Source organism: Mastacembelus armatus, chromosome 1, assembly GCF_900324485.2.
Source record: "Mastacembelus armatus chromosome 1, fMasArm1.2, whole genome shotgun sequence".
Lineage (NCBI taxonomy): Eukaryota > Metazoa > Chordata > Actinopteri > Synbranchiformes > Mastacembelidae > Mastacembelus > Mastacembelus armatus.
In genome coordinates this window covers 24251852-24313314 of record NC_046633.1, presented here as the reverse complement: position 1 = coordinate 24313314, position 61463 = coordinate 24251852, and the positions used below count along the sequence as shown (strand labels likewise).

The 61463-nt window shown below is 41.1% G+C and overlaps 2 protein-coding genes across 4 annotated transcripts; both read left to right on the top strand.

The window, feature by feature from the left end:
* Positions 1-2106: 2106 nt before the first annotated feature.
* Positions 2107-32630, top strand: palm3 (paralemmin 3). 3 transcript variants are annotated; one of them, XM_026303347.2, is made up of 12 exons: positions 2107-2241; positions 2410-2543; positions 15598-15652; positions 16368-16509; positions 17675-17732; positions 19654-19706; positions 21776-21856; positions 26781-26905; positions 27415-27487; positions 28506-28536; positions 29821-29871; positions 30625-32630. In XM_026303347.2, the coding sequence occupies exons 6-12, from the start codon at positions 19662-19664 to the stop codon at positions 31611-31613; spliced, it is 1395 nt and encodes a 464-aa protein (XP_026159132.1). In that variant the 5' UTR covers positions 2107-2241; positions 2410-2543; positions 15598-15652; positions 16368-16509; positions 17675-17732; positions 19654-19661; the 3' UTR covers positions 31614-32630. The 3 variants fall into 3 exon arrangements, with proteins under 3 accessions (XP_026159132.1, XP_026159133.1, XP_026159131.1); XM_026303348.2 differs by lacking the exon at positions 17675-17732; XM_026303346.2 differs by lacking the exons at positions 15598-15652; positions 16368-16509; positions 17675-17732.
* Positions 32631-37125: 4495 nt separating this feature from the next.
* Positions 37126-38171, top strand: LOC113128443 (uncharacterized). The gene has a single exon (XM_026303783.1). It carries the CDS (start codon positions 37162-37164, stop codon positions 37765-37767), a length of 606 nt encoding a protein of 201 aa, XP_026159568.1. The 5' UTR covers positions 37126-37161; the 3' UTR covers positions 37768-38171.
* The last annotated feature ends 23292 nt before the right edge of the window (positions 38172-61463 follow it).

Below are 61463 nucleotides of genomic sequence, written 5' to 3'. Positions count from 1 at the left end.
TAGCCTTGAGGTAACAAATGGACTAGTTTTTCTGCATCATTTTGAGACAGGATGTTCCTAATTTTGGCAATGTTGCGCAGGTGAAAGAATGCAGTTCTTAGAGATTTGTTTTATGTGTGAGTTAAAGGACATGTCCTGGTCAAAAATCACACAGTGCTATGCCATTTAAAGTAGCTATAATTTTCTATAAGTTATTTCTGAGATTTTTTGGCCCAAATGCAATGGCTTCTGTTTTCTCTGAGTTTAAAAGTAAAAAGTTACTGGTCATCCAGGCCTTTATGTCAGTTAGACAGGCTTGAAGTCTGGTTAACTGGTTTGTGTTAACAGGTTTAATAGATAGATATAACTGAGTGTCATCTGCATAGCAGTGGTAATTAATAGAGTGCTTCCTAATGACATAGCCTAAAGGAAGCATGTACAGGGTGAACAGAAACGGTCCTAGTACAGAGCCTTGTGGAACTCCATAACTAACTTTTGTTCGTGTGGAAGGTTCATCATGGACATGAACAAACTGGAATCTGTCCGATAAATAGGATTGGAACCATTTTAACGTTGTTCCTCTGATCTTGTTCCAGTCACATGCTCCAGTCTCTGTAATAAGATATTTTGGTCAATAGTGTCGAATGAAGTAGTAAGGTCTAGGAGGACAAGTATAGAGACAAGTCCATTATCTGAGGCTAAGAAAAGATTGTTGGTAACTTTTAACAGTGCTGTTTCTTTACTATGATGTGCTCTAAATCCTGATTGAAAATCTTCAAATAGTTCATTCCTGTGTAAGTGGTCTGATAGCTGCTTAGCAACAGCTTTTTCTAGGATTTTAGAAATAAATGGCAGGTTGGATATTGGTCTATAATTAGCCAAGACTCCTGGATCAAGACTGGGCTTTTTGAGTAAAGGTTTGATTACTGCAGTCTTAAAGGTCTGTGGTACGTAGCCTGATACTAGAGATAAATTTACTAAGTCTAATAAAGATGAGTTCATTAATGGCAGAGTGTCTTTAAGCAGTCTAGTCGGGATGGGGTCTAAGAGATGATGATTTCGATGAAGCAACTACTGATGTAAATTCAGAGAGATCTATGGGAGAGAAGCAGTCTAAACATAATGAGGTCTTACAGATGATTCAAGAGCTACTGTAGTAGAAGATTCATTTATTTCAGGTATAGGAAAGATCTGCTGAATAGATAAATGTATTTTGCACTGTATCTACTACATTTGCAGGGGCAACCATGTTATTTGTTGTTTGGAGCATTTGGGATTGGGATCTCTTTTTAGTCACAGAGAGTCTGTTTTTATTGGTTTTGTATGAGTTTGTAGTGGTTTTGCATCCATTTTTGCATATTGTTGTTTCCAATGGAGAGGTTATCACCCCCTTTACATTTCTCCTCTGGGGACCCCTGACACCTTTGGGCCCCTGGGTCAATGCCCCATAGACCTATTTAGTAATCCATCCATGACACAAGCTGTAACAAAACCATATGTAGATTCATATTCAACCACTTTCTATTGTTTTAGTGTCAAAATTAGTTTTTGCATCTTGACAGGTTTGCAGAGTATACAGCAGCAATGAGCAATCTTTTATTGTGAAGGTTTCAAAATATAAATTAAAAAAATCTTCATCCCACTCCTGGAGGGATAGATGAAATAGGCTGATAAGTAAAAGGTTTGTGACGTGAGTTCATGTTACCTCAAAAATTTTACTATTTTTAAAACACATGTCGTAGAAGCTGTATTTTGTAGTTTATTTTGATACATGTAGTTTATTTGATACATGTAGTTTATTTTGATACATGTAGTTTATTTTGATACATATCGTTTATTCTGGTGCATGTAGTTAATTCTGATACTTTGTGGTTTATTTTGATTTGTAGCAGCTTTATTCTGTAGTTCTAAGGTATTTGGTATTTTATTTTAAAATACATGTTGTAGTTTTTTCTGGTACATGTAGTTTATTCTGATAGCAGCTGTATTTTGTAGTTCAAAGGTATTTGGTATTTTATTTTAAACTACATGTTGGTGTATTTTTGCCCATTCCTGGGTGTGACAGTGACTTAGTTGTGTTTCAGTCCCCAGGTGGCAGAAAGCATCTCAACCTGTTGCTGTTTGCTGCAGTTGGTAGAACAGGAAACCTGAGGCAGCTGCAGTGAGTGGAGGGCTGGCCTCCCAGTAATGACTGGAGTCAGGTAACCAGTGGACAGAGCTGCTCTATTCCCCCTGGCTGACGGGTTCAGACACGAAGGAAAGGTTTGAGAGCGGCTTTCCGGGACGTTCTTATTTCGATTTGTGGTTTTTGTTTATGCTGAGCCTCTCTCTCGGGAAACTAACTTGTACAGAGCTCTACTGGTTCGGGGCTCAGCTATTTAACTACTCGACTAAAGTTTGGGTCGCATTTGTTTTTTTACACCTCTTCAGTCACAGACCTGTGGAAGAAGAGAAGTTTCCGTTTTCCTCCCCTGGTGTGTCGTGTGTTCAACATCTCTGCTTTCCTCCTCGGTCTCGTCTCGGGTTTACTGGACTGCAGGTACCAGCCGGACCAGTGTGAACAGGTAAGGCTGTCTGGAATGGACTTGGACCATAAGGTTTCTGCCTGGCTTTTAACGAAGCTTGGCGTACGTGGTCGGTTAACACCTTTTGAAAGTGGGCCAAGTGGTGGAAGTGCCTGAGTTCAATCGGACTTGGACCAGCCCCAGCAGCTGCCGACCTCTGTTAAACATTTAAACATTGAAAGCAAAGAGTTAGTGATTAAAGCCCATTTGAAATCCAGCCTAGCTGTTGAGGAACTCACTCTTAGTGTTTTTATCTAAAAGTCACCAAACAAGGCTAGAAATACATTTTGCACTTGGATACACAGTTTGCACAGGGAGTAACATTTTATCATAGTTATGGTAGCTTTTTTATTATATTTTATATATATTTGTTCATTTTCTGCCACTCTGTGTGTCATGTTTTCATGCTGGAAGTGTAGTTGCTGTTCTGTCAGTGCTGATTTATGTGAGTTTGGTCCAAAAGCATTAAGGCTGTGTCATTTAAAACAGCTAAGACAGCGAAACTATCCTTTGTCACAGTTACCACACATGCACACACACACACACACACACACACACACCATGCAGTCAAACTCTGAAGTTCGCCATATCACAGTAACCACACGTTTTTTCTGACGCTAACATGCGACTCACCTACTCTGCAGCTGTTTCATCACTTGTAACCACAGCTGCAGCAGGCTAGATTGTGCTACAGCCTGACTGTAAAGGGCCAGTTTCAACTGACTTCCACTCATCAAACAAACTCTGCTTAGCATGCAGCTGAGCATGCTGGTTTGCAGGCGGAGATCCCAGCAGGAGCTCCTGACATGGCTCTTCTCTGTGAGGCTGAAGAGCCAAGGGCCCTGAGACCCTGTCCAGGGGGTGTTACTCACCTCTGGCTTAAATTAACTCTCAGAGAAGAGTTTCTCTCTCTCAGGTTTGTTAACAAGGCTCATGTCTGACTATGCACATGAAGGAGCTTTGCACAGGATGTAGTGCAAATATGACTGCCACAGAAACCAGCTGATCACAGATCAGCACTGTTTTATGACACCATGAATAGGAGTCCTGATGTGGGCAATCACTGCCCTGGCAAGCTGTGAAGTTATCTTTATTTATTTATCTTTATTTGGTGCCACCATCAGACAAGTCTTCCTTTCCTTTGGCAGTGGCATTGAAGTGTTTTGGACATTTTGGCTATCAGAAAAAATGCTATCCTGAGTGCGGCGTAACCCAGAGCTTGCTGAGGTGATTTCTCTCTTGTGCAACAGTCAAAAAAGGGATAACTAGTGCTTTGTTCATGGGGAAGAAAGACAGATATCAGGTTTTAAAGTAATTTCTCTATCGTATCTGCTGACCTGTTTGTTGCTGTTCAACTGAAAAGTTTTAGCTTTGATGCATATGAAATATAGCATAAAGCCCAGGTCTGTGCTAGTCCCTTGCAAAACAGTTTGGTTTTGATATGAATCTGCAGCGAGGAAAGAGGAAGAGAGGGTGGGTAGAGTGGGTAAGATAGCTGTTAAATACAGATAAAAGGCCAGGAGAAACTGTGTGGTCGTCAGCACTACCAATCAGCCCGAGTTTGATCTTTTCAAGTCGTGTTGAAGAAAGGAGGAGAGAGTAAGACTCTTGACAAGGCAGAGAGAGATTAAAAAACAGAAAGATAAAGGGGGAGGAGACAAAAGAGAAGCAGGGGGTGATGAAATCCACCACTTCTTTGCTTTGCAAACTGGATAATGGATGAATTTTCAGCAGGAGGAAAATTCCTCACTGCCACATCGCTCCCAGCAAATCTCTCTGCACATCTGTCCATCTTCAGTTTAATTGATATTGAATTTCCTTCTTATACTATCACAGAAATCAGAAAGCATCTAATCTGTGCTACTACATATTTTTGCATATTTCCGTATTTACATGTACTATTCCCATTTTCAGTCCTGTGGAGAATTACCTGGTGCCCCCTGCACAGAGTTTTACCTTACGCTCTTTATGTCATGTTGCCTCTTCGCTGACTGAGTGCATTGCACACTGTGTTCAGGCTGTTATTATTATGGATACACATCAGATTAGACTGATTAGATTAGGCAGCATGCACAAAGCTGCTTCACCTGGAAACAACAAACCACTAGGACACAATGGCCACACAACAGGTTTTTTCATCATTTAAGTGGAGGAGGGACAGAAGTGATAAATACAGTTATAGTCTGTTCTTAAGGGAACAACTTTGGGACAAAATTGATTCATTCTTTTTTTTTTTTTAAAGCAAATCCATAAATTCTCTTGGTTTCGTCTTCTTAGATGTGAGGACTTGTTTTTCTTAGTCAAATGTGACAAGACACAGATAAGACACACACACACAAAATTAATGACACTTGTGAAGTGTTTGTCATGTAATAGGCTAAATGAGTAATCAAATAATCGAGAAAATAATTGTTCTTGAAAAAAACCCTTAGCTGCAATGGTTTGGTGGTTCAACTTTACGTGCAAATGACATGAAGAAGACAAGCTTAAGTCCCAGAAAATAATAAAAACAATGTTTGTGGTTTAATAGTTCATAATATGTCTGGACAGCCATACAGCAGAGCATAAAGGAAACAGAATAAATCCACTACTATACACTGTAGGCACAAATTACCTGAAGGATGTTTGTTTACTGACGTGCAGGTATATTTTCCATCCTGGCAGTGCATGGATGCACATTAGAAATTGGATATGTTTTAGGTTACATGCATGAAATTGATTGAACATGGCAGACCATTAATGAATGGCAGAATTAGGCCCAGACTTTCTGGTGATCTTTGTGGTGGGAAGAGATGAAAGTGTTGTCAATTTAGCGATGCCAGCAGGCTGTCTAATGTTACACATCCCTCCAAAGCTGCAGCGGGGAATGTGTGATTTTGCTGTTGAGTTATTTAAATGGTAAACAACCATCTTATTGCTGCCAGTTCACAACTAATTCGAAAGAAATTCACCTGTTGCCAAATTGCACAAATTGCCAACACGAGAACTGCATCCCACAGCGAACTGGTTTACCAAGCCAATTCTCTTTGTCAGCTTTTGGTGGCTGTGGTTTGGTTTGAGTCTTGGTGGGAATGCATGCCACACACACAGTGTAAACATCCATTTACATTATTAGGGGAGGCTTTGAATTTTCTTAAACTGGGCACAGCAATGTTTTTTTTGTCTGCTGTTCAATTAAAGTGTTCCAGCTCTTGTTGCACTGCTTAATGCTGCAGCCCTATCAGCACAAGCTGCCATTCTCTCCAGTCTATTGAATTAATACATTTATTAAAGGAGGGAACAACTGTTCATGTTTGGAAGATTTCCCACATTAAGATGTGGTTTTGTTGGACCATTTCGTACCAGCATTGTGGTTTGTGTTGCTGAATTCCATTTTCTATATATATACGTGTATATACATGATTACTACTTGCATGGTTACGTTGCTTAATTTCCATTAATCAGTAGATGTAGTATTTCTACTTCATTTCAAGTTGTGACAGTGACTTTTCTGTACTCCTTAAGCCGATCATTTGCCCTGCTGTCTGCCTGATTCTGTATCTGTTCTTTGCAGTGGTCAGTGGTGGTTGTTTACAACCTTGGTTTGTTGACAAAAACCTGAAGCACCTATTATGTTGCTGTACAGAGTGGAAGCATTCCTCTGTTTCAACCTGTTGGCTCTGGTTCAGCCAACTGGGGGTGTGAAGTAACTGGGCTGCGCTGCATAACTGAAAACCAGTTTAGTTAATTTTAAGATGCTAAAGTTTGAGAGCAGCAGTCCTGATTTTAATTTGCATTTCTTTGAGCATGAATGCACTAATGTTTAACATTAATGTGGGAAAACGTCTGGGGTGTACCACCTAAGTGCGATCTCTCTCTCTTCCCTACTGACTAATCTCAAAGGTGAGGTCAAGTCATTACATAGCTGAGTCTGAAACTCTTTTCTGTCATGGCTCAAATCAGTGTTCGTCAATCTCACTGTACATTTCTTACATTTGTGATTCAGAAGTCATTCTGATATGAATTTATCCTTTGTCGTCTTCATAACTATAATCACCAAGATTTTAAATGTGTGCACTGAAAGATCAATATGTTGTCTGTCATTTTTTAATAGTGGGTTGAGTTTGTTTGTGCACAGTGATGAGGAAAGAGGGAAGTTAATTATTGTTCTGCTTGTCTAGACGTTTACAAGGTGACTCAACACCCTTGCAGAAAAGATTTAAACAAACTATGGTTTGGCATTGCAATCTTATTTGGTGGTGGTGAATGAAATGTTAGACCTCAAACTTGTGTCAAATCAAGATGTGGTGATAAATCCTTCGTTGAGTGCTGATTTCAATTGGCTTACAGGTGTATTTGTAATTATGTTTGTAATGTTGTGTTGATATAGATCAGTTAATAGAGATTACAGCTGCACTGTGCTACATGAGGAGATGTGTGTAATCATGACTGAACTATGAAACCCTGAAGCAAACAGGCCTGCGAGCTTTTGACTCTGTGACAATGGCGAAGATGAGCCGAGACTGGATTAAACTAGTTCTGCATTCCTCTCAAAACCTGTTTGACACAGACATTCACACACATACACACACACACACACACTAATCATGCATACACAGACAAATTACTGAAGCAAGCCAATTCATGCCTTACACACGCTTGTTCAAAGATTAGAGAGAACACTTAGCGACGTGAATATTGTCTCTGTGTATGTAGTGTCACTCATTAGTGGGAAGAATAATAGTTCAAAATAAGGCCAAATCAACAAGTCACCTAGTGAGTTGCACAGTATGCTAACCTGCTTAAACATGAGCTGGGTTTAGAGACAGGTTAGTTTTACCCTACTGATGAAGTGTTGTTGCAATAGTAATCACCAAACAAATTTAAATTGAATAATATTGAAGCCTAGTGCCTGAATTGATAGTAAAATCCCCTTTTGTGCCTTTTTGGACAAGCGCAACTGTGGCAGTTTGATTCATGCGATGCCTCTTTGCATGTATCTGTATGTGAGATAAATACAAAATGAAAAGTGGCACATGCAGTGTGAGCTTGATGTGGGTCATTGAGCTGGGTGTTTGTGGAGATGAAGGCAGTGTTTCTGTTGTTACCATCCTCCCGTGTCTTGAGAGGGCTTGTCAGAACAGATGTCTCAAACTCTAATCCCCTTTCTTATATCACTACCTCAAACTTCATGCTCTCTTGCATTAATTTCTATTATTTTGTCCATCCCTTTCATATTTTTGTATAACACACCTGCCGCTCAACAGTACGAATTACAGCCTTTTGTTTCAATCTCTCTGCTTCCCCTCTCTTCTCATTTATATGATGCCTCAGTGTCTTCTCTGTCTCTTGGTTATTATTTTAGTCTCCCTTTATATTTGCTGATTTCAAGCTTTCTCCCTGACCTGACACATGTGAAGCTGGTGAGGGACATTATGAGAACTTGATATTGTCAGTCCCAGTTCTTGCACTGGACTTTGTACTATGGTTGATGTTTTACTTCCTTTTCTGTTTATTTATTATAATTCGATGATATCACACAGTGACTTGCTTTATACCAAACATACTCTAAAATTACAGATACATGTAAACTGCTGTGTCATTCATCACATGACATGGACTCTGTTTATCAAATACACTGTAAAGAGACCTTTGCCTTCAGTCACACTGTCTCTCTAACGAAGTCTTAGTTAGCCAGTAAGCTCATCTGCAAAGCATAACACCACACACACTCAGTTTATTTCACCTGAGGTTTAAAAACCGGTGTTTCCCCCTCTTACCATGAAGGTTAATGCATTCTTCTGCTGTGTATGCACAGTATTTGAGGAGATGTAGCTGTAGATAGGGTTCACGATAGACAAAACATAGTCAGGATTAAGCCTGAATGTCTTACAGTGTAGTGATAACAGTTTCTAATCCATTGTCTCATGCTCTGAAGGTTACGACCTGGTGATATACGCACACAACATGTTGTACAGTAAACCAGCAATTTGCCTGTGCTGTCATGTTAGTATGTGTGATTCTGTACAAATAAAGTGCTTTCAAGGGGTTTCGTCTTAATAGTATGACTAAAATAATTATTTTAACAGCAAATCTATTAAATATGAGCAGACCAACATTTCAAATGATCAGTTATGTCTAAAGCAGTGACCTGTGGTACATTATGGAGCCTTGCATGAAATCACACTTTATGCATAGCCTATGTGTCAGTCACAGTTTAATGAGATGCATAGTTATAATACTTCAGATTTCAACAGCGGTTGATTTGGCAACACTTGTGGTTTATTATGTCTCAGTTGTGGAAGGATCAGAAAATGAACTGCTTTATTTGTTTACAGTGCATCAGTTTCATGTTGTTTTGACGTTGGTCAACAATGTTTGCAACTAAAATTTGAAGTCATGCTGCAACAACACATCATCAATAGGGTAAAACTAACCTGTTTCACGACGGTCTAATCCCAGCTCACGTTCCCTATTAGTGGGGATGTGTTGGATGTGTTTTCTCTGAATCCTTTTGTGTGTGTGAGGATGGACCAACAGTGAAACTACAATGAAAGCTACAGAGAGGTAATTACAGAATGCAAGTACATGCAGTAGTTATTAATGAAAAAATCTCCACCATAGAAATATCAAACACATTGTTATAAAGAAAATATTTATTTATTGTACTTTGATGTTAAAAACTAAATATTAAATATTCCTCAGACGTCGTTTAATCTGCATGCACTGAATGTAAAACCATACAATTAAGCATATAAATAATGAAGTCGAAGCAAAGTGCAAATATTTTTTATGTTTCTCTCTTAATGTTGTGTGTGATTGTGCAACCTAAGTACTGAAAACTGTGTGTTTGAATGAACCTTTATACACAATTGGTTTGAAGGTTTTAACATTATTCTAGTTTCTGCACAGTTTGTTTCTATAAAAGCCTGTTATGTGTTAACATGGTGGGAGTTAACAAGGTATATGAGCAAGTAAGAGTGACACAACTAATCAGACTTTTGTTTTGAGTGACACTTGCAGAACTGAGCCAGTCTAGAAAATGCATACAGTCGTTTACAGTGGAATGAAATTGATAATCTAGCATGTTAATTATACCGAGTGAGCCGAGATGACTCATCCAGGCTCTATAGTGCATTATTCTTCAGCTTCACCATGCATATGTATGTTCACTATGACCGTGTTAATCTTTGCAGCCCCTCTGCTGATTTGATGAGTGGATGACAAGGTTTTTCACAAAGCCTTCCTCATGCTGTCGCTTTTGATCTGCAGCTCAGCGTAATGGCTGTTGAGCTGATTTTTCTCATCTCAAGTCCTTCCACATTGAATATTTTAAATGTGTACAGCGGGTGGTGATTTTGACATTCAATTCAATTTCAATTTTATTTGTATAGTGCCAAATCACAATACAAATCATCTCAAGGCACTTTACAAAAACAAAAAACCCAGCAAATCCCTTATGAGCAAGCACTTGGCGACAGTGGAGAGAAAAAATTCCCTTTAACGGAAGAAAAAACCTCTAGCAGGAACCGGGCTCAGTTTGGGCGAACATCTGCCCCGACTGGTTGGGGTGAGTGGATAGAGGAGAGAGAAAAGAACAGCAACAATAAACAACAAATAGGCACTGCAGGTTGGTGGGACCAGTAACTGCACATCAGCAATATACAGCTCCAGGACCAGGGACACCTGCAGAAGGTACAGAGAGAGAGAGAGGGAGAGAGCACAAACTAGGGGAGAGAGAGAGAGCACAAGTGAAAGTGAAAGTGACTTATGTGGCCAAGTATGCTGACCCATATTCGGAATTTGTGCTCTGCATTTAACCCATTCCAAAGTGCACACGCACAGCAGTGAACACACACCCGGAGCAGTGGGCAGCCACAAACATCCTCGCAGTGATGCCTTTGATGTCATCGAGTGCATAAGCTTGATTGTGATCCTTTGTGCAAGTGTACATATCTGAGAAGCTAATACACTGATAAATACAGGACTGGTTGGTACTGTGCTGTTAACCTACAGGGTGCCAGTGGAAATTGGACTACTGTTGGTCAAAGGAGGAGAGGAGGAAGACGTGTTTGTAGGCAAAGAGAGAAGAGGAAGAGCAGTAGTGTAGGACGTTGTCAGGGAAAACTAGAGAGTTGGCTGATATGATGGAGAGAAGAAAGGTGGATATCTTGTGTGTTCCGGAGACCAGGTGGAAAGGTAGCAAGGCCTATAGATTAGGAGCAGCTGTTTTATCATGGTGTGAATGGAAAGAGGAATGGAGTAGGAATTATCCTGAAGGAGGATTTTGCTGGAAATGTTCTGGAGGTGAAGAGAGTGTCAGATAGGGTGATGAGTCTGAAGCTGGACGTTGAAGGTGTGATGTTGAATGTTGTCAGTGGTTATGCCCCACAGGTAGGATGTGAGTTAGAAGAGAAGGAGAGAAGTAGACTTCATAAAAAGGATGGAAATGGCTGTAGTGAACACATTTTTCCAGAAAAGAGGAGCATAGGGTGACATGTAAGAGTGGAGGCAGGAGCACACAAGTTGATTACATCTTGTGCAGACGTTTCAACCTGAAAGAGATCAGTGACTGCAAAGTAGTGGCTGTGGAGAGTGTAGCCAGACAGCATAGGATGGTGGTGTGTAGGATGACTCTGGTGGTGAGGAAGATGAAGAGGACAAGGGCAGAGCAGAGGACCAAGTGGTGGAAGTTGCAAAAGGAAGAGTGTTGTGTGGCTTTCAGGGAGGAGCTGAAACAGGCTCTGAGAGGTCAGGAGGTTCTTCCAGATGACTGGACAGCTACAGCTAAAGTGATCAGGGAGACAGGTAGGAGGGTACTTGGTGTGTCATCTGGAAAGAGGAAAGCAGATAAGGAGACTTGGTGGTGGAATGAGGAAGTTCAGGAGTTTGTTAAGAGGAAAAGGTTAGCTAAGAAGAAGTGGGACATTGGGAGGACAGAAGAGAACAGACAGGAGTACAGGGAGATGCAGCATAAAGTGAAGGTAGAGGTGGCAAAGGCCAAACAAAGGGCATATGAGGATTTGTATGATAGGTTGGACACTAAGGAGGGAGAGGTGGATTTGTACAGGTTGGCGAGGCAGAGAGACAGAGATGGGAAGGATGTGCAGCAGGTTAGGGTGATCAAGGACAGGGATGGAAATGTGTTGACAGGTGCCACAAGTGTGATGGAAAGATGGAAGGATTACTTTGAAGAGTTGATGAATGAGGAAAATGTTAGAGAGCACAGAGTAGAAGAGGTGACTTTTGTAGAGCAGGAAGTAGCAAAGATCAGTAAGGATGAAGTGAGGAAGGTGTTGAAGAGGATGAAGAGTGGAAAGGCAGTTGGTCCTGATGACATACCTGTGGAGGTATGGAAGTGTTTAGGAGAGGTGGCAGTATAGTTTTAGACTGGGCTACTTAACAAGATCTTGGAGAGTGAGAGAATGCCTGAGGAATGGAGGAGAAGTGTACTGGTGCCCATCTTTAAGAACAAGGGAGACATGCAGAGTTGTGGAAACTACAGAGGAATAAAGCTGATGAGTCCCACAATGAAGTTATGGGAAAGTGTAGTGGAGGCTAGGCTGAGGTCAGAAGTGAGCATTTGTGAGCAGCAGTATGGTTTCATGCCAAGAAAGAGAACCACAGATGCAATATTTGCTTTGAGAATTCTGATGGAGAAGTACAGAGAAGGCCAGAAGGAGCTGCATTGTGTCTTTGTAGATTTGGAAAAAGCGTATGACAGGGTGCCGAGAGAGGGAGCTGTGGTTTTGTATGAGGAAGTCTGGAGTGGCAGAGAAGTATGTTCGAGTGGTGCAGGACATGTATGAGAGCTGTAAGACAGTGGTGAGGTGTGCTGTAGGGGTGACAGAGGAGTTCAAGGTGGACGTGGGACTGCACCAAGGATCGGCTTTGAGCCCCTTCTTGTTTGCTGTGGTGATGGACAGACTGACAGATGAGGTTAGACAGGAATCTCCGTGGACCATGATGTTTGCAGATGACATTGTCATCTGTAGTGAGAGCAGGGAGCAGGTGGAGGAAAATCTAGAGAGGTGGAGGTTTTGCTCTGGAAAGGAGAGGAATGAAGCTTAGCCACAGTAAAACAGAGTACATGTGTGTAAATGAGAGGGACTCAAGTAGAACGGTGAGGTTACAGGGAGTAGAGGTGAAGAAGGATTTTAAGTACCTAGGGTCAACAGTCCAGAGCAATGGAGAGTGTGGGAAAGAAGTGAAGAGACGTGTGCAAGCAGGTTGGAACAGGTGGAGGAAAGTGTCAGGTGTGATGTGTGACAAAAGAGTGTCAGCAAGAATGAAAGGAAAGGTGGACAAGACAGTGGTGAGACCAGCAATGTTGTCTGGTTTAGAGACAGTGGCACTGAGAAAAAGACAGGAGGCAGAGCTGGAGGTAGCAGAGCTGAAGATGTTGAGGTTCTCTCTGGGAGTGATGAGGATGGATAGGATCAGGAATGAGGACATCAGAGGGACAGCACATGTTAGATGTTTTGGAGAAAAAGCCAGGGAAGCCAGATTGAGATGGTTTGGACATGTTCAGAGGAGGGACAGTGAATACATTGGTAAAAGGATACTGAGGTTAGAGCTGCCAGGAAGGAGGCCTAGAGGAAGACCAAAGAGGAGGTTCTTGGATGTAGTGAAGGAGGACATGAGGATGGTTGGTGTGGGTGAGGAGGATACAGAGGGTTAAATGGAGGCAGATGATTTGCTGTGGCGACCCCTGAAGGGAACGGCCAAAAGGAAAAGAAGAAGAAATACAGGACTGGTTGGTCGGGTCTTTGATGCTTTGAGGTTCACACATTGTTGAGGCTCTGTGTTACTTCAGAAGTTAGGCAGCAGCAGGACTGTCTTGCCTCTGAAGTGCAGCAGTGATAAATGACTTGGAGTAAATCTGTGATGTATGTTGTTGACTTTGATCATTTCCAGCACACTCCAAAGTCTACTACCCTGTTACATAAGAGGAGCACAGACATCACACATTAACCTTTAATCCTTTACTGATGTCAACAGACACACAGCAGTGGAACGCAGTGTTTACATTCCCCCAACCTGGACTGTCAATCAGAGGAACTTGGCTATGACTTCTTGCAGCAGCAGCATCCAAGCTGCACAAATTTCACCCATGCATCCCACCCACACACGTGCCGTACAGTACGCATCCCCTCGCACTGCGTGTCAGATTTATTTCTATCTAAATAAGCAGGATATCCATCTCCAATACTTCAGTTTCTGCTGCAGACTCTCTAAAGTAGCTAAAAATCAATAGCTGATGAAAAAGCACTTTTCAACCATTCACTCTGTCCATCCCTCAAGCTAGAGAGTGATTGCCTCTTTGATTGCCCTGTCTCCACCTGAAGTTCAATCTAGGAATTTGTTTTACCATTGGCTGGCTGACTGTTTTAGTCAGGCTCTTCCTGAGCGATGGTTAGTGACGACAGCAGAGGATGTGCTGGTTCAGGGATCAGGGTCGTTGCGATTGCATGTTCTTTCTGTAATCGTCTGGAGGACAATGATGTTTGTGCTTTTCCTTTTCCTAAACACATAAAGTGGAAGGATACTTTCGATTTACGTTGGCCTTGGAATTGTTTCTGCCCGTAACTCTCCATTTCACAAGCCTGTAAATTTGAATCTGTGTGGCCTGAAACTTTTTATTTCCACTAAATGTAAATAGCAGAGAATTTATTTAAAAAAAAAAAAAAAAATTTCTGTTCTTACTGACCCAATTCTACTCTCTTCACTTCTGCATTTTATCTGCTATGCTGTAATGCTGCACTCCATTTGGTAAGAGTAAAGAGAGCTGCACAGAAACAGGATAATGGAACATGTAGAAGCATCACTGTAAATGAGCCTAAAGCAGATGAACTATACTTCAAAGCCAAGATGAATAGATGTTCGCAGCCTAAAGATTCTTCCTAATGCAGTTATTTGAAATTAATAAAACTATTCAGCTTTATACTCAAAGTGCGTACAGACCGTACTCCTACTGTTGCCTCCCTCAACCACATCTCTCCAAGAACTCGAGCAGAAATTTGAAAGTGCAGAAAAGCGCCATGGCCAGTGGTCTAACAGCATAATTGCATCATCACTTAAAAACCAAAATGTCACCCAGTGACATTTTGACTCACTCGCCCTCCACCTCCTGAAGACCTGAAGTTATTTTAGCAACTTGATCTCTCTTGTGTTGATTAGCAGCATTTACAGATCCAGGAGGTTCAGATTACTGTTACATTTTGGTTTTTCTACATGGCTTCCTGACACAAAGAACATCTTAATTTTTACCCAAACTGATGCTACAGTTATAAAGTTGATTCTCCAACAGACAGACTGAATGAGTCAAGCCTGGACTGAAGGGTGCCCTGTGCGCAGTGGTCAATAACCATGTACCCTTCTTTAGTAAAGTGTGCTCTTATGTCTGTGCAGTGTGGTCATGTATTAGTTTTCTGTTTTTATTCTTTCCCCTTTTCTGTACGAGCTCTTATGGCGAAGCACATTGTGAGTCACTGTTCCTGAGTCAGATATATTTATGTTGTAACATACATGGCAATAAAGTCGATCCTGATTCTGATGTGTTTTAATAAGCTACTTCCTGCTTGCACAGTGAGAGATATATGCATCAAATTCATGAAACTGGTGTTTTGCATATGAAGTTTATCTAATTCCATCTGTGGAGCTGCTGTACATCATCAGGGTTATATTCTCTCAGCCAGCCGGCACAGAACAACATGAGGCATTGCATTAGTGGTGGGTAAGTGCTACCTATCAGCTAACACTAATTGTGCTGATTCTCTCCCACAGTCAGAGACCTCAGGTCTCAGAAAATTAAATGCTAATGCTTCAGCTTCTGTGGTATTTGCTCAGATTGAAATAAAGAAAGTGTTTTTAAAAAAAAAAACATGCAGTGTGAAAACACAACAGCCTCTTGCCTTGTTGGAATAGTAACACTGCTTAAGATTTTCATTTCCATTCTGATATACTTTCAGTTATGCACTGCCTTTGAAAGTCATGAGCTGCAAGCTGTGACACTAAATGATTCTTATAGTTTTTCATTCCAGACACCCAACTGTTCTCCCATCTGTTCCCACAGAGCTAATATCACTACACCAGCACTCAGCATATAGACTTCATGGCACCCCCACTAGGTAAATATACATTGTTATATAAGCATGAACACATACACTGAAAGCAAATACACATTCTTTAGCACTGGAGCAGGAAGAAGGTTTGCAAAGAAACATGCTGACAGTTTGGAGTAAGATTGAGTTACTGAGATGCCTCTCAGTAACTCTGCACTTACACTATACTATACACATAACCTGCTATTAAGTTTAACAATTTACATGTTTTCTGTTCAGACAACTATTCAGTTCACATAAAAATAATCTGCAACAGTTTTTATAATTAATGAATCATTAAAATATTTATTTTTGTGGATAAATAGCAAAGACTCCCAAGTTCTGTGGGAAATAATTTTTTCTGTAAATTGTATGAAAATGTCTGGATACTTGTTTATTCAGATTTTGACAACATGGCACATTGTTAAGTTTAGAAGCTGAAACCTTCCTTGATAGATTAAAATAATGATTATTAACATTACTGTCCCTAATTTTGTGAGGACATGATTTTTTTTAACAGGAGACACCTAACAGTAACAGTTCTGTCCAACTATGGCTCAAAACCATTTAGCTGCTTCAGCTCCAGGATCCTTCAGTACTTTTACTACTTCTCTGTCTGTACGACTATGACAAGTCAAACAGTCTGCTATGGATAGCTAAAACATTATTAATGAATTATTGCATTGCTAATATCCAGTAAACATTTCTCTTCCTGACTTTTTCTGCTCTTTTCTCTTTTTAGCTGTAGCACCTTCAAGTCCATTGTGTGACTAAGTGTGAGTGTTTATTGGGAGGGAGAGAGACTGGGAGATATAAAGTGGGAGACACTTGGTGAGTGGGAGGTCATACCGCTGAGGTCAGGCAGCCTACGACTCGCTTCACAGGCAAGTGTTTGTGTAGGACACAGATAAATTCCTTGAAAACCAAAGAATTTAGTCATCTGGGTCTGCATGGAACAGCCATTGCAGTTCTGTAATTAAACACTGTACTGCAAGCTGTGCTCTTTTTCATGCCCCATGTTGGTGTTTTATTACTGCTGATTGGTTCTGATATCTATCAGATATAGTATAACAGATTTAAGGGTGCAGTTGCTGTGCTTTCTCACTATCACAACAGGAGCTGTGAGAAAATTCACAGTTAAAGATTTTTTCAGGGTTAAAGTAAAGATTTTGCATTAATAAAGCTCCTGTAATTGACTAATAAAGAAGACAGGATTTATAAGAAATCTTGAATGACTTATAGTTTCTATAATATTGCCATCCTAATCTTCCATATTCCATAACCATGCCTTATGATCTGTGGTTTCTCCTGTTTTCCATTTTGTTGGGAATTAAGGGTTTAATTGAATTAAGGGGAATTAACTGTCATAGGCAAAGTTGTGATTTGTGAAGTTGGTCTACATTAATAAAGCAAAATTTATTTGACTTAACAGGTTCATTTTTAAACTGTCATAGCAGTGGTTCCTAGCTTGAGGGCCAGAGTCCCCAGTGTCAAAATAAATCTTTGAGGTCAAAGAACAATTAAAGGAATAAGAAAAAAAACATATTTCTGCTACATTAGATTACATTCATTTTTCTGACTTTACTGAAATGTTGATTTTTGTCTTTAATAATGGAAACTTTCACCTCTTTGGACCACTGCTGATCCTTTAAATAAAGAAATCCAAAAATACGTGTTTGCTGTTTAGTTTGGCAGAATTGCTGGATAATGATCGGGTCTAATGGGAAACAGAGTTAATTAAACCTTCACTTTTCCTTTCCTGAACAATCTTCTTTCTTACCTGTACACGTTGCGGGCCGTCCCATTTTGTGGACATCCAAATCCCAACATATTTTCCCCTCATTCCTCTTTTGTCTTCCTTTTCTCTCTTCCCAACCATCTTGACTTTCTCTCACTTTTAACTTTTTGACTTTGTCAGCCTTCCCTTCTCTACCCTTCTGTATCATGTCTAATTATCGAAGTCAGTGTATGTCTACAGGGAGCTCCTCAATACCTCCTCATCAAAGCTTCTGTTTGTGTTTGCTTGTTTATCTGTGGTTGCTATTCTAGGCACTCTCCTGGAGCCCTGATGAGACACAAGCCTCCTCTCCCAACGGAGGCTTGCACTGTAAGCTGTCACTGCACCTCCAGTCATTCAAAACACTTCCAAAATGAGAGTTTGTCTTTGCCTACCTACGTTGCTCTTAAAGGATGTGTTTTATATATTCTTGTATAACTTTCTGCTGATTCTTCCACTGTTTCCTGCCATCTCAGTTCTTGAGAGAATTCCAGAGTAACGAAAGGCATGCCAGGGGTTGTTTCCCCATCAAAAATTCCCCTTATCTTGTTTTATTCTTCTGTTTTCTCCCCTATACAGAGAGCACCTACTTTTTTAAAGAGTTTTATGTGGGCCTTTTTCCCCAGTGACCCCAACACCCACATTACACCCAGAGGGCACTGAAGGTGTCTTTCAGGTGTTGAGAAGTTTTGCACTATGCAAACTAAACCCCACTAAGGCCCTGACAGATCTGTCATATTGGAGGCGCAACAATAGCATCAGATGTACTGACTTGATTCCTGGGGAGAAATGAGAAACCTTATTTGCATGTGAGTGTTGGAGGGGGAGGGCAGTTTCATAAGAAATTAGTAATGTGGGGGTTGATGTGTCAGAGTTAACTTTGGCAGCGTGCATGTGAACAGAAGAAAATCATATAGTGTTTATTTCTGTTTTAGTGGAACATAACAGTATTTTAAGTTGAAAAGTTAGGTCATTGTTTTAGCTTGATCGTTCTGTTAAGGCTTTAGAAACCAGGTTGTTTGTGAGGTTTTGCAGATGATGATCTCCAAAGTGCATTGATAAGCACAGGTTTCTTCACTTCACTTCAAAGGTCCATGATGGCAATTAGCAACACTAGTCATGACACAGTGGCATTTGTTAGGGCCACATATAACTCAAATCTCCTTCAGTGTGAGATCTTGGTTGCTGTCATGGCTCAATGTGTGTTTTGGTTTAGGACAGATTTTTTTAAACATCATTAAGGAATTGTCAGTGACTGGGAGATTTTTGCTGCCAATAAGAGTGTTTTCACTGTTATTTTTATCATATCAAGTCTTTCACTTATTAAACCCACACAGTGCAGAATTACACGGTGGACAAAAATAAGTGTTGTCTCCGTCTTGAGAAGTTGACTTTAGAAGTCAGACCTATTGCTCTAAAAGCAGAGTTATGGCTTGTGATGACAGAAACCCACTAATGACTGAGTTGCTGTGAGCAGCTGCTGTGTGTGACTCTAGTCTATGTTCTCTCATGTACCTCTGAGTTTTGGGGAGCTCAAATATTGTCCCGTTTAGTGTCAGCTGCAGGGGAAAATAAATACTGCCTATCTCATAGATGCCTGAGACAGTATCAGTGTGGAAACAAAAGGCTTAATTAGGGTGTGGGGAAATATTACTGGCGAGGGTGAGAAATGTGAGAACGACTGTTCAGGCAGGGGCCCTGTATTCGAATGTAATGCTACTATATTACTATATAGGGTACTATAATTACTGTCGATCTGTTCATTTTCTGCTGCTTATCACGAGTTGTCCTGGTGGCAGCAGGTTCAGCAAGGTAGTCCAGTTGTCCCTCTTCCCAGCAACCACTATATATACTTGTCCAGTTATCTGTTTCACAAATATAGCAAAGTTGAAATCCTGCTTCTGATCTTGTGTTGCTACTCCTCATTTTCCTCTATATTCCCATAGCTCGCAGTTTTGGGTCTAAAAGAGAAATGCTGTTTGATCCTCTTCTGGCTAAACTCTTTGGATCATCACTTGTACATCTTTTAAAGACATGAAAAAATAGAGCATACAGCACAAAAAATGGTCAGCTCAACTGAAGAAATTATAAATTGTGGTTAAGAGAGTTACAGAGGTTTAATCTGAAATATTAACCTGGATTCATTCTCTCAAAGCAGTGGACACCCTAAATTCTGAAAATTCAACCATTTGACTTGACTCCCTTTAGTTTATTTTTCATCTCTAACCTGTAACCATGTCTTCCATCACAGGAGTGAGGATGGACGAGGCAGAGAAGTACAAACAGCGACTGGAGGCCATTGCTGTGAGTTCACACGTGTACACACCGACACACAAATAAGTGTGTGTATAGTGAGTCAGGCAGCAGACTGAAATTCCACTTATTGTATTGTCAGTATAATAAAAATGTCAGTACACCACTCGTTTACAGTGGAGGTGGGGAGCTGCTGACCTCGACTGGGGATATTGTCAAACGGTGGAAAGAATACTTCGAGGATCTCCTTAACCCTGCCGACACATCTTCCATAAAGGAAGCAGGGGCTGGGGATTTGGAGGCTGATTCATCCATCACCCAAGCCGAGGTCACTGAGGTAGTTCGGCAGCTCCTCTGTGGTAGTGGTCCCTCTTTTTAAGAAGGTGGGACCGGAGGATGTGTTCCAACTACAGAGGGATCACACTCCTCAGCCTCCCTGGGAAGGTCTCTGCCAGGGTGCTGGATACGAGGATACATGTGGTCAAACCTCAGATCCAGGAGGAACAATGCGGTTTTGTGGAACACAGGACCAGCTCTATACCCTCTCAAGGGTGCTCGAGGGTTCATGGGAGTTTGCCCAAACCAGTTCACATGTGCTGACTTGGAGAAGGTATTCGGCCAGGTCCCACAGGACATCGTGTGGGAGGTGCTCCAGGAGTATGGGGTCCGGGGCCCTTTGCTAAGGGCTATCCGGTCTCTGTACAAACGGAGCAGGAGCTTGGTTCGCATTGCCGGCAGTAAGTCAGACCTGTTCCCAGTGAATGTTGGACTCCGGCAGAGCTTAAGTTTAAGTATCTTTGGATCTTGTTCACAAGTGTTGGAAGGGCGGAATCCGAGATTGACAGACGGGTCAATCTCGGATTCCGTCGTTGCCCCTATCTGTCTATTGGGGCATTGGCAGCAGTAATGCGGTCAGTGTACCGGTCAGTTGTGGTGAACAAGGAGCTGAGCCGAAAGGCAGGATGCCTCCTAGGCGCCTCCCTGGGGAGGTGTTCCAGGCATGTCCCACCGGGAGGAGGCCCCGGGGAAGACCCAGGACACGCTGGAGTGACTATGTCTATCGGCTGGCCTGGGAACACCTCGGTGTCCCCCCAGAAGAGTTGGAGGAAGTGTCCGGGAGAAAAGGAAGTCTGGGTATCCCTGCTTAGGCTACTGCCACCGCGACCTGGCCCCGGATAAGCAGAAGAAGATGGATGGATGGACAGTATAAATGCATAATTCATTTAAAAAAACAAAGACATGTAATTCTGTAAAGATGAATTTTAGCCAGCTAGCAGAATAGTAGGAGATTCTTCAGTCTAGTGGTTCTGGTAGGTCCTTTGTTGGCAAACCACTCAGAATGGGATCAAACTGGGAGGATTTAATGGACATTTATGAAATTTCATGGACCACAGGTTTGTGTCTTTCAGGTGCCCTGTTTTCCCATTAGAGCAGGTGTTGTCAAAAATGGAAAAAGGTGTTTTTCTGTTAAAACAGACTACGTTTTAGTTAAAATCTAAATGTTGGTAGAATATACACTTAATTTTTATAGCATTTCATGACAGTTGCTAAGTAGATTTCCAGTCAAAAGTGCTTGAAAAATAAAATTATGGCACCATATGGAGTATAGACAATATTATGTAGTATAGACTATATTACTGAGTATAGACAATATTATGTAGTATAGACTATATTACTGAGTATAGACAATATCATGGGCACGTCCACTTCTGATTCTGTGACACAGAGAAAGAAAGGCTAAAGAGGCTGAGCTGTGCTCTGGGCTGTCAGTAACTCCTAAATTATTTATTGAATGTGCAGTGTGGTGAGCCAGGGTGTGCCTCGTCCCATGAAAACAACAGCAGGTTTCCATAGGGACTACAGCTCTGAGCATTATGGGATATAGAGTTTACCTGGTGTCTATGGTGTTGTACTCTTTACCAGTGATGTTTTATTCACTGTCATCTCTCCCCTTTCATTGTTTCTGTTTATTAATTTACATTAGTTTATTTATATGGCTGCTAAGTGTTTGTCAGTGCATCTTTTTCTAGACTTTAAGAGATTCTTCTCTTTCCTTCACTCCCTTTTTACCAAGTTTTGTCTGCATCCATCCTCTTTCTTTGCTACTTTTCCTCTTTCAGGAGAAGCGTCGACTGCAGGAGGAGCAGGATCGAGCCAGAAGAGACTTGGAGGATGAGAAGCTCAGACTACAGCAGCTCAAGGTCTGACACATATTTAGAGCCTGTCTTATGCATCCTTAATTTTACTGAGCCAAAATCCTCTGCAGACTCATTCCAGCTTGTTAACAAGCACATCGCTGCCAAATTTATTTCCTTTTCACACACACATACATGCAGATAAACAACCTTCCACACTTCCTAGATTCTGCCCATCTCTTGCAGAAATTAGTATTTATGTGAGTGTTTACACACACTGCAAACCACAGAGCTGCTCCATTGTTTTCACATCATTTCCAGACTGGCGTTTCCACTTCCTACTCCACTGTGTTACGCTGCCCTGGGGCACATTCCTCAAATCCACAATTTGAGGAATTTGAGGAAGTTGTGCAGCATGTGTTTGTGTGCACGCGGGGATGCATGTGTGTACTGGTGTGGTCATGCAGAGAATGTTGAGAACCAGTTTGAGCACAATGTTCCATATGTTTATTGTCCCTGAGAGCAACATTCAAGTTGCAACACGCATCAAAGATTAATTTTTAATAATTATTCTCATCATTGCTTTCTCTCAAGAGGTGATATATTCATGGCTTTTAGCATATTCATTAGCTTTGACATTGACTCTAACCCCAGGGTAGATTTAAGTATGTGATAGGAGGTAGTAGAAGTTTATACACTCCTGATCTTCAGGGAAGTTTAGAGAAGGTTTGGCTCAGCTTGCCAAAGGCACAGGGAGAAGAACAGAACAGAGCAGAGTTTGTTCTGTGATTTTGGAGAAAATACAGAGGCTTTTTGACAGCTATAGTTAAATAGGTAGCTACTGGCTAAGAGTTGCCAGATTTAGAAAACATGGGGCTATAGGCCGGAAGCAAGTATGTATTTTCAGATGCTTTAATCTCACTTGTGAGTGAGGAACTAGCAGGAATCACCTGGATTTACATAGTAGGAAAAGACGAGGCACGTGAGAGTGCATTGAATTGGATTTTAGTGCAGTTTCTGAATTTTAATTCCTTCAGGGACAGGTTTATCTCAAGTCTATCACATGTAGCACAAAATTATAATAAAAATTATAATCCCTAAGTATTTTAGTAGATTAGATTTACTAAGATCTGAGTTCACTGTCTGACTCAAGGGCACTTCCGATTTATTAGCAGTGTACTTTTATACTAACAAACCTGCTTTATGGCCATTGTTTTTGGTCCTCATGTGCAGGAGAGCACAACTGGCTAATGTTACTTGCATGAATCTTCTTTCTTGACAGGTAAATACCCGCTTTAAAAAGTTTCCATTTATTATGGGTAGACTATGCTGTGTCAGTATCAAACAGTTAAAAACACAAGAACTGGAAAAGGATTCTAACCTTTTTTTAAAGTGGATTTTATTTGTCAAGTAAAGTAGCTGTGTGAAAAAACAACAACAGAAATACATTTAAGGAGTAAATAATAGCGGGGTTGGTTTGATAAGCCTGACACATGGCACTGTAACCACTATCATCATAACATTGTTTTCATGTCACTTTCAACATCAGGGTTCTCTGTCTGATTGTGTCGGTATATACACTGTGCTTATTTTTTTTTTTTTTTTTCTGCTGGCTGAAATATGTCTAACTTTAGTTGACATTTATTTGCTTTTTCTTTGGGATTTGTGATTTAAATTTTTTTTTTTTTACTTGTTTCAAGCTTCACATTTGCCCGAAAAGATGATTACACTGTACAATCTGTACTGTATAAGATCTGTAGTCCAGAACTAATCAAACTGTAGCTAAATAACACATAACTTATGGTTTTAAAAAGGTCATTTTTCTACTTTTGGTGGTTACCACAACTATAGGGCATATACACACGTACACACATATGCTGTTTCCAGTGTGTGTCTGGAAGGCCAGGTTCTGAGTGTTGGAAAGCAATGAAATGTAGTGAGCAATTTAGTATTACGCTTTAAAAGAATATTGTCATTTCCAGCTGCTCACTGCTCACCTGTTTTTATAAAACATAAAAGTACTTTCGTATTTTGCTAAGAGACCGGTAAGTAGCCTCAGGCAGCTTTCGATCACTCAGTCATGTCCAGATCTCAAACAGTGGCATAGGAATACTATAAGAATAGAGTGTGCCCACATGCTATGAATTCATTCTGTCATTTCAGGTAGATAGCCGAGGTGAAGACTAGTGAAATAGACTCACTGGTGTTTCTCTCTTTATGTCTCTGACCTTTTCTCTCACCCTCACCTTCTCCAGATAACTAAATATAACTTTCCCCACATCACTACTCAATACATCCTACATCTCTTCCTTCTTGAGCCACTTTTGCCTTGACGTACTAACCTCTGTATAAACCATTTGTAGTATGATGAGAAGGAGATTTCAGGCACTTTTGAATCATCTTCATTTGACTTGTACCTGATAAGTATAACACATGAGCTTGCATTGCATTGAGGGTTTGTTTGCAAGATGTGTCCCAATTCCACACTTTTCTAAGCAATTCTAAGCAGTTTTAGTGTGTGTGTGTTCATACATGGGAAAGTGACAAAAACAAGTATAGGCTACTCTAAACTGACAGAACACATAACGAAACAAACCCTTGACTTTTTTTGTGTGTGTGTTGTCATGATGCACATGGTTATTTCACATTGAAATGTACAGTACTATGTAAATGGTTGAACCACTTAAAGTGTGGATGCTTTTCTATGAATAGTCATTATTTATCAGTAAAACTCATAAAGTGCAGTAAAAACAAAAAAGGGTAAATCAGTGTTTCTTGTGACCACCCTTTATCTTTACAGCACCATTTCTCCTTGTTGTATACCTAGCATGTAGGTTGTAGCATCTTGGAAAACTTGTCAGCATTTTTTTATTGATTAAAGCTGTCGCCATTATTTCTGTCTCTTCATGTAATCCTAGACTGACTCAGTGTCTTACCAACGGACTGCTTTTTCTTTTGTCTCTGAAGAATTCGTCTCTCCTTTTATATCTGCGTCATTGCCCTGCTGCACAATGAATTTGGGACCGATCAGATGCCTGTGCATGTACAATGGATGGGGATCAAAACATCACACATGCCTAGAAATTTCACAGTACAGTATAAAAGTTTGACTGAAAGGAAGGATTACTGAACGGACCTACTGAGTACAGGCCCAGGGGCTCGATAGTTAAGGGGTGGCCCTCAGGGCCATATGCAGGGATTAATACTGAGGTATACTGAGGTCCAAACCTATATTTGATTGAATTTAAGTCAAATAAGTAGAGAAAAGTCTACAAACACATGTAGAATCAGTAAAAGCTGACATACAGCAGAAACAAAACAACCACAAGAAAACACAAACTGCAAATCATGTGGTCACTTCATCTGTGAGTCTTGTTTTGGGGAGCCATCTGTGCCCAGGGACCCTTTGTCTCCATGTTAAGTATATCGAAAAGGTTGTATACTAACTGTAAAGATAGTAAAATACTGCAAGGATTTGTATAGTGGCCTATATTTTGATAGAGTGGTAGGACTTTTTACATTTTACATGTGTGTTGTTTGGTTGGAGCACTATGGCGTGTACATAGTCCAACTGTTTTCCATTGTCTCCTGTCAGCCTTTATACCGAACGCTCTGTTGCTAGTGGCAACCAGCATCAACATTCCGTAGCCGTTGGAGTTAGCTTAAACTGAGATTGTTAGCTTCGTGTTACCAATCTATGACTGAGTAAATACAGTACAATACAGTAGATACTTTAATCTACTCCCAAAATACCTTTGTTGGATCATTATCTATAGGTAACGTATCCCATTAATGTAAGCTATTTATGACAGTTGTTTCCATTTTATGTTTTTAGATTTTAAGCAGATTTATGCTGAGTGCTAACCTGCTAGCCCTTAGCTCACATTCTAACGTTAGCTGGGTTTATGCTTAGGTTATTGTTGAGTTAATTATTTGTGTTTTATATCTCTTAGACTAATATGTGTGTACTAGATTCATAGGTGATGTTTATACTTAATTTTTCAGCAGGTGCCATTATTTACCTAAGCTAATACATATTTTTGACAGTACGCTAGCCTGTACTTATGGAAATGTAGCTAGTTAGCTACTTATTCAATGTTACAATACTGAATAATATGAAAAATTCAATTCGGAAATGCAGAAGATATGTTAATTCTTTACTTGATTTATTTTACAGCTAACATTATTACATATAACACTAGGACCACGTAATTTCAGATTTTAAGGGTCAGGTTTTTGTCTGTGTTTAGACCTTGTATATAACGTTAAACAAAAATAAACCTCTTTCCTATTTTTATTATATTCCATATTTTATTATTTATTGTTAAATTTAAAATCTCAATATTGGATATTATCAAGAATATTTTTTATATTTGTACACATTTAAACCAAATAACCATATTGATGTTCAATTTAAAGAGCTTTTTACCATAATACGAGTGAACCATAAGGATAAACTCCTTTTTTACTGAATATATGGTTTTATATAATGATCTTGCTATATGTAACATATAGTTTTTTTTTCCTGCAAAAATCAATTGATGAAATAACTGAACAGGTTTTTGACTAATCTAAATTCAATAATTTATAAATAGAAAAAGTGTGCTACAGTGATGCAACAAACATAAAAAAATCTATGATATTGTTTATTCCTTTCGTTCATTGATTTGCAATGCTGCTCACAATGGGCTAATGCAATAGAATATAAAAATATATTTTTATAATAAATATAAATAACATTTATAAGTAACACTGCAATATTCATAACAGATGACAAATTTATATAGTCTAAAAGTGTATGTCATCATGTTTTAAGAAAAAGAAGTAATACTTTATTAATCCCCAAGGGGAAATTACATAATTATAGTACTTATAATAAACCAATAATTAAGTACTAATTTCTTAATCACAATAATGCAAAACAACATTACTGAAAGTTGGCTCATTCTTGTTTTTTTCTTCCTTTCCCTTCCTCACTTTCTCACTCCAGAGGAAGTCTCTGAGGGACCAGTGGTTAATGGAAGGAGCTCCCTTGTCCCCAGCCTCCCTGGACACCCAGAGCCCACCTTCCCCTCTGTGGGGCTCCCAGGCACAAGAGATCCAACACACATTGAAGTACAGTTAATGTTTCAATGTGTGTGTCTGTCCATGTACTGTATGCAAGTTAGAGCTAGAATACTTGGAGACATTTTGTTACTGATATAGTTTTCAAAGCCAACACAGCATGAGAGAACTGTCACACTTTTGATGTGTTTGTACAGTTGAAACGTTATCTATAATTGAGAATTGCATCCCATTTTTCTTTTTGTTGTATTGTAATGTTTGCTGTTGTCATACATGATGTATGCATTGGCAGAGTTTAGATTTAATTCTTCCGGCACTGAACTCGGAGGCAGAGGCTGAGCAGGTGATCTAGCCAGCACACTTTTTAGACAGAATTATACTTTTCTTTATTGCAATGGGCAGTGTTGTCAAGTCCCTGAAGCCTTCACTCCAACTTCCCAATCACATTATTGAAAATGTTCACAGCTCTTCCTCATTTTTCCAACATGACTCCTCACACAGTAGAAATTACACATTTTGATAGGTGTGTGCATGTGTTTACACAACTGTGTTTTTCTCAGGTTGCCGTCAGAAAGTCAGCAGTTGGCAGAGGAGAAAGATAAGCTCAAGGAGCAGATGGAGGATGGTCAAACAGTGAGTTTGTGTGCGCACACGCACATACGCCCACTTTCTTTCTGTGGAAACAAAGGGGTCTGGGATATGTGTTAAACAAGCTTGCTCCATCATCTTCCATTAAGCAGAAAATTTCCCACAGCTTCTGTCTGTGGCTTTTTGCCTTGAATAATACATTTCATTCCTAAATGGACCTTTGATCCAGCAGCTCTTGTTCAAAAACAGGAACTTCATGAATGTAAGCAGCCTTGTTACATAAACAGTTCAACACTTGATCCACTCTAAAATTATTGTTTCACCTCAAGCCAGGCATTAATATGTTTACCTCACCTCACTGAAAGGCTTTGTAAAAGAACAAAGAAAGTGTCCCTCCTGTTCTACTGTGTGTGCTGGGGTCTTTGTTTAATTATAACCACAATTTTTTAAAAACTAAAATCAACTAGAGACATAAACAGAGGTTTCCATATTTAATAGTTATTACATCTGATTAGTTGTGCTGGCTGTGATGGAGGAGACAGTATGACCTTATCATCTGTGTGAAAATGGAGCATTTTTTTAAAGGGCCTGCCAGCAAGTCTTTGGTTTGGCAACAGACCGAGAGTGAGTGACAGTCAATATCTGGCAAATTAAACATGCACATGAAGATTTTTTTTTATCACTTTTTCTTTGCATATTGCAATCCAATCAGCCAAGGAGTGAAATGTTGGTCACTGTAGACGTGATTCCTATCTATCATGTTCATCATTGTAGCTCTAAAGTCCTTTATTTGCTATAGTCACCATAATCATCCAAGAGTCTATAGTGGACTCTTGTCTGGACTGTTTAAAGTGTAAGATCAAGAAACGTATTTCATCCAGATATAGTATTCTGGACTGTGTTTGTTTCCTCAAAGGTTGTGTGATATTCTAGTATTTGCATTTCATTTGTTGTCTTCAGATTCCTTTCAAAATGCACCAGAGTTTTGGGCAACACAACACAAACAGTTGCACCATTTGAGTCACAGTAATTTAATTCCTTCCCTGTCCCTTTTACTCAACAGGAGACTGTAAAATTGGCAGAGGCCAGAGAAGGTAAGTAAAATCAGAGAAAACTTTTGGTACTGGAAATGTTAAAATTACCATGGACAATTTAGGAAACTGCCTTTTACCAGAACCTCAGTGCCAAGCTCAGACATCCACAGTATGTAACATCATCATCATCCATCTGCCTCCCTTTTTTCAACACTTGCACTGTACTTTGTCCAATGCACTTCATTTCATTTTAATTTCCCCTAACACATTGTGTTAGAACAGTTTAAATGGCCCTGTACAGACACACTGCTTTCCTGGCTGCCACCACCTGTTATTCAGCAGCTATGTTTCAAATGCTTTAATTACCAGACATATCATCTTATCAGTGCCAATTAATTAGATTTAATTTGTAAATCTATAGGATCGTTAATATTGCCACTTCCTGATAAATCAGTCCATGAACGCATCGTCACAGCTGGCTTCTGAGCATGAAAAGCTTTTTCAACCAAAAAGCATATTTTTCATCCAGAAGTGAATAATTTATCTGCAGACATATTTTGAAGATGTTATGTGCCAACAGAAAAGCATATTCAGATCATTTGGAATATGAGAAAAATGCTCTTACTGAACTTATAGATTACAAATGCATACACAATGTTGTAAAAAATGGTGCTATTATTGTGCTGGAATGTGCATTGGAATGTTGATCAGGAGTTCAATTGAACTCCTACTATCCAGTTTGTAATTCACGAATGTAAAACCTCCCTACGAATTGGGCATGTAAATAGTGATTAATATGAATTCATTCATATTCAGAATCATCCTATGAGGCCTGTCTTGTATTCCTTTCCAAAAAGATGCCTAGTTTGTATCCTAGTTTCTCTCATGAACATTGCTTAGAAGAAATGAAATAGCCAAAAACCAATAACAGTGACCAAAAACAATTTCTTATTTCAAATTCCTTTTGTATTTACAATATTGTAAAAAACTTTGAACTTGATTATATTTACAGTATACAGTATTGTATTTACAGTACTCTAACTTCTCTCTGTCTCTCTAATCAAACATAAATAAATGTTCCATTAGGAATAATGACAAGAAATTTCCTCTGGCAGGCATTTCAGTGCCTTTAATTATACTCTTAATGACTTGCGTTTTTTACGGGCCATGAGGGTTGTTCAAGGTCCCTGAAGAAAGGTGACTGAGGAAAAAGCTACTACTGCTATTATGCTATATTGCTTACCTGTGTTTGGTTGTAGCAAGGCATAGCAAAACTTGATAGCAAAACATGAAAATCATGATAAAAATATCTCTACCTAATTATATCTCTTAATTCTTTTTCAGTGGTGGCCCAAGATGATGTGCAGAACGGAGAAAACAATACAATAGGATTAGGTGGGTATAAACATACAGACATAGACCTCACACTGGACCTCAGTCATCCAGAAACAAATCATGCACATGTTTAACCTGGAACCTGAGAAAATCTTGCACCATCACCTTAAAGAGCACCAAATACCCCATAGATTCATTTGTATGTGAATCTTACGAAATTTGCTTTATGATGAAATGGGCAGCATCGGCATACCTATACTTCACTAAATCTTCATACATGCTGTGATGAATAATTCCATATATTTATGCTAATAGGTGCTCATAACTTGCATAACTTGCATTTTAGGTACATGGACATGTCAGTAAGGATGTTACTCAAGCTCCTGGACTAGACAGACGTTTTCTGAAAAATAACTGACCCATCCATTTGTAATTAAGTCATCCATGGTGGTAGTTTAGCCTTGCTTTTAGTGTTTTGTCGGTTGACTTATCTCATGATAGTATAATAGATATCCATTTATATTAGTAGTTAAATTCTACTCTGTGACAAATGTCAGCTTTGTTTTCATAGTATGCAGTTTTTGTCCTATTATTCTTCATTATGCTGTGTTAGCAGAGAAGACTGATGTTTCCATGTTATGTGTTGGAGTCAGGTGGCAGAAACTTTTGTAAATTGTATAATGCATAGATTAGCTGTATTGAGCACATATTAATTGCAAAGTAACCTCTAATTGCAATCAAGTAAAGGTGCATCTACTCCAACTACAATGAAAGCCATTCACCAATGTTGTGGTATTTTATTTTTTACTTCAGAAACAACTAAAGATCAAGAAAAGACAAACCATAGCCCACTACCTGATGAAATTGAAGTCTTCATAATCAATGGTGGAAGAGACTTGGATGCAAAGACAAATAACAGTGTTTCATTTGAGAGTACTCAATCCATCACTAATGGACCGCTCAGCGTTACTGAGGTTGTTGTTAGCATAAAGTCAGAATCTGAATTGAGCCAGGGTGTTTCTGAAGCAGATCCTGGTCAGGTTACAAATGTCAATGTTAATGAGGAGGAAGAAGACGTGACTCTGGTGATGAGAGCAGAATGTGTGATCATCACAGACGAAGGGGATGATGTACCCGAGGATATTACACTCCAGGAAGATCAACAGGAGACCATACAATCTGAGGAAAGCCCTCTGCCAAACCCAGAAGCAACCAGAGAGGGAGGGGAGACTGAGGAGATAGTACAAAAAACAGAAACAGCTCTAGAAACATTCACACAAAAGAAGAGTGAGGAAACTGAACCAACTGCAGAGCCACAACCAGTAACTGGAGAGGTAGAGGGTGACATAAATACAAACAAAAACCGAGATGCAGATAAAAAATATGATGAACAGGACAAACTATTTGAAGATTTTACCTCTATGGAACTGCAGTCCCCAGACACTTCTTCAGTGCCAGTCTACTCCGAGGCACAGGCATCCACTCATCCCGAGGCTCAGAGTGAAGCTGTAGTGTCACCAGAGGAAGCTGAGGGAGCAATAAAAGCTCACGACCCTGCCACCACACCTGACCAGTTTCAGGAGGTACCCTTGGCTGATCCCCAAGAGGACCAGAGTACAGAAGCAGGGTTGAGGGAGCAGGAACCCCTACTGTTGCAGGCCAAAGCCCCAATTACTGAAGCAGAGCTGGCAACAGCTAACAGCCCTGCCAGCACAGAGAAACACAGCCCAGTCAGGTCTATCCAAGAAAAACAGAGTGACGCTCCCAAACACAAAACCTGCCAGTGCTGCTCTGTCATGTAAAAACCCTCTCTGTACATCCTTTTCTTCACTCTCCTCCTAGTCTGACAGTATCCTTGAGTCCTTCTTTTCTCTCTGATTTTCAGGACATAGCTTACTTCTTCTACTGTCTCTGTGTTTTATGCAGCCATCCTTTTCTGAGTCACTTTCCTTTCGTCCACCCTTCTCTGCCAACATTCCTTGTATTAATTTTGAAGCATCCTCGTCCCACTCTGGAGCTTTAATAGTCCAAAGAGGAAATGAGCGCTCTCCAACATGAATAGAGGGGCGGAACAGTATTGACAGGACTCGTTAGTGTTTAAGTGCCTTGAGAAGCCCGCTCCCAGGGATAACACTTTTAAATTCTCTTTACACAGTATGGACCAAAATATGTCTTTTTTTTTTTTCTTTTTTCTTTTTTCTTCTTCTTCAACTGACTGACTTAATTTTGCTGTTTAGCAGACAGGCCAGCCAATAGGATTTTAAAACCGTAATTTTAGATGCAGCTAGCAAATATATATAAAAAACAGACCTAAAATGTATTATTTTAAATTGTTGTATCCACAGTATATGCATAATTCTGTGTCATTTTCATTATCTAAAAATGAAATGTTACTGGAACAGTCCAAAGATCCAGGGGATCAGAGAAGATACTGCTTAATTTGACTTCTGTTAGTTTTGGTCTTTTTTTAATACATTGTTTGAATCTAAGTAAAGGACCTCAGCATTTTATTCACTCTGTAACAGGTTTTGACAATATACAGACTATACTAATGGTATAAACTGGTCAAATATATAAGCAACCACATGCACCACTGACTTTGACTTTGGGCATTGTTAGTTTTGAAATAGAAATTATTTATAAAAACATAAAAATACCTGAAAGTATGAGTTTTGTATTTTTTTTTTTTTTTTTTTATACTTCTGACGCTGCTCTTTGCATGGATGTATTTAATGTATACAGAACACATGAGGAATTTAAAACGTCAGCTTTGAAAAGACTTTTGTTTGGTTCAATTATTAAACTGGCATGTGTGGTAATATTGCTTGCTAGTCTGAATGTTCATCCAGCATTTCTGTTTTTCAAACAGTGGATTTGTCCCAAATTAAAAACATTGCTTCATGCAAAGATAAGAAAAACACAGTGGTTCATGTTTAAGCATTTGTTTCATAATGCTATTTCTTTCTTAGTTCACTAGTTTGAAATCCTAAATGGAGCCATATCTCTTTAATTTGCTTATAATTATTGTTTATGTAAAGCACATGTGCCTAACGGCCATTAGCCACCTCACAAACTACTCACAACAAACTGTGTAGGCACCTTTAATGGTAAATGATTTGTATACATTACAGCAATATTACGCAGGTTTGTGACTAGCATGAGCCCACTGGTGAAAGGGATGTGCAGTCTGACTTACAACTGTGAAAATAAGTCTTGGCACCTGAGTTCCCAGCAGGTCCTGTCCATCAAATACAAGATTTCAGTGAACTGTCACATTTTAAGCCACTATTTCTCTAAAAGATGAGACAATAGCAATTAACCTGCTGTGAAAATTGGCAAAAATTAATGAGGATTAGACACGCAGCTGCAATTCCAGTGGGCTACGTAGAGTCACATTTATCTATACACATCACTACTATTTCTCCAAAAAATTGTTAATTAAATATGAAATATGTATCCTGGTGTACAGATATTTTAGAAAACATGAGCTTGGGGTTCAGTAGCCTTGTTCACCGTTGATCATCCAGGGAACTAAAAAGACAAAAACATTTGTAATAACTTCATAATAACATTTTCTAGTAAACAAAGAACACAAGAATCAGGTGTGAGATCTTCTACAGAATTTGCATGGATACATAGAAACACTTTTCAATGTTTCAGTTATCTGTAATGTAGGTATGCCTGTTCTATCAAGATAAACACTAATATCTATTGGCTAGCAGTTTATTTATAGTTTTCTAAAGTGTGTCTAATTGGAATCATAAAGTAATGAATCTTAACTTCAGACACTGTGTACTTTAACACAAATTTCAGTGCAACACAAGTTAATAGAAAGGTAAAGATATATTTGTGTAAAAACCTCTCCATTCTGTCTAATTCCTTATCAGAATATAAGAGTAGTTTGCCAGTAAATCGGTCTGAGATTAACATCAGTTTACATTACAAGGTCAGTGAATCATTCCAGTAAGAATTAATCATTCCCAGAAAATGTCCTTTGCGGTTTCGACATTATTAAACAGTGCCACATATTGCAAAACACGTTACTGCATTACACATTTTCACCATGAAATGTTTTTAGTTAAAACATTTTAACTAAACTTTAACTGCAGAAATATTCTTAGTGAATATTTGAGTATATTACAGTTTATATTTATTTCAACAAATAAAATACACATGCAGTATACTGGGTCAATAAAAAGATTTAAATCATTTTATCGCATTTTTTCTAAAATATCTGTTGCAGTAAACTCACTACAATAATAGTTGTATGCAACTCTGTACAAAGAAGAAAAACCCCATTATACACACCCTAATGGTTTCCAGTGGCTATTGATATAGTTTATTGTAATGTCTTGAAGTGCTCTGAAATTAAACCATAAAGGAACCAAACATTTCGAGATAAAAACAGAATCTTTTGGTTTAACAAAATGTAATTTTTTTGACTCACTCAACAACCTAACACACATATGTGGCATTTTTTTCTACAATCAAATATTGTTCGGATAGATGGCGCTGCTGATGTTCCTAAAATGTGTTGCATTTATAGGTTTCTTTGCTTTCACTGTTCACCTTCAGATTCTGTAGGCTGTGCTGCCATTTCATCATTTGAAACTTTCAAAAGGTTGGACATATGTAGGAACAGTTTACATCAATCCTCAAGGTTTAATTCTTAATTCTTAAAAGTGAGTCATTACTACCCATTTTTACCGACTTTACCACTTTGCTTTGTTCCTTCTAAGGTTAAGCCCTGGACTTGAATTACCTAATGTCAATAAACAAAAACATGGAGTTGGACAAAGAGAATGACCCCAAAATTTTGACTGGTAGTGCAAATAATCACAAGTCACAGTATGCAAATAATTCTTGGACTCTGCTCTTTACTTTGTATTGTTAAAATGGACTCTGGTGAAGCTATAAAACCAGAAACGCCTCTACACAGGCAAGACTTTCAGAAAGACTCTTCAGTGCATAAATGAGAAGTTTGGTCATTTGGTTTTAACATAGAGAGACATGTTTGCTGTGTGTACCATTGGCCTCCTCTTCTTGATATCTTTGAGTCATTCAGCTCTTAACGACTGCGATGGCGTGGTTCAGCCTTTGACTGAACTAGATCCTCGTCAGTTCGAGGGAAGATGGGCTTTAGTTGCCGGCAGTATAAAAATCATTGAACCTGAAAGGCCTCTGCAAGCAAGTGACAGTCACTATTGCAGCGTCACTATTGAATTTTACAATAGGACCTTTGTGAAAGCCAGTCGTTTGGGGGACACCTGCAGCTATTTAACCAGCAACATCACACTGGAAGGCCACAACTACAACTTTACGAAAGGGATTGCAAACTTCAATGGAACCTTCTTCCATACGTCCTGTGTAGACTGTGGGATGTTGACCTTCAATGTGGACGCACCATTTCATAAGTCATCAGAGGTGTACTTATTCAGCCGAAGAAGGAAGGTGGATGACAAGGACATAGAGTGGTTCGGCAGACAAGTGGAGTGTCTCAACATGCCTCCTCATTTTGTGATGGATCCTACCAAGAGTCTTTGTCTTGCAGGGACTGATGAGAAAGAAGAGGAACCAGCCCTCAAGACTGAGGCATGAATAAATTGTATGTTGTTACATACAGTTCAGTGTCAGTGTGCAGATGGTAAATTGTCTGAATCTGACTGACTTCATGAAAAAGGAAAACCTATTGGCCATGTTACATTTACAGTTGTTCCTGTTAATCATATTAACATAATTAAAAAAGATTGCAAGTTGAAACCTGTGTGATGCTTTTTGTTTGGCAACAACACTTGGCAGAAAATATCAAAGACCCATTCGTTTGCTGTGCTAATGATTTTAGCTTGTGTGCTATCTTAGAACTCCATGTCCCTCAACACAACCCTTTCCTTACACCCTGTGACGCTTACGGGGAACATAATGTAGGTTAACCTGAACCAAACATCAACTGACCCTGAAATATATGTTTGATAGCATGCAGTTAATTATGACAATATGCAACCACCAGTCACCTCATCGAATTTTAAAGAAAAAAAGGAAATCAAAAATGGATATATTTATTCCTTGACGAAACAACTCCACCTTATTTCATCAATATTTTTGATTTTCTTAGACATTTAAAAAAAAAATCAGGTACAGGTAGCTAGCTGTCTTTTCAGTGCAAGAATTCTATGAATTGTGAGATCACAACCAAGTATTGAATGATCGGCAGAAAAAAACTGCAGTTTATATAAATCAATAAAACAAAAATACAAATGAGATAAGGTTTATCTGTAAATATTTTGAATATATATTTTGAGTTTAACAGTTGCACCTGTCATGAGGTTGATAAAATGCTTTGTGGTTAGTTTCACTGTTATACAGTATATTACTAATTCAGAACAATAAAAATCACAAAGGAAGAAAATATTAAAACTTGATCTGAAGAGGTTGGATAATTGAAGCTTTTAATTTCCTGAGTATATGCCTGGTGTTAATATGTGTAAATGTTAGATTTATATCGTATGTATATGAGAATTTCAAAGACCAGTCCTTATCTTTTAGATCTTGTCTTATGTCTTTCTGTATTCTGTGTATTTCTGTCTTTCTACTTCTCAAATATTTGAGAAATTAAAAGTCAACAAATATTTTGATTGCTCTATAATAACAAAAAATGTTAGTATGCCTCGTTTTCCTTAATGTGTGGATTATAATGAACTGCAAAACATTTCAGATTATGAGCGCCTCTTAACCTAAATTTATTAGCCTCTTTTAAAAAAAAAAAACAAAACTCACAATCATTTCACAATCCCAGGATGAACAGATAGACAAGGCACAGTGTTGCAAAACTGGACAACACACAACAAAGAATAAACAGCCTTATCACATCTAAACCTTTAATCATTTCCAAATCAGTGTTTCAGACTGATGTTCTGAAGAGTCAGAACAAGAAATTTGACCTGAGAGATTTAAAGTCTTGTTGAAAATTCTGGTTTTCTACTTATTTTTCACTCCATAGTTTAATGACTGATTAGTTGCAATATGCTGAGTCGTTCTCAGACTCAGACTTTTACTACTATAAAATACTGTTTACTCATTGACCACCTACTGTTAATATCTCCAGTCTATTCAACTATTTTACACAATGTTAGCCAGAAAGGAAAACTGCAGCGTAAACAATCAGTAATGACAGCCAGTACACAAAATATTATTTTGTTTCACAATCACAGAAGAGGACGTTGCTCTCTGGGCTTTTCTGTATTGTGAAACTTAAATTTTCTAAAACAACTATATAAAGAGCCAGACCACCTCACTGGCCACATTTACCCTGTGACTGCCAGTACCTCAGCGACTACATTCAAATTATACAGTATGTTTTTTGCTGCGTGTGCCATCGCTCTCCTCTGTTTGGTGTCTGTGAGCCTTTCAGCTCCTCTGGCCTGTGAAGATTTGGTTCGTCCTTTGGATCAACTGGATCATGGTCATCTGGAGGGAAGATGGGCTTTAGTTGCAGGCAGTTTGAGCTACCTGCCAAACTTGAAGCGATTCAGACGAAGAGACAGTGCCACTGTAAACTTCCCCAGCAACATCAGCGACACTACATTTTCCTACTCACGCAGCATCCGTTCAGATAATAAATGCCTGTATAATTCCTACAACATCACCCTGGACGGCAGCAACTTCACATATGATGGGACAGATAAAAGCAACTTCTCTGCAAACTTTGTCCACACGTCATGTCGTGACTGCTTGGTGATGCACTTTAACATTGTCTCAAAGAAGCACCACCATTTTTACCTGTTCAGCAGGAGGAGACAACTGGAGCAGGAGGAGATGGAGGAGTTCAGAGCTCAGGTAGACTGTCTGAACTTACCTGCACCTGCCGTGATGGATCCCACCAGGGAGCTTTGTCCAGATGAGGCCGACTATGATCCAGCAGCTCAACCTGAAGAAAAAACCGAGGGAAAGAAGGACTGAGAGACACTGAAAAGGCAAATAGTCCCATTGATTTTTTTATAAGATGGATGACTGTATCAGTGGATTATTTCTTCTTTTCTAAATGTTCATACACATCAGCATCAACATGCCATCAGTTTGTTATTTCATTAAGCAAACATATCCCTAAATTCTTGAAAACCTGTCTATCAAAAACATTTGCATCAGTGCTTCTTATTTCCTTTATTTAACTACCCTCTAACTGTGAATAAAGTGGCTTTTAAGATGCAACTTTTTGAAGAGTTTGTTTTTCCATGAATTTGAAGGAACTGATCTTGTTCATTCCTGTGACATGTTGTGTAGCACTCTTCACAACAACACAGACACAGGTTGGTTCTTTAGAATGGGCGTTTTATTCTTCTTTATATCCTTGCCGTTAATGTCATAACGCCTTCACGCCGTGAGAACTGTATTCATAAATGAGCACAGTACAAACACATTAGAAATACAACAAACAGTCGCTGACCATTGAACAAGTGAAATACCTCGTTGGCCGTTTGTCATGAAAAGAGTTCTTAGAGTTCTTAAAAAATCTTCTGTACTGTCTCTTTGACTTGCAATAGCACTTGTTTTAAACTTAAACATATTTCAAATCAACAGAACCTTGTGATGCGTCTGCCTATCATCAGTCCATCAGGAGATCCACCGGTACGTAATTTAAAAGTGATGCACTCTCGCACCCGCGTCTTAAAGTGCACCAATACAATTTACGTCACATTGCAAATGCAGCACATTTGCATTTTCAAATTGAACTTCAAATGAATTAATACAAGAAATTATTGAGTTCATTACAAAGAATTAATTATGAAACAAATACAGAACATCTGCATAACAGCACTTACACTCCCACCAAAACACTAATTTACTTGAAATGTGGGATTTTCCTGTAAGCAAATATTTGAAATAAAATCAACAGAAATCAAATTTCAGATGTACATGAGTGTAACTGTTTCATGTGCCTGACTTAATTGGACTCGATTAAAGTAACAACCTTGTGAATAGGCCTTCCTAAGTAAATTGATCTAGTGTGAGGCTTTCCTTTATCAAATGTAGTGTCACTGACTAGTAGCTTCAACTTTCACACAATGCCATCGGCTCTAGGGTATGCTTCCACTACTCTGGAAAGCTTCCATTCATTTCTTTGAGAGCCTTCATCTTATAGAATCACAATGTTTACTTGTGAATTTCGTGATGATTATTGCCATTTTTTGCGTTGTTGGAGATTTAATAGATATTCACATTTCCATCTCTGCCAGAATTCATTTGCCAGGAACTGCACTCTTCTCCACCTCTTCCACAGATAGAGGTCTTATTTGCTGAACTTTCCTGGAGGTGGCAAAATTACTGACAATTTAATGGTCAATATGTGATTGGGAGTGAGGGGTTCTGGACCGGTAGGATCATGAAGATGCCCAACACTCAAAGGCCTACTGTTAATTATGGCCATTGTCTCATAAAGAAATGTTCTAAGAGTCGTGGTGTCACGTCTGTTTGCAGACTTGTTGAGCATGGTGGTCAGGATACTTCGGATTGTTCGAATCTGGCGTTCCCAGATTACACCCATATGGCTTGCTGATGGGACATTAACTACAAATTCCCAACTGATTGCTTGAAGACGTTCTTGATCCATCCCCTTGAGCAACTCAGAAAACTCTCTTTTAGCGCCCATGAAATTTGTTCCGTGATCACGTCTCAGTTGGCGAACAGGTCCTCTGATGGCTATAAATGCTCGAAGTGCATTCATGAAAGCGTCTGTTGTCAAGTCGTCTAGTGTCTCTATGTGTACAGCTCTACAGCACAAGCAATTAAACAGCAATCCATATCTTTTTAATTCCTTTCTTCCCTCTTTTATAATGAAGGGGCCGAAACAATCTATGCCACAGTATGTAAAGGGAGGGGATGCCTCAGTTCTTTCTTCTGTCAAATCTGCCATTTTCTGAACCTCTGTAGTCCTTCTGTATCTACATTTCACACACTTGTAGATGTGTGAAGAAACCACACTTCCGCATCCGATGATCCATATTCCATTGGCATGTAACTCATTCATGGTCATGCCTCTTCCTTGGTGGTAACAGACGCTTATGATGATGTTTGACGATTAAGGCTGACAAATGAGATTTCCTTGGAAGTATTGCAGGATGCTTTATGTCATGATGCAAGCTTGACTGTGATAATTGTCCTCCCAGGCTGAGGACACCATTTTTGTCCAAGAAAGCATTTAACTGACATAACTTGTGCTTGGTCAGAGTGCTGTTCCTTTGGAGTTTGATCCTTTGAATATCTTCAGCAAAGGCTTCTTCTTGAGCTAGTTTGATTATGATTATTTCAGCTTCCTTCCTTTCATTAGGACTGGTTGCTTCTTTTGTTCTTGGTTGAACTCCTTTGAATTCTCTTATAAACCTCTTCACCCTGGCAACAGCCCTCACCACTCGAGACCAGTCAAAAAATTTAGTGCAGCGGTTCACCATCGAATTCAATTTTTTGATCGTGTGAATGTGGCCCTTGCGAAGCTCAGGGTCAGACATTTCTATTTCCCCCACCATTCCATCTTCATGTGGAAGATCTCTGCCACAGAAAGTCAGGCCCTTTCAGCCAGTTTGAGTCCTTTAGCTGAACTGCACTAAGCCCTCTTGAGATGTGGTCGGCAGGGTTATTTTCAGAACTGACGTCGCCATTGTTCAGGGCAGGTACTAGACCTTATGTGTTGAATCCGATTACCTACGAATGTGTGAAATCTTTTGGCATCGTTGTTCACATAGCCGAGAACCACTCTAGAGTCAGTCCAGTAATACTCCTTGCAAGTCTTTCAATTTCAAGTACCCTTTTCGCAACATCTCCATTACATACTGAAGTCACAGCTGCCTGCCGAAAATTCGAGCCTTGGTATGGTCATTAGCCTTGTAGGGGCTACTCTGGCTGTCCCCATGATGAGTGAGCAACTGATCTCACCTGTTTCACTTAATGCTCTGAGAAATACACTTGCACCGTATCCAGTAAAACTGGTATCAATTCAATTCAATTCAATTTTATTTGTATAGTGCCAAATCACAATACAAATCATCTCAAGGCACTTTACAAAAACTAAAACTAAAAACCCAACAATTCCCTTATGAGCAAGCACTTGGCTACAGTGGAGAGGAAAAAACTCCCTTTAACGGAAGAAAAAAAAAAAAAACCTCCAGCAGAACCGGGCTCAGTTTGGGCGGCCATCTTCCTCGACCGGTTGGGGTGAGTGGATAGAGCAGAGAGAAAAGAACAGCAACAATAAACAACAAATAGGCACTGCAAGTTGGTGGGGCCAGTAACTGCACATGAGCGATAAACAGCTCCAGGACCAGGGACACCTGCAGAAGGTACAGAGAGAGAGAGAGAGAGAGAGAGAGGGAGGGAGAGAGCACAAACTAGGGCAGAGAGAGAGCACAAGGTTAGTAACATTCAATGGTGGAATATACATGAGGTGGGAGAGAAGGGGGGGGGGGGGGGGGGTAGGGTAGGGGAGCTCAGTGCACCGATGGTCCTCGGGCAGTCTAGGCCTATAGCAGCATAACTAACTAAGGGATGGTTCAGGGTTGCCTGAAGCCAGCCCTAACTATATGCTTTGTCAAAGAGGAAGGTTTTAAGTCTAGCCTTAAAAGTATAGAGAGTGTCTGCCTCCTGAACCCAGGCTGGGAGCTGGTTCCATAGGAGAGGAGCTTGATAGCTAAAGGCTCTGCCTCCCATTCTGCTTTTGGAAACTCTGGGAACCACAAGTAGACCTGCACTCTGAGAGCGAAGTGGTCTATTGGGATAATATGGTACTATGAGGTCTTTGAGGTATGAAGGAGCTTGATTATGAAGGGAGAAGAAGGATTTTAAATTCTAGTCTATATTTTACAGGGAGCCAATGAAGAGAAGCTAATATAGGAGAAATATGATCTCTCTTGCTAGTTCCTGTCAGGACTCTGGCTGCGGCATTCTGGATTAATTGGAGGCTTTTTATGGAGATATTGGGACATCCAGATAGTAATGAGTTACAGTAATCTAGCCTTGAGGTAACATGCATGGACTAGTTTTTCTGCATCATTTTGAGACAGGATGTTCCTAATTTTGGAAATGTTGCGCAGCTGAAAGAATGCAGTTCTAGAGATTTGTTTTATGTGTGAGTTAAAGGACATGTCCTGGTCAAAAATAACTCCAAGGATTTTTACAGTAGTGCTAGAGGCCAGGGTTATGCTATCTAGAGTAGCTATAATTTGAGAAAAGTTATTTCTGAGATTTTTTGGCCCAAATATAATGATTTCTGTTTTCTCCGAGTTTAAAAGTAAAAAGTTACTGGTCATCCAGGCCTTTATGTCAGTTAGACAGGCTTGAAGTCTGGTTAACTGATTTGTGTTAACAGGTTTAATAGATAGATATAACTGAGTGTCATCTGCATAGCAGTGGTAATTAGTAGAGTGCTTCCTAATGACATATCCTAAAGGAAGCATGTACAGGGTGAACAGAATCGGTCCTAGCACAGAACCTTGTGGAACTCCATAACTAACTTTTGTTCGTGTGGAAGGTTCATCATGGACATGAACAAACTGGAATCTGTCCGATAAATAGGATTGGAACCACTTTAACGCTGTTCCTCTGATACCAATCACATGCTCCAGTCTCTGTAATAAGATGTTGTGGTCAATGGTGTTGAATGCTGCACTAAGGTCTAGGAGGACAAGTATTGAAACAAGTCCATTATCTGAGGCTAAGAGAAGATCGTTGGTAACTTTCAACAGTGCTGTTTCTGTACTATGATGTGCTCTAAATCCTGATTGAAAATCTTCAAATAGTTCATTCCTGTGTAAGTGGTCTGATAGCTGCTTAGCAACAGCTTTTTCTAGGATTTTAGAAATAAATGGCAGGTTAGATATTGGTCTATAATTAGCCAAGACTCCTGGATCAAGACTGGGCTTTTTGAGTAAAGGTTTGATTACTGCAGTCTTAAAGGCCTGTGGTACATAGCCTGATACTAGAGATAAATTTACCAAGTCCAATAAAGATGAGTTCATTAATGGCAGGGTGCCTTTAAGCAGTCTAGTCGGGATGGGGTCTAAGAGACACGTTGATGATTTCAATGAAGCAACTACTGATGTAAATTCAGAGAGATCTATGGGAGAGAAGCAGTCTAAACATAACTGAGGTCCTACAGATGATTCAAGAGCTACTGTAGTAGAAGATTCATTTATTGCAGGTATAGCAAGCATCTGCTGAATTTTATCTCTAATAGTTGTGATTTTATTTGTAAAGAAACTCATAAATTCATCACTGCTGAGAGCTAAGGGAACACTGGGCTCAACAGAGCTGTGACTTTTTGTCAGCCTGGCTACAGTGCTGAAAAGAAACCTGGGATTGTTCTTATTTTCCTCTATTAGTGATGAATAGTATGCAGTTCTGGCTTTACGGAGAGCTTTTTTATATGTTAGTAGACTGTTTTTCCAGGCTAGAAAAATTTCCTCTAAGTTTGTGGAACGCCACTTCCTTTCCAGCCTTCGTGATGCCTGCTTTAAGGTACGAATATGTAAATTATACCATGGGGCTAGTCTTCTCTGATTCACTAACTTCTTTTTCAGAGGGGCTACAGAATCAAGCATTTCACGCAGTGAGGTTACAGCGCTGTCAACAACATGATCAATTTGGTAGGGAGTGGGATTGAAGCAGCTGCCCTCCACTATGTTTATACTTGGCATAGACGTAAATAAAGATGGAATCATTTTCTTAAATTTATTAACAGCGTTGTCGGATAAACATCTGCTGTAGTGGAATTTTCTTCCAAACGCTGCATGATCCATCATTTTAAATTCAAAAGTTATTAAAGAATGATCTGACAAAACAGGATTTGGGGGAAAAACTATTAGATGTTCAATTTCGATGCCATAGGTCAGAACAAGATCAAGGGTGTGATTGAAACAGTGGGTGGGTTTATTAACATTTTGAATGAAACCAATTGAATCTAATATAGAATTAAATGCAATGCTGAGGCCGTTATTTTCAACATCTACATGAATGTTAAAATCTCCCACTATAATAACTTTATCTGATCTAAGCACTAGATCAGACAGGAAGTCAGGGAATTCAGTTAAAAACTCTGAGTAAGGGACAGGTGGACGGTACACAGTGACAAGTAGAACTGGTTTTTGTGTTTTCCAGTTTGGATGTGAGAGACTAAGAGTGAGGCTCTCAAATGAGTTAAAATTGTTCTGAGGATGAAAGTTTAATAATAAGTTTGAGTGGAAGATTGTAGCTACTCCTCCACCTCGACCTGTGCTTCGAGGAACATGATAATTTTTATGACTGAGGGGGGTTGATTCATTCAGACTGACATATTCATCCTGCTGTAGCCAGGTTTCAGTAAGACAGAGTAAGTCAATTTGGTGATCAGTTATCAAATCATCTACTAACAGAGATTTAGATGAAAGGGACCTGATATTTAATAATCCACATCTGACTGTTCTGTTTCTCTGTTCAATAAGAGGAGTGGTCTTAATTTTTATTAGGTTTTTATGAATAACTCCTCTTCTGTTAACTTCTGATTTGTTTGATTTATATGTTCGAGGGGCATTGTGTTTGCGTTGTGGTTTGGAGGGGGCAGCGGCTCTAAGGAAACTGCAGAGAGGCGTTTTAGACTGAGTCTCTGCATCCTGGTCCCCACCCTGGATTGTCAGGCTTTAGGTCGGCTAAGAAACTCGGCCAAATTTCTAGAGATGAGAGCTGCACCATTCAAAGTGGGATGGATGCCGTCTCTCGCTACCAGACCGGGTTTTCCCCAGAAAGTGGCCCAATTGTCTATGAAGCCCACATCGTTTGCTGGAGATCACCTAGACAGCCAGCGACGGAACGACGACATGCGGCTAAACATGTCATCGCTGGTCAGATTGGGGAGGGGTCCAGAGAAAACTACGGAGTCCGACATTAATTTAGCAAAGTTACACACCAACTCAACATTAATTTTAGTGACCTCCGATTGGCGTAATCGGGTGTCATTGCTGCCAACGTGATTAGCCTCCTAGGCTAACAGAACCTTACACTTATTACAGGTATCATTATCGCTAAAGGAGGCAGAGGAATAACTAAACATGTGGCACACCGAGCAAGAAAGAGAGAGAGAGGGAGAGGCCATGTTAGCTAAGCTAACTAGCTAGCTAACCTAACCGGTAGGCTAACGAGCACTAAGTCAGGAAATAGCAATAAATACCGGTCAAAATGACTAGTACCGGAATGTAGCAGTTAATGAATTGTTTAGAGTTTAGTTAGTGTTGAGTTCGCATTTAACTTACCCAGGTCCGTTTGATGAGGAAGTACACAAAGACGTCTGGAGTGGTTCAGCTGATCATAGGTTTTATTTAAAACTATACAGAGCGCTCTGGAGATCAACCCTCATGGGACACACGGAGAGATCTGAGCTATAGGGGGAAACTATAGAATAGATATAGCTGATGGCCACCGCCCCAAATACCAGTACTTTTCCAGAAAAGGAATTTGGACTATTACCATATATGGAGTTGTCATTCCCTTTACCTTCCCTCATGGTAAAGACATAGTGAAGAGCGGTGACCCTGTCACGTGTCTAAAACATACAGGAGTACACTTTACACACTATGCTGCATACTAGTCACACAAAGTGTGTCTGCATTCCCACAATTCCCCCTTTTGGGCTCTCCTAAGAGCCCACCCCCACTATGTAAATGTCAAAATTTGATATCCCCCTTTTGATCTCCCCTAGGAGATCACACATCAATAGGCCTCAGTATGGCAACACCACTATTGAGATCATCAGGATCAGTAGCCAATAAAGGCATGAGGACCTTCAGGTCCTGCTTCTCTAATGCGGATGAAATTACCCGAAGCGCCAGGGATCTCATACAGGGAATGCAGCAACACCCACATGTGACCAGTATGCCTACAAATACAAAAATCGAAACTCATAGTGAACCAAACACAAAACAACAATCATTACAGTCAGGGTCGTAAAGACCCCCAATACCTTCCGAAATCCAAACATCTCCTTTTATTTCCCCACTCATTGACTAAATTATCTGGCAATAACTAAACATACACTATAAACTAAATAGATCTACAGCTGAAACCACCGCTCAAAATCACAACCAACAATCCCTCGACGCTGCCTCACTCGGCGCTCTTATTCGTTGGCTGGAGGCTTGGCACGGCCCTTGTCGGAGAGGGGCGCTCTTTCTTACCCCCTTCCTTTTCGGACGGCTTCTTCTTTCTTCGGACTGAGGGTGGACTACCTCAATACCTGACTCACTCCCCGGGGATTATTCTGCCCCTTTCTGAGGAGGGTCCTTCTCTGCCTCAGCCGAGACAGAGGTATGTTGTTACAGGTCCTCCTGGACCTTAGTCAAGGATCTGGATGGCGGTTGTCCTAGTACACACTGTGACCAGTGGTACCAGGTATCGCCTTTCCCTGCAGCCTCACTGCGTGAGATGTTCTCTCCGTGACCTTATAAGGTCCTGTCCAATGTGGTTCGGACCACGTCCTTTTGATGACCATCAGAAGCACCCAGTCGGCTTCCGGAGACCCCCTTGTTCGCCACTTGTTGAGGAAAAGCTGAAACGAGATCTTGCAAAAGGTTAAAATATGCTTTGGTTGACAGACCCTCATTCTCTACTGTGGTTATTGGGCTAATGGTATAGGACCCTGGAAAAGGTCTCCCTGTTTGGAGTTCGAAAGGTGTAAACCCAGTGGATTGGTTAACAGAAGAGCAGATGGACATAAGTGCCAATGGCAATGCATCAATCCAATTCAATTTGGTCTGTGCACAGATTTTTGCCAATTTGATTTTTACAATTCGATTCATCCTTTCCACCTTTCCTTAAGACTGTGGATGATACACCGTTCCAAACCCATGTTTCAACCCCATCATGGCCTCCACTTTCTACAAATCCTAATTCTTAAAATGCGTCCCATTATCTGACCTAATTTTCTCTGGGAAGCCATGGTTGGGGATATAATAATTTATCAGGCATTTGATTACCGTATTACTGTCTTCCCTCTTGGTGGGCCACGCTTCTGGCCACCCTGAATACACCTCCACACACATCAGTACGTACCTGTACCCTCGAACGGTGGTTCCCATATCTGTGAAATCAATAACAATCTCTCATCCAGGCCTGGTGATAAGTGGATACCTACCGATCTCTGGTTTCACTGTTGGTCTGGTGTTGTACTTGGTGCAGATGTCACATTCCCTGACCAACTCTCTGGCCATATCTTTGGGATATGGATGCCACCATTGCTCTAAGTTCTTCCACATTTGGGCTGCCTTTTTTTTTTCTGGTACAGGACGCCATTGGCCACGGCATCTGTGACAGACACATCCAAAAAGAATGGGAGTGAATTGTCCGGAATGGCCAACTCAGCTGCTGTAGCCAGTTCTTGTTTAAGGCGGATGAAGTTTTGCTCTGCCTCCGTCGTCCAAACAAGGTGGGCGGAGAGGTTCCTCATACCTTGGTCTTTCACCATCCATCGGAGGGGGCTCGTGAGGTTCGTGAAATCCGGGACGTAGGAGCAGCTGTACCCTGTAAGGCCAAGGAAGGAGAGCATGTCCTTTACCAGCAGGGGCTTGGGGTGGTGCAGTATGGTGGATCTGTGGGCAGGGGACAATCCTGCCCCCTTTTGAGAGATCTAACGCCCCAGAAAGGAGACTTGTCTTCTACAGGTTTGGAGTTTCTGTTTACTAACCTTGAAACCCCTCTCTGCCAGAAGCATCAAGACTATCTTAGTGGCCTGTATACAGGCAGTCGCAGATGGTGCCGCCAGTACATAAAAGTCTGTATAGTGGGAGCGTATGAGACCTGCGATATTGAGGTGGGCTTCCAGTCTGAGTGAGCCAATGCCCTCTTAACGATACCTCCCAATTCTTTGGCCTCACGACTCGGGTGTAGTGCGAGAGACACATGGGGTGTAGAATCCTCCTCCATTTGATACCACGGTTGTTGTTCCGGAAGCAGCTTCACCGCTGCCGCCACACCTTCTGGTGCCACATAAATATATTCCGTATTGATGCTCCAAGAATCTCCTACGACCTGATCGAACTCTCCCCTGTACCAATCGGTTTGGAGCCTGTCATAGAAGAGGGTGACACGGAGAGAGTCCGGGGGAGGGACGTAGGGGTCAAGGAGCGAGATCCAGGGGCGCCACCTTTGATATGCTGACCAGATGCCTCCCTGGTCTGGTGGTTCAGGGCAAAGTTTAGCCCAGTAAATATCTGCTCCCTCTTCCTCTGAGGGTCTAAGTAGGAACTGTGCACATTCCCCGGTAGAATACCGGGTACAAGGCAAGCATGTGCCATCTGGTAGAGTCACACTCAGTCCTTCAAGGGAGCAGAGAATAGTCGCCCCCAGTTTGATCAGTAAGTCCCTGCCCAGGAGGTTGACAGGAGTGCCCGGAGAGTAGATGTAAGTGTGGCGGACGCACTGGTGGCCCAATTGTGTGAGTAGTGGCAGTGTCACCGGCAGAGTCTGTTTCTTCCCCGAGAAGCCCATAACTGTGGTAGTCTGGGACGACAGCGTAGATTCTGAGGTGGTGTTCAAAGTGGAGCATTTTGCCCCAGTGTCGACCAAAAACGACAACTTCATGTAATTGACCATCACGGGCAGCAGCGGATCCGCCGTAGTTTTACTGCTGTCCAGGCCTCTCGATGGGGTGTATCATCCTTGGTAGGGATCATCCCAGGTCACGGGAGATCCCCAGTTCATCACTGGCATGTTGCAGGATGGAGGGCCACCTCGTCCACGATACGAACCGGCACCCTGTCCCCCCCGGGCTCTTCCTCGGGCGAAGTAACCTCTGTGAGGACAGTCTTTTACCCAATGTTCTGTGTCCCCACATAGGAAGCATACATTTCGAGGTGGGCCCCCACGCCCCCCGCATCCTCTCCATCCATTTCCCCCCTCGGAGCTCCCCTGTACCCCCTTCTGTTCACCGGTAAACGGCGATTCGGCTCCCAGGGCGGTATGGGAAACAGGTCCGGGGATTCTGGAGCATCCATTCCCCATTGCCACATCAATTTCTTTGGTTCCTCGTTGTTCTCCTTCTTTTTTCTGAATTAACCCTTTCCCGGGCCTCTGACAGCTGTATTTTTTTAAAAGCTGAGTTTGGAGGCCCTTATTCTGCTCGTCTTCCTTTTGCAGTTGTTGCTGAACACGAGTCAGATGGTGCACCAGATGTCTCTCCCACACTACAGAGTCAGCCCCCTGTAAATCAGAATTGTCACACATAGCAGTTTTTACCTTCTCCGGTACTCCCTCCAACACCGCCTGTCTATACCACTCCCTCTGGGGCCCTGGTTTGCCAGGATGACACCCAGTATGACGCACCCACAGTTCCTTAGTCTGATCCAAGAAGATCCTTGGATTTTCTTTCGAATTCCATGCCAGTTTGGGCACGGCGGATGAAGTGGGTAATGGATATTTTTCTCTAATCACCCTGCTCAGGTCACCAGCCCATTGCGCAAACGGCTTCTCATCCTGCTGGCGCAAAGTCCCTGCTGCCCTCTCAAGGTCTCGTGCATCTATACTGGTCAGGCACCTCTGAATAACCGCCCTAAAGTCTCCCAATGCCAATCTCTGCCCTGCGATCAGCTTGTCCAATTTGCCAAGCCACAAACCTCCTCCCTCTGCCACTGGGGGAAGTTGATCCACCAACATCTGCACATCCCCGAGCCCATACGGCCGATACTTCACACTTCCTTCCGAAGCCAACAAGGGTGGTTTTAAAGAATGATGCTGATTTACCTCCCCGTCCTCCAGTCGGTCCTTTTCATCCTCGCTGCTCTCAATGGATTGGGTGGACTGATTGGGGAAAGGTGGGGGACCCTTGGGGGGTCCCCATGATCTGAGCTTTTGGCAATTAGTTCTCACTAGGACCTGGATCCTCTAGTTTACCAGTCACCTTTCCAGCTGAGCCGTTCATTTCTTCTTCCTCAGCCTCCTTCATCTCTGGACCTCATGTTCCTTCTGCCCAGAGGACTATCTGTCCTGTCTTTGGGTGTCTTTGTGGGGTGAACTTCAGCAAAACTTCCCGGTCTAATATCTGTGGGTCTGTCCACCTATCAGTACTTACCTTCGTCTCAGGAGGTGTTTGAATATGAACGTTCCTGGGGCCTCCCTCTCTATGTGCTCTGTCTGCAAAAGGAACAGGTTCTGCCGCGTGATCCGGAGAGCTTCATCCACTTCCAGAGGGAGTTAACTTCAAAGTTTCCCAATCGATGTACTCTTTATAGCCTGATTTCTGTGTGTGGACCTGTGGACTAGGCTGAGGCAGATCAGGCACTTGCAATTCTCCTTTTTTGATCTCTATTACAGGATATAGAGTAGGAACCGAGGGTGCAGATGGACTACTTACGAAATAAGGTGGCGGCAATTTCTCATCAGTTCCCTCTTTGGCCTTCCATGTCTTATCCTTGTGTAGATGCTGGGTACTCTGCCACAGCAGGGCTATATTAATCCAGGTACTGGCCTCTGCCTCCTCTTCCTGTTTTCTCTGTCTGAACTTACCTTTACTAAGGATGGAAGCTTTTTCTCCTTCCATTCCTGCTTCCTTGGCCCGTTTCTCGTGTCCATGTGCCTTCTCCCATATCCATGGGATCAGGGCAGCTAGATCCTGTGGGTTTCTTCCTTTTTCCTTAATCAAACCATTAACTTCTTCCTATATTGTTCTTCCATTTCTTCTTTTGTATTCTTCTGCCCCTGCTTCAGCCGACCTGCCGCCAGGGTTGATGGCACCTGAGTTTCCAGTTTCACCCATTTTTCAGACGGGCCCCATTCCTCATCACTTACCTGTTGGTCCAGGTGTCTTTCCATTGTTATATTCAAGTCTGCCTTCCAAATTAATGCATGGTCTATCTTTATTTTGTATATTGTTGCTATTATTATTCTTTATTATTCTTCTTATATTTATTTATTATCATTTATTCTTGTATTATATATTTATTTTATTTTTATTTATTTGTTTATTATTATTGTTATTATTATTATTTATTTATTTTATTCTATCTTATTTTATTTATTTATTTATTTATTTTATTTTATTTATTAATTTATCCCCTCCTCACCAGAGGGGGCTCTATCTATAGTTATTATTATCCCTAGTTGTTTCAGGAGAGGGAGCCAAATAAATTATAATACAATTCCCTCTTCCTCCAGTAGAGGGAACCAAATATAGGTGGAGCCTTACTTACCTTACCTTCTCTCACTTCCGCGTTTCTCTCTGTCTTCACAAACCCCGCGCCCCTACACTTCCTGTCTCTCTCTATCTCTGGCGCTTTCCACACACACACACTTACTGTCCTCACTCCCCACTCCTTAATTCACACTGACATAGATTCACTCAAACTTCCTCGAGATCCACACAAATGCACAATATTTAAAACCTAAAATTCTACACAACACAGCGTCCTTTGTTTATGAGTCAATCCGACATGACTTATTATTTCGGGGTTCCCCAGTTCCCCGGGTCTTGCAACCCAGCTCTGCCAGTCCCCCGTCGGGAACTGGTGGGTCCGCCACAACCGGGAATAAAAGCTTAAAGCCCACCGATCCAACACGGTTTTTCTATTATTACCTATCCAACAAGGTTTATTTCTATTACCGATCCAACACGGTTTTATTTCTTTTTTTCGTCAATCGATCCAACACGAAATGACGACCTACCACCCCAAACCGTCCAAATTTATAACTATCCCGATTCACACATTGACAATTGTAATTTTAGAATATGCCAATTATGCAGAATTCATGAAAAGGTTTCTGCTAACCTGTCTGTGGCGCCAAGTATATTGTCAATGCGTTCCTCAGGCAGTCAGTCCAATTTTCCTCATCCCCGTACGGGCCACCAAATTGTTGACTTCGCATTTAACTTACCCAGGTCCGTTTGATGAGGAAGTACACAAAGACGTCTGGAGTGGTTCAGCTGATCATAGGTTTTATTTAAAACTATACAGAGCGCTCTGGAGATCAACCCTCATGGGACACACGGAGAGATCTGAGCTATAGGGGGAAACTATAGAATAGATATAGCTGATGGCCACCGCCCCAAATACCAGTACTTTTCCAGAAAAGGAATTTGGACTATTACCATATATGGAGTTGTCATTCCCTTTACCTTCCCTCATGGTAAAGACATAGTGAAGAGCGGTGACCCTGTCACGTGTCTAAAACATACAGGAGTACACTTTACACACTATGCTGCATACTAGTCACACAAAGTGTGTCTGCATTCCCACATTAGTTTTTAGGTGTGTTAAACTATAGCTAGTCTGTTGCTAGTCTGTAGACGAACTATACAACACACACAACACGATACGCTTGCAAGACAAAAGTGATTCGCTTACCCGGAGAGCAACACCAACAAATGTCTGCACAAGATGTTTTATGGCCTGTGCTTATCTGATGCGCTGATATATAGACTGGCTTCAGATACCGACTGCGAAATGGGGCAACCATCAGCCACCTCCTGTACAAGGATGACATCAAGCTGTATGCCAGGACTGAGCGAGACATGAGCGAGACATCGACTCACTGATCCACACCACCAGGATATACAGCAACGACATTGGAATGTCATTCGGACTGGACAAGTGTTGTCGAATGATAACAAAGAGAGGGAAGGTTGTCAGGACTGAAGGAGTTGAACTCCCAGAAGGCAGCATAGCAGATGTTGAGGGCAGCTACAAGTACCTTGGAATCCCACAGGCAAATGGGAACCAGGAAGAAGCCGCAAGGAAAGCAGCCACAGCCAAATACCTACAGAGAGTAAGGCAAGTCCTAAGAAGTCAGCTAAATGGGAAGAACAAGGTCCAAGCCATCAACACCTACGCCCTGCCGGTCATCAGATACCCCGCTGGCATAATAAGCTAAAAGAGGACATAGAAGCCACTGATGTCAAGACAAGGAAGCTCTTCACAATGCATGGAGGACTTCACCCCAAATCCAGCATCCTGAGACTGTACGCTAAGAGGAAGGAAGGAGGCCGGGGACTGGTGAGCGTCAGAGCCACCATCCAAGATGAAACAACCAAGATCCATGAGTACATCAGGAAGATGGCCCCAAGTGATGGAATACTTAGTGAATATCTCAGGCAACAGAAGCCCGATGCAGAGGAAGAAGAGCAAGAACCATCATGGCAGGACAAACCCCTGCACGGCATGTACCACCGACAGATACAAGAAGTGGCTGATATCGAAAAATCCTACCGGTGGCTGGAAAAACCTGGACTACAAGACAGCACAGAGGCACTGATTGTAGCAGCACAAGAACAGGCCCTGAGCACAAGATCGATAGAGGCCGGGGTCTACCACACCAGGCAGGACCCCAGGTGCAGGCTGTGCAAAGATGCCCCTGAGACAATCCAGCACATAACAGCAGGTTGTAAGATGCTAGCAGGCAGAGCGTACATGGAACGCCATAACCAAGTGGCCGGCATAGTGTACAGGAACATCTGTGCCGAGTATGGGCTGGAGGTCCCAAGGTCAAAATGGGACACGCCTCCAAAGGTGAGGGAGAATGACCGAGCTAAGATCCTGTGGGACTTCCAGATACAGACCGACAAACAGGTGATGGCTAACCAACCGGACATAGTAGTAGTGGACAAACAACAGAAGAAAGCGTGGTAGATGTAGCGATCCCAAGTGACAGCAACATCAGAAAGAAGGAACACGAGAAGCTGGAGAAATACCAAGGGCTTAAAGAAGAGCTAGAAAGGATGTGGAAGGTGAAGGCAACAGTGGTCCCCGTGGTAATCGGCACCCTCGGGGCTGTGACCCCCAAACTGGAAGAGTGGCTCCAACAGATCCCAGGAACAACATCAGAGATCTCAGTCCAGAAGAGCGCAGTGCTAGGAACAGCTAAGATACCGCGAAGAACCCTCCAACTCCCAGGCCTCTGGTAGAGGACCCGAGATTGAGGAAGACACACACCACCCATAGGGGTGAGACGAGAATTTTTTTTTTTTATATGTATAAGCTACATTTTTACAGCAAAAAATAAACATTTCTAACCACCTGAATGGTGGTAACCTCTAAACATGATGGAAATAAGGTATTTTTGTTTGCTCCATGTATTAATTTGAGAAACATTACACTCCTCATACAACCCCAATTCCAAAAACGTTGGGACACTGTGTAAAATCTACATAAAAACAGAATGTAATGATTGGCAAATCTCATAAACCCACATTTTTTCTGGAACGTATTCGTATTCTAGAATGGCGCCTGTTAGGTGGCAGCCTGCTACAGCAGCTCCTCTGTTTGTTTTTTGTTTTTTGCAAGTTTTTTACTGAATTATCATCTGTTAATCCAAGTCAAATCACGATCTATGTTTTCTCTCTGATAACGGATGAAAGTGGATGAGTTGGGTTTTTCGAATTCCTGTGGAGAGACATATGGAGATTATGGAAACTGCATCAGAAAATATACGTTTCTGTGGCAACGGCATCTATACAAGGGAGCAACTGTTAGCTCTCAAGGGAACAGGTCTGCTTCTTGGTATAAAACCTGAAATCCCCCAAGACCTGAGGAGGCTGTAGAGCAGGAGTGAAGCATCGAGAAAAACGTAGGAGATTTAAACCATTTCTCCCAAAAATTATTATGGGGAATGTGAGGTCACTCTGCAACAAAGTGGATGAACTTACAGCTTTAGCTAGCAGCCAGCGAGAGTACAGAGAGTGTAGCTTGCTTTGCTTCACCGAGACCTGGCTGAATAAAAATATACCGGACAGCTCGCTTGAACTGTCTGGGTTCTCACTAGTGCGAGCAGACAGGGGCAAACAGAGCGGCAAGAAAAGAGGAGGTGGTCTCTCTGTTTTTGTTAACTCTAAATGGTGGACATGTAACAGTGAAACACTGTATCTGTACTCCAGACATTGAGCTGTTGGTGGTTGGACTGAGACCATACTACCGGGCCCATGAGTTTTCACACGCCATTGTTGTGACTGTTTACATTCCTCCATCAGCTGCAGCACAGAGTGCATGTGACATCATCCACGCATTTGTCGCTGGTCTCCAGACAAAACAGCCCAGTGCCCTTATACTAATTAATGGGGATTTTAACCATGTCAGTATTTTGGGAACTCTGACCAACTTCAAACAGTATGTGGACTGTGCAACACGAAAAAATAAGATTCTTAATCTCCTTTATGCCAATGTGAAGGAGGCATACAGCTCTTCAGCCCTACCCCCACTTGGTGGATCAGACCACAACTTAATACATTTAGTACCAACATACAAGCCTGTAGTAAGACAGCAGTCTGCTACCAAGAGATATGTGAAAGTTTGGTCAAAGGATGCTGAGGAGGCCCTGCAGGAGTGGTTCAGGGTTACAAACTGGGACCTTTTCATGGACGCTCATGGTGAGGATATCGAAGGCATCTCTCACTGCATCACAGATTACATCCACTTCTGTGAGGACAATATTGTTCCATCCAAAAAAGTTCGTAGTTTCCCCAATAATAAGCCATGGATAAATAAGGACATTAAAGGCCTCCTCAACAACAAGACGAGGGCATTCATGGAAAGAGACAAGGAGGAACTCCGAGCAGCACAGAAGGAACTCAAGAGGAAGCTGAGGGAGGCAAAGCAGCTCTATAGAGACAGAGTAGAGCACAAGTTGAGACAGAACAATATCAAAGAGGTGTGGAATGGGATGAAAATAATGACTGGTTATAAGAAGTCACACACTGCTGTGGAAGGAGACTCAAAGTTTGCTAATGAACTTAACCTGTTCTTTAATAGATTTGACACCACCTCTGCTTCTTACTCTGATCCATTGTCCTCACACACCGTCCCTCCTCCCTACACCACCTTAGCTGATGCCTTGGGTTCTCTTCACATCACCCCACCCAACATCTCTGCCAATGCTGCCCATTTCCCACTAATGCCATCTCCTCTATCAGCAGCCATACAACATTGAAGTATACCTCACCTCCAATACTTCCTCCCCTGCCCTCATCATCTGACTCCTCATCAACACAATACACAGGCCCAGCCTTTGCCACAGAACAGGTGAGGAAGGAACTAGCAAAACTAAAGGCCAACAAAGCAAAAGGACCAGATGAGATCAGTCCCAGAGTACTTAAGGTGTGTGCTGGACAGCTTGCAGAGGTTTTTCAGAAACTCTTCAACCTCTCTCTGAGGCTCAAAAAGGTGCCTAAGTTATGGAAAACTTCCTGTATTGTCCCATTACCAAAAAGAACCTGTCCCAGTACCCTTAGTGACTTCAGACCAGTAGTGCTAACATCACATGTCATGAAAGTGTTTGAGAGACTGGTCCTGCAACAACTGAGGTCCCAAGTGTCTGAATTTCTGGACCCCCTGCAGTTTGCATATCAAGAACACATTGGAGTGGAAGATGCCATCATCTTTTTAATGCACAGAGCATACTCCCATCTGGAGAGGCAGGGCAACACTGTGAGAGTCATGTTTTTTGACTTTTCAAGTGCTTTCAACACTATTCAAGTTCCCGCAGATATGGTGGAGTGGATCAAAGACTACCTCACTGGGCGGCCACAGTTTGTTCGCTTAGATGGGTGTATATCTGATGTGGTGATGAGCAGCACCGGTGCACCTCAAGGAACTGTACTAGCACCATTCCTGTTTACACTCTACACCTCAGACTTCCGCTACAACTCAGGAACCTGTCACCTCCAAAAGTTCTCTGATGACTCTTCAATCATTGCATGCATCAACAATAATAACGAGGAGGAATACAGACACTTGATAGAAAGCTTTGTTGATTGGTGTAACAACAACTCTCTAAAGCTCAATATCAAGAAAACCAGCGAACTGGTGGTGGACTTTAGGAGGAACAGGAAGATGTCTCCATCCTTGGAGATGAAGTAGAGATTGTGGACTCCTACAAATACCTTGGAGTCCACATTAACAACAAACTGGACTGGTCAAACAATACAGATCCACTCTTCAAGAAAGGACAGAGCAGACTGTTCTTCCTCAGGAGACTCTGTTCTTTTGGTGTGTGCATCAAGCTACTGAAGATGTTCTATCAGTCTGTAGTAGCGAGTGCACTGTTCGTTGCAGTTGTGTGCTGGGGAGGTGGCATCAAGGCTGGTGAGGCCAACAGACTAAATAAGTTAATCAGGAAGGCAAAATCTGTTGTTGGACTGGAACTGGACAGTCTGGAGGCTGTGGCAGAGAGGAGGATGGTGGACAAAATAAACTCCATATTGGACAATCCTGCCCACCCACTTCATGAGGAACTGTGGCAAATGGGAAGTTCATTCAGCCACAGACTAATTCCCCCTAAAGCCAAGACTGAAAGATTCAGGAAGTCTTTTGTGTCCACGGCCATAAGACTCTATAATTCCTCAATAGAAACAATTATGCACACACACACACACACACACACACACACACACACACACATATGCATGTACGCACACACACATACACAAACCCCCCCCAAATAAATAGTTGATTACTTTATTAATTACTTTATGAATTACTATTAATCAATATAATTTAAATAATCTCAAATTTAATAACTGCTGTAACAACTGAATTTCCCTTTGGGGATTAATAAAGTACTTCTTCTACTTCTTCTTCTTCTTCTTTTATTCACAGTAGAAAAGAAAACAATATACAATGTTTAATCTGTGAACATGGCCCATTTAAAAAAAAAAAAGTCATATTGAAACAGCTTGTGTGTCACAGTGGGCCAGTCTTCTCACCCAGAACAGTCTCCTTTACCATCATTTGAAGTCACAGAGGAGATCATCACAAAGTCCTGCAGGTTCTGTTTGCCTGCAGGGTCAGGTCCTTCAGTAGGTCCACAGTGTGGTGGACACAGGACACTTCAGGGTAGCTAAGATTCAGCATCAGCTGAGAGGGCACTTCAACTGGCTGTGTATCCACCATGATGTGAAAGTGCTTGTGCATTGTTGTGACTTGCAGCAGGACCAGCTGGGGGCACCAAAGGCGCAGGCAACAACTATGTCTAGGTGGCTATGGACGAATTTATGAAGTGGCCGAATGCATATGCAGTTCCTGACCTTGGGACAAGGTGGCACTCACTTCACCAGTGATTTCAGGACTTTGCGATGGACTCATGGATTGCTGGGGACAGCTAATCCAGGTCGGTGGGGACTGGAACACACATTTCCAAAATTAGGAACATCCTGTCTCAAAATGATGCAGAAAAACCAGTCCATGCATTTGTTTCCTCAAGGCTAGATTACTGTAACTCATTACTATCTGGATGTCCCAGTATTTCCATAAAAGGCCCCCAGTTAATCCAGAATGCTGCAGCCAGAGTCCTGACAGGAACTAGCAAGAGAGATCATATTTCTCCTATATTAGCTTCTCTTCATTGGCTCCCTGTAAAATATAGAATAGAATTTAAAATCCTTCTTCTCACATACAAATCCCTTCATGAACAAGCTTCTTCATACCTTACAGACCTCATAGTACCATATTATCCCAATAGACCACTTCGCTCTCAGAGTGCAGGCCTACTTGTGGTTCCCAGAGTTTCCAAAAGCAGACTGGGAGGCAGAGCCTTTAGTTATCAAGCTACTCTCCTTTGGAACCAGCTCCCAGCCTGGGTTCAGGAGGCAGACACTCTCTGTACTTTTAAGGCTAGACTTAAAACCTTCCTCTTTGACAAAGCATATAGTTAGGGCTGGCTTCGGGGCAACCCTGAACCATCCCTTAGTTATGCTGCTATAGGCCTAGACTGCCCAAGGACCATTGGTGCACTGAGCTCCCCTACCCCTACCCCTCCCTTCCCCTCCCCTCTCTTCCTCTCCTCCCCCCTCACATGTATATTCCACCATTGAATGTCACTAACCTTGTGCTCTCTCTCTCCCCTAGTTTGTGCTCTCTCCCTCCCTCTCTCTCTCTCTCTCTCTGTACCTTCTGCAGGTGTCCCTGGTCCTGGAGCTGTTTATCGCTGATGTGCAGTTACTGGTCCCACCAACCTGCAGTGTCTATTTGTTGTTTATTGTTGCTGTTCTTTTCTCTCTGCTCTATCCACTCACCCCAACCGGTCGAGGCAGATGGCCGCCCAAACTGAGCCCGGTTCTGCTGGAGGTTTTATACAAATAAAATTGAATTGAATTGAATTGAATAGTGACTGTGAAGATTCTCAGTCGTCCAGGTGAAGTTATCTAAAGGTTGAGTCATGGCAACTGGACTTCTAGTTTTTAGGTCAAAATGTTTCACTACTCATCCAAGTGGCTTCATCAGTCTGAGAGAAAGTATGGAAACTCTATTTAAAATTTACTGACAGATTACACTTGTTGTCTCATAATATATTAATGATAAATGAATCACATAATTCTATCTTTAAAACCCTGATCATTAATATCTCTCAGCGATTGTTAAAATGTGCAGTTTATTAAACCACTAATATTCCTGTAAAACACTGAATATCTACAGTACACAACTTCAGTATAGTATGCTAATATTATGCTATACAATGCTATATAATAATAATAATGCTATATATGCTATATAATATTATTCAGTATGCTAATAGTGATTGTGATGCATTTGAGTAACACATAGAACCCACAGTGTTGACACTAGGTAAGAGAGAGTCAATTGGGAAACCTCCATTGCAGGTCACCGTACTAAACATTTATTCATTTCACAATCTGTGAAACCACAGGTGAAAAAGAGACTCTGCTCTCTGGCATTTTCAGGATTGTGAAACTGGAGGTTTCTGATAAACTATAAAAGCAGAAAAACAACCCTTTTATTTAGACACTTTAGTGCAACTTGCACCACTGAAGCTCAAACAGGAGATCATGATTTCCACACCCAGAGTCATGCTTGCAGTGTGTGCCATTGTTCTTTCCTTAACATCTCTGGCTTGTTCAGCTCCTCTGGCCTGTGAGGGCTTGCTCCGGCCTTTGGATCAAGTTCATCGTCATCATTTGGAGGGAAAATGGGCTTTAATTGCAGGCAGCGTGAGTGATCCACACCTCAACACGAAATTTGGACTTAGAGACAGTTCCACCACTTCCTTCTCCAACACCACAGGTGAATCCAACATGTTGTTCATTCGCAGCATGCGTTTGGACAACACGTGCCAATATGGGTCCGACAACGTCTCCCTGGAAGACAATCGTATGACCTTTAACAACAACAACATCACTACGACCTTCATCCACACATGTCACGACTGCATCCTGATGAGCTCTGACGTTGAATCAGGGAAGCGGCTGCATTTTTACCTGTTCAGCAGGAGGAGACAGCTGGAGAAGAAGGAGATGGAGGAGTACAGAGCTCAGGTGGACTGTCTGAACTTACCTGCACCTGCCGTGATGGATCCCACCAAGGAGCTTTGTCCAGACGAGGCCGACTATGATCCAACAGCTCAGCCTGAAGAGAAAACTGAGGGAAAGAAGGACTGAGAGACACTTTGAAAATAGAGTTTGAATACATTTGTCACAGTCAATGGATGGAAGTTATGTCTTGGGAACTCTTACATCTATGAATGTATTTCTTACTTGTTGAAGTTTGAATAAAATTTGTTAAGATCAAATATTTCAAGAAAATTTTGTTTTTCTTTTGAAAAGATTTAGTGAAGTCACAGTACAGCAGAGTTCTGCAGAATCTAGTGGACATGCCACTGAAAATTTTCAATTATCTGCCAACACACATACTGAAATATGACATGTAGATACTAATCATTTATAATCAGCAGCAGAAAGCAAACTCCATGAAGAACATTAAATTAAGTAAGTAAGTAAGTATTAAGTATTTCAGCAGTAAATTCAGTAGATTATGGCTGACAACTAAAGCCTATAGTTATTTTTGTGAAATTAGCATTGAGAGGAAATTTGTTTAGATTTCAGCTACAAGCATTTTACCTTTGTTTTCCTGTAGTACAGTATATAATAATAAGAAAACTAAAACTTTAAGTCTGCTCTTTATTCCAGCACAAACCCTGTTTTTTTGGTTTAGGTTTTACTTCAGACCACAATAAAGTAAAAACAGCAAAACAGTTAGCTGGATTTTCTTTACACTATGTGACTATTTGAAAAGTCACATCAACAAAGCTCAGAGTAAATAAAGAGTTGCAGTACCTGAAACATATTTCTTTAACAAACACACAAGTACTGTGTGGAAAACGGACTCTGGCCTATTGTGTTTGCAGCGTTATGAAACTGGAGGTTAATGATAAACATGGACAAACTTCTTTAGCTGCATCATTTTCAGTTACTCACTAAAATCAATAATATTTCAACACACAGCTAAACTAAACCTAAATTACCAGATTCACTCCATCTGTCAGGATCTGAACCGGGTTTCCGGTTCTTAGCCCCGCCTGACATTTTATTTTGGTTAGTTTCCTGTTTCTGTTCTGTGTTTTGTTCCAGGTGGCTTTATGTTATCAGTTGTAGATTGCTTTCACCTGTGTCTTGTGTTCGGTATTTAAGTTTTCTGGTTTCCTTTGTTCCTCGCCGGATCATTAGTTGTGTCTACAGCACCTAGTACGAGTACCTCTGTTCTTGTTTGTCTGCCTGCCCGCCAAACGGCGGAGTTTTGAGTTTCTTGCCTGAACCCTGGAAAATAAAGCGTGTTTGTTGTCTGCACTTGGGTCCTCACCTCTCCTCCTTCTCACCACACCACCCGCATTCTTGACACCATCAGCACGATTGGAAATAAATAAAAGAATTAGAA

What these genes read in the sequence shown, in the direction of transcription:
- LOC113128443 (XM_026303783.1), top strand. Translation starts at nt 37,162, where the DNA reads ATGTTTTTTGCTGCGTGTGCCATCGCTCTCCTCTGTTTGGTGTCTGTG.
- palm3 (XM_026303346.2), top strand. Translation starts at nt 19,662, where the DNA reads ATGGACGAGGCAGAGAAGTACAAACAGCGACTGGAGGCCATTGCT. An exon ending in TCAGACTACAGCAGCTCAAG is followed by an intron (nt 21,857 to 26,780) that starts GTCTGACACATA and finishes TTCTCACTCCAG; the next exon opens with AGGAAGTCTCTGAGGGACCA. An exon ending in AGATGGAGGATGGTCAAACA is followed by an intron (nt 27,488 to 28,505) that starts GTGAGTTTGTGT and finishes TTTACTCAACAG; the next exon opens with GAGACTGTAAAATTGGCAGA.